Consider the following 64,081-nt stretch of genomic DNA (forward strand, 5'->3'; position numbering starts at 1 on the left):
GGACACCCCACTGACCACCAATGTGACGGGACACCCAACTGACCACCAATGTGAAGGGGCACCCCACTGACCATCAATGTGAGGGGACACCCAACTGACCACCAATGTAAATGGACACCCCACTGACCACCAATGTGAGGGGAAACCCCACTGACCACCAATGTGTGGGGACACCCCACTGACCACCAATGTAAATGGACACCCCACTGACCACCAATGTGAGGGGACACCTCACTGACCACCAATGTGAGGGGACACCCCACCGACCACCAATGTAAATGGACACCCCACTGACCACCAATGTGAGGGGACACCCCACTGACCACCAATGTGAAGTGACACCCCACTGACTACCAATGACCAATGTGAAGGGACACTCCACTGACCACCAATGACCAATGTGAAGGGACACTCCACTGACCACCAATGACTAATGTGAAGGGACACTCCACTGACCACCAATGACTAATGTGAAGGGACACTCCACTGACCACCAATGACCAAATAAAGGGACACCCGACTGACCACCAATGAAAAGGAACACTCCACTGGCCACCAATGTGAAGGGACACTCCACTGACAATCAATTAAAGGGACACCCGACTGACCACATAGGAACACTCCACTGGCCACCAATGTGAAGGGATGCTTCACTGATAACCAATTAAATGGGCACCCCATGGACCCACCAATTAAGGAGACACCCCAATAATAATAATACCACCAAAGTAAAGGGGCCTTTTTCGCATTGTTCTCACTGACCACCTATGCAAAGGGGGCACTCCACTGACCACCAGGGATAAAATGCATTTTTCTTTTCTGGACAGATTTCATTTCCCTGTTGCTGACAATACCTGTGTCACACGGAGTGGTTGTCGGTAAGCGTGGTACATTCCTTTTCTGTGTATTCGTTCCTATATGGCAGCCCACTCCTCACCCTCATGCCCCTCCAGCTGTAGATTTGGCAATTACTATGATTTAGTAAAAGTGAATATCGTCTTTAACGTAAACGCCTGACCTGCACCCGCGTGACACATGCATCGCTCTTCCCGTGTTGGTTTACATGATCTTAACATTGCAAGGATATTGTGTGATGGACTACAAAATCCCGGAGTGGTCTGACGCTTGAGTTTCCTTGATATCAAAATAAATCAATCATAATTATAATTATTATTATTATTATACAGTATTTATAAAGCGTCGATAGTTGGCTCAGCGCTGTACATTACAGAGGGGCACAGAACATGTGACAGAACAATACCAATACAATGCAATACATGAGGGGATCGAGGGCCCTGCTCCTTGGAGCTTACAACTAGGAGGGAGGGGATGGTGGTACAGGAGGAGATAGCTGTGGGGGATGGAGTGGTAGGAAGAGTGGAGGAGGTCGGCAAGTTAGCAGGGGGTGGGGTAGGCTTCCCTGAAGAGATGGGTTTTCAGGGTGCGCCTAAAGGAGAGGAGAGTAGGTGATAATCTGATGGGTTGGGGCAGGGAGTTCCAGAGGATGGGTGACACCCTGGAGAAGTCCTGGAGGTGGGCATGGGAGGAGGAGACCAGGGAACTAGAGAGAAGGAGGTCTTGTGAGGAGCGGAGTGTGCGTGTTGGGTGGTACTTGGATATTAGGTCAGTGATGTAGTTCGGGGCAGTATGGTGGACGGCTTTGTACGTCAGTGTTAGGATTTTGAATTTGATCCGTTGCACAATCGGAAGCCAGTGGAGGGATTGACAGAGGGGGGTGGAGGACACTGAGTGGAGGCCAGTGGAGGGATTGGCAGAGAGGGGTGGAGGACAGTGAGTGGGGGCCAGTGGAGGGAATGGCAGAGGGGGGTGGAGGACAGTGAGTGGGGGCCAGTGGAGGGATTGGCAGAGGGGGGTGGAGGACAGTGAGTGGGGGCCAGTGGAGGGATTGGCAGAGGGGGGTGGAGGACACTGAGTGGGGGCCAGTGGAGGGATTTGCAGAGGGGGGTGGAGGACACTGAGTGGGGGCCAGTGGAGGGATTGGCAGAGAGGGGTGGAGGACACTGAATGGAGGCCAGTGGAGGGATTGGCAGAGGGGGGTGGAGGACACTGAGTGGAGACCAGTGGAGGGATTGGCAGAGGGGGGTGGAGGACACTGAATGGAGGCCAGTGGAGGGATTGGCAGAGGGGGGTGGAGGACACTGAGTGGAGGCCAGTGGAGGGATTGGCAGAGGGGGGTGGAGGACACTGAGTGGAGGCCAGTGGAGGGATTGGCAGAGGGGGGTGGCGGAGACAGAGCGGTTGGAAAGGTGAATGAGTCTGGCAGCCGTATTCAGGATGGACTGAAGCGGGGATAGCCAGCGGTGAGGCAGGCCAGTGAGGAGGGAGTTGCAGTAGTCGAGTCGTGATATGATGAGGGAGTGGATGAGCTGTTTAGTGGTGTCTGGGGTTAGGAACGTGCGGATTTTGGCGATGTTGCAGAGGTGGAGTCTGCATGTTGCGGAGGTGGAGTCTGCATGTTGCGGAGGTGGAGTCTGCATGTTGCGGGGGCGGAGTCTGCATGAGTTTGTTAAAGATTGGACTTGGGGCTGGAAGGACAGGTTGGAGTCCAGAATGACACATAAATAAATAAATAACATCAGAAGAGACACTGCCAAGGATTCAATGTAGTGCCACCTCCTGCCTGTAGGTGTCACTGTGTCCCCTTTGTGTCATACATCCTCCTGCCTGTAGGTGTCACTGTGTCTTCTCTGGGTGTGTCTTCCCTCTTCCTGCCTGTAGGTGTCACTGTGTCCCTGTATGGTGGGGTCCTGTCTGTCCTCCATGCTCTGGGCTCTATGATGAGGAAGTGATTGCAGTGTCAGTGGTGGAGGAGGTGAGGCTCCATACATTGTATCCTCATTATTGTTACATTGTATCTGTATTATGTCTGTGATTCCCTTTATATAATGACTGCTCTGTATATTATATCCGAGTCATAGTTCCTTTTCTATAGTGACTGTGTATTATAACCCCGGCCTGTCTCCTCTGTATAACATCCTCTCTGTATTATAACCCCGGCCTGTCTCTGTATAACATCCTCTCTGTGTATTATAACCCCGGCCTGTCTCCTCTGTATGACATCCTCTCTGTGTAATACAGCGGTGGATATTATTACAGACCGGGTATATCGGCTCTGGGCGTGTATCCACCAATCAGAAGTCTTTATTCCGGTATAATATCGATCCCGACCCTGAGTGTATTATCATCCCCTGTCTGTGTATAACACCGGCACTGCGTAGTATCACACTGTCCCCGCTATCATGGTTGTAGTATACAGATCAGTCATTATATACAGTGAAGGAAATGTGTATTTGCTCCCCGGCTGATGCTGAATGTTCGCCCCTCACACAGAAATGATCGGTCTAACAATGGAATGTTCGCCCCTCACACAGAAATGATCGGTCTAACAATGGAATGTTCGCCCCTCACACAGAAATGATCGGTCTAACAATGGAATGTTCGCCCCTCACACAGAAATGATCGGTCTAACAATGGAATGTTCGCCCCTCACACAGAAATGATCGGTCTAACAATGGAATGTCGCCCCTCACACAGAAATGATCGGTCTAACAATGGAATGTTCGGTGTAACACTGAGAGACAGAATACAACAACAAATTCAGCAGAAATGCGTCTAACAAATGATGACTGATCTGCATGTTCATGAGGGAAAGAAGGATTTGATCCCCTATCATTCAGCAGGATTTCTGGCTCCCAGGTGTCTCTCATACAGGTAACAAGCTGAGATTAGAAGCAGTCTCTTAAAGGGAGTGCTGCTAATCTCATTGTGTTACCTGTATAAAAGACACCTGTCCACAGGAGCAATCAAACCATCAGATTCCAAACTCTCCACCATGGCAAAGACCAAAGAGCTGTCCAAGGATGTCAGGGACAAGATGGTAGACCTACACAAGGCTGGACTGGGCTACCAAACTATGGCCAAGCAGCTTGGTGAGAAGGTGACAACAGTTGGTGCAATCATTCACAAATGGAAGAAACACAAAACAAGTGTCAGTCTCCCTAGGTCTGGTGCACCATGCAAGATCTCACCTCGTGGAGTGTCAATGATCATGAGAACAGTGAGGAATCATCCCAGAACTACACGTGAGGATCTTGTCAATGATCTCCAGGCAGCTGGGACCACAGTCACCAAGAAAACAATTGGTAACACACTACGCCGACAAGGACTGAAATCCTGCAGTGCCCGCAAGGTCCCTCTGCTCAAGAAAGCACATGTCCAGGCCGGTCTGAAGTCTGCCACTGAACATCTGAATGATGCAGAGGAGGACTGGTGGGAAGTGTTGTGGTCAGAGGAGACCAAAATCCAGCTCTTTGGCATCAACTCAACTCGTCGTGTTTGGAGGAGGAATGCTGCCTATGACCCCAAGAACACCATCCCAACTGTGAAACATGGTGGTGGAAACATTTTGCTTTGGGGGTGTTTTCCTGCTAAGGGGACAGGACAACTGCACCGCATCAAAGGGACGATGGACGGGGCAATGTACCATCAAATCTTGGGTGAGAACCTTCTTCCCTCAGCCAGGGCATTGACAATGGGTGGTGGATGGGTGTTCCAGCATGACAATGACCCAAAACACACGGCCAAGGCAACAAAGGAGCGGCTCAAGAAGAAGCACATTAAGGTCCTGGAGTGGCCTAGCCAGTCTCCAGACCTTCATCCGATTGAAAATCTGTGGAGGGAGCTGAAAGTTTGAGTTGCCAAACGTCAGCCACCAAACCTTAATGACTTGGAGAGGATCTGCCAAGAGGAGTGGGCCAAAATCCCTCCTGAGATGTGTGCGAACCTGGGGGCCAACTCCAGGAAACGTCTGACCTCTGTGATGGCCAACAAAGGATTGGTCACCAAGTACTAAGTCATGTTTTGTGAAGGGGATCAAATCCTTCTTTCCCTCATGAACATGCAGATCGGTCATCATTTGTTAGACGCATTTCTGCTGAATTTGTTGTTGTATTCTGTCTCTCAGTGTTACACCGAACATTCCATTGTTAGACCGATCATTTCTGTGTGAGGGGCGAACATTCCATTGTTAGACTGATCATTTCTGTGTGAGGGGCGAACATTCCATTGTTAGACCGATCATTTCTGTGTGAGGGGCGAACATTCCATTGTTAGACCGATCATTTCTGTGTGAGGGGCGAACATTCCATTGTTAGACTGATCATTTCTGTGTGAGGGGCGAACATTCCATTGTTAGACCGATCATTTCTGTGTGAGGGGCGAACATTCCATTGTTAGACTGATCATTTCTGTGTGAGGGGCGAACATTCCATTGTTAGACCGATCATTTCTGTGTGAGGGGCGAACATTCCATTGTTAGACCGATCATTTCTGTGTGAGGGGCGAACATTCACCATCAGCCGGGGAACAAATACACATTTCCTTCACTGTGCATATATATATAATTTTATTTTTTCTTAATCAAATACCACCAAAAGAAAACTTTTTATTTGTGTGAAAAAATTATATCAATGTAATTTGGGTACAGTGTTGCATGACCACACAATTACGCAGTGCTAAATAGTAAAAAAAGTCCTGGTTATGAGGGGGGGGGGATATAGGTGGATATAAGAATAGCAGTGTGTATTCCCACTTTGCGGTCTGTACATTATATGATGGTATAGCGCCCCCTATAGCCCCATCTGGGGATCTGTGAAGGGGCTTATCAACCATGAGGCAAACAAGGCATTTGCCTAGGTCAGTGATGGCGAACCTTTGTGATCCCGAGTGCCCAAACTGCAACCCAAAACCAACTTATTTCTTTCAAAGTGCCAACACTGCAATGAAACCTGAATATCGAGCTTTTGGTTTAGAAAAAACAACTCGTACAGTAGTGCAAACTAATTAACAGTACAGGGATGACCAGAGACTGCGGACACAGTACAGGAGATGACCAGAGACTGCGGACATAGTACAGGAGATGACCAGAGACTGCGGACACAGTACAGGAGATGACCAGAGACTGCGGACAGCACAGGGATGACCAGAGACTGCGGACACAGTACAGGAGATGACCAGAGACTGCGGACACAGTACAGGAGATGACCAGAGACTGCGGACACAGTACAGGGATGACCAGAGACTGCGGACACAGTACAGGAGATGACCAGAGACTGCGGACAGCACAGGGATGACCAGAGACTGCGGACACAGTACAGGGGATGACCAGAGACTGCGGACATAGTACAGGAGATGATCAGAGACTGCGGACAGTACAGGAGATGACCAGAGACTGCGGACACAGTACAGGGATGACCAGAGACTGCGGACACAGTACAGGAGATGACCAGAGACTGCGGACAGTACAGGAGATGACCAGAGACTGCAGACACAGTACAGGAGATGACCAGAGACTGCGGACACAGTACAGGGGATGACCAGAGACTGCGGACACAGTACAGGAGATGACCAGAGACTGCGGACACAGTACAGGGGATGACCAGAGACTGCGGACATAGTACAGGGGATGACCAGAGACTGCGGACATAGTACAGGGGATGACCAGAGACTGCAGACACAGTACAGGAGATGACCAGAGACTGCAGACACAGTACAGGAGATGACCAGAGACTGCAGACACAGTACAGGAGATGACCAGAGACTGCGGACACAGTACAGGGGATGACCAGAGACTGCGGACACAGTACAGGGGATGACCAGAGACTGCGGACAGCACAGGGATGACCAGAGACTGCGGACAGTACAGGAGATGACCAGAGACTGCAGACATAGTACAGGAGATGACCAGAGACTGCGGACAGTACAGGAGATGACCAGAGACTGCGGACACAGTACAGGAGATGACCAGAGACTGCGGACAGTACAGGAGATGACCAGAGACTGCGGACAGTACAGGAGATGACCAGAGACTGCAGACACAGTACAGGAGATGACCAGAGACTGCGGACATAGTACAGGAGATGACCAGAGACTGCGGACACAGTACAGGGGATGACCAGAGACTGCGGACACAGTACAGGGATGACCAGAGACTGCAGACACAGTACAGGAGATGACCAGAGACTGCGGACACAGTACAGGAGATGACCAGAGACTGCGGACACAGTACAGGAGATGACCAGAGACTGCAAACATAGTACAGGAGATGACCAGAGACTGCAAACATAGTACAGGAGATGACCAGAGACTGCAAACATAGTACAGGAGATGACCAGAGACTGCAAACATAGTACAGGAGATGACCAGAGACTGCAAACATAGTACAGGAGATGACCAGAGACTGCAGACATAGTACAGGAGATGACCAGAGACTGCAAACATAGTACAGGAGATGACCAGAGACTGCAGACACAGTACAGGAGATGACCAGAGACTGCAGACATAGTACAGGAGATGACCAGAGACTGCAGACACAGTACAGGAGATGACCAGAGACTGCGGACATAGTACAGGAGATGACCAGAGACTGCAGACACAGTACAGGAGATGACCAGAGACTGCAGACACAGTACAGGAGATGACTAGAGACTGCAGACACAGTACAGGAGATGACCAGAGACTGCGGACACAGTACAGGAAATGACCAGAGACTGCGGACATAGTACAGGAGATGACCAGAGACTGCAGACACAGTACAGGAGATGACCAGAGACTGCAGACACAGTACAGGAGATGACCAGAGACTGCGGACATAGTACAGGAAATGACCGGAGACTGCGGACACAATACAGGAGATGACCAGAGACTGCGGACAGTACAGGAGATGACCAGAGACTGCGGACACGGTACAGGAGATGACCAGAGACTGCGGACACAGTACAGGAGATGACCAGAGACTGCGGACACAGTACAGGAGATGACCAGAGACTGCGGACACAGTACAGGAGATGACCAGAGACTGCGGACACAGTACAGGAGATGACCAGAGACTGCGGACAGTACAGGGATGACCAGAGACTGCGGACACAGTACAGGAGATGACCAGAGACTGCGGACAGTACAGGGATGACCAGAGACTGCGGACATAGTACAGGAGATGACCGGAGACTGCAGACATAGTACAGGAGATGACCAGAGACTGCGGACACAGTACAGGAGATGACCAGAGACTGCGGACATAGTACAGGAGATGACCAGAGACTGCAGACATAGTACAGGAGATGACCAGAGACTGCAGACATAGTACAGGAGATGACCAGAGACTGCAGACACAGTACAGGAGATGACCAGAGACTGCGGACAGCACAGGGATGACCAGAGACTGCGGACACAGTACAGGAGATGACCAGAGACTGCGGACAGCACAGGGATGACCAGAGACTGCGGACACAGTACAGGAGATGACCAGAGACTGCGGACAGTACAGGGGATGACCAGAGACTGCAGACACAGTACAGGAGATGACCAGAGACTACGGACATAGTACAGGAGATGACCAGAGACTGCAGACACAGTACAGGAGATGACCAGAGACTGCGGACAGCACAGGGATGACCAGAGACTGCGGACACAGTACAGGAGATGACCAGAGACTGCGGACAGTACAGGGGATGACCAGAGACTGCAGACACAATACAGGAGATGACCAGAGACTGCGGACAGTACAGGGGATGACCAGAGACTGCGGACAGCACAGGGATGACCAGAGACTGCGGACATAGTACAGGAGATGACCAGAGACTGCAGACACAGTACAGGAGATGACCAGAGACTGCGGACAGCACAGGGATGACCAGAGACTGCGGACAGTACAGAGATGACCAGAGACTGCGGACAGTACAGATGACTGCTGACCTTTGGGGAGGGAGGGGGAGCGGGTACCTGAATTTGACAGGTACCCGCTCTTACTTCCGCAGAGTTTTTTTTTTATCTTACCTGTTCCTCTATCCAGCGGCGCGCTGTCTTCCCGGCTTCTGTAGTGTGGGCGCTCGTCGGACAGCCGGATGCCCAGTGCGCATGCGCGAGAAGCGCTGCGCTTTGTGATTGGTCAGGTGCCTTCTGGGATCTGTCATGTGTCCCAGGTACCGCCTTACCATTCACAAAGAGCACTGCTTCTTGTGCATGCGCACTTGGGACCCGGCTGTCACGCACACTACAGCCGGGAAGACAGCGCGCCGCTGGATTCTCCTGGTGTGCCCACAGATAAGGCTCGGCGTGCCGGCTGTGGCACGCGTGCCACGGGTTTGCCATCACTGGCCTAGGGGGACAATCTGTAGGGGGGTAGCACCGCCCCGCAGAAGAAGGGACCTTTTGAGAATCGGTGGACAGCAGGAAGATCGATGTGGTGGGGCATGGGGGAGGGCAGTTACAGAGTGACGGTTGTGTACCTCTCCCTCCAGCAGCTGACGAGCCGGGACCAGGGGACAGCCTGGAGCAGGGAGGGGAGAAGTGTCGGAGAGGAAAGAGCCCGGAGGAGGTGAGCTGTGTTGTCTTCTGTGGGCTCTCCTGTCATCCACTCAGTACATTACACACTGACAGATCGTATGGGACTGCGCACACCTCCCCCCTCCCTTCCTGCTGCCCGGAGATCAGCAGCCCTTGGAAGGGGGGGGTCCCATACGATCTGAGGAAGGGGGGGGGGGTGGTCCCATACGATCTGAGGAAGAGGAGGGAAGAGAAAGAGAGAGGAGGGAGAGGGAAGAGAGGGGGGGGGGAGAGATGGAGAGGGAAGGGGGGAGAGTTGGAAGAGGGGGGGGGGGGTTGGAAGAGAGGGGGGGGGAGAGATGGAGAGGGAAGGGGGGGGGGGGAGTTGGAAGAGGGGGGGGGGGTTGGAAGAGAGGGGGGAGAGGGAAGAGAGGGAGAATCATACATACACACCTATTGAACTCTCTCGCTCTCTCCTTGCAGGGATGACAGCATGGGCTAGATGGCATCTGATTGGTCAGCACTGCCCATGTGATGGTGCTGACCAATCAAAAGCCCTCTAGCCCATGCAGTGCACTGATGGGGGGGGGGATCTGATCATCATGACATCATCATTGCTGCATTTACTGCGTTTTTATTGGTAAATCATGGACTGCGCCTTTAAATATTCTGTCTGACTTTTACCATCTTCAGTGTTCACTGGTTGGCTGTAGAAGGTCTCTGATTGGTTCTCCTCCTGGTCCGGAGGGGCTCATGAATTATTAATGTGTGGATGTGATTGCCGGGCGTCCTCGGAGGGGGGAGGGGCTGTCTTCCGCTTTATACCCAATTTTTTGAGAATGTGTCTTCATCCAGTAATGACCAATGAGTGTACAGCTACTGCACAATGATGATGAACCCCCCCCCCCACCCCCATTCCACCCACATGATGTCATCACTGGGTCTTTGTGGTTTTATATGAAATGCTGGCAGATCATGGCTGGTGGGAGGGGCCAATCCAATTATTTTGGATGGACAGGCAGCACAGAAAACTATACCCAACCCCCAATTTCTATCTGAAACAGTTGGATGCTCTGAATGTTTGGAATCGCCATCGCACACAATGCAATTATCAGAGAGAATATAAAAGATTGTTTTCTGGGTCTCTGTAATGATTTGTAATTTTTATAATCTATTATTTCTGTGTTTTCCTTTCAGTGTTGCTGTCAGTGTCGGGGTGAGGATCGGGGAGCGGACTCATCATGGGGCTTCTATCCGACCAAAACCGCAGGCAGGCGCTCTCCCGCATCATCACCAGGCTCAACGCCCCCCTCTGGTGAGTAGTGGTAATGTATGTGCTTTGTGTGCTGGGCCTCCACCCACTCTAGGATCATTGGAAGCAGTGCTGAGTCTAGGCCCGCCCACTTTAGAATCCTTTGATGGAGTGCTGAGTCTAGGCCCGCCCACTTTAGAATCATTGGAAGGTGCGCTGAGTCTAGGCCCGCCCACTTTAGGATCATTGGCAGGAGTGCTGAGTCTAGGCCCGCCCACTTTAGAATCATTTGATGGAGTGCTGAGTCTAGGCCCACCCACTTTAGAATCATTGGAAGGTGCGCTGAGTCTAGGCCCGCCCATTTTATGGTCATTGGAAGGTGCGCTGAGTCTAGGCCCGCCCATTTTATGGTCATTGGAAGGTGCGCTGAGTCTAGGCCCGCCCATTTTATGGTCATTGGAAGGTGCGCTGAGTCTAGGCCCGCCCATTTTATGGTCATTGGAAGATGCGCTGAGTCTAGGCCCGCCCATTTTATGGTCATTGGAAGGTGCGCTGAGTCTAGGCCCGCCCATTTTCTGGTCATTGGAAGGTGTGCTGAGTCTAGCCCTGCCCACTCTATGGTCATTGGAAGATGCGCTGAGTCTAGGCCCGCCCATTTTATGGTCATTGGAAGGTGCGCTGAGTCTAGGCCCGCCCATTTTATGGTCATTGAAAAGTGCGCTGAGTCTAGGCCCGCCCATTTTATGGTCATTGAAAGGTGCGCTGAGTCTAGGCCCGCCCACTCTATGGTCATTGGAAGGTGTGCTGAGTCTAGGCCCGCCCACTTTATGGTCATTGGAAGGTGTGCTGAGTCTAGGCCCGCCCACTCTATGGTCATTGGAAGGTGTGCTGAGTCTAGGCCCGCCCACTTTATGGTCATTGGAAGGTGTGCTGAGTCTAGGCCCGCCCACTCTATGGTCATTGGAAGGTGTGCTGAGTTTAGGCCCGCCCCAGCATCATCATGCCTGACTCTTCTATTGGTTCCAGGGGATAATTGTTCTGACTGACTCGTATCTGTCATGCTGGGGGGGAGGGGCCATATACAGCTCCCGTATTATAAATCTTTCCACATGTATCGTGTCTGAATGCTCCGCCTTCTCCCCGCCTCTCCGCAGTGTCATCAGCTATCTGATTGGTGTGGGCTGGTTCCTGGGACTGGCCTTCCAGCCGTTCACTCTGCGCACCTACATATCCGAGAACTCCATGGGCTCCACCATGGTGGATGAGAAGTTCATCTACGGGGACCGAGCGCTCTCCTACGCCCGAGAGTTCGCTGCACACAAGAAGTCTGCCGGGTGAGTGATGAGGAGGAGGGGGCATTTCCTCAGTCTCCTCCCCCAGAGATCACACTGTACATTGTAACTTTGTAGAAGGAGGAGGAGGCATTTCCTCAGTCTCCTCCCCTAGAGATCACACTGTACATTGTAATGTGTAGAAGGAGGAGGAGGCATTTCCCCAGTCTCCTCCCAACAGTGATCAGACTGTACATTGTAACTTTGTAGAAGGAGGAGGAGTCATTTCCTCAGTCTCCTCCCCCAGTGATCAGACTGTACATTGTAACTTTGTAGAAGGAGGAGGAGGCATTTCCTCAGTCTCCTCCCCCAGTGATCAGACTGTACATTGTGACTTTGTAGAAGGAGGAGGAGGCATTTCCTCAGTCCCCTCCCCCAGTGATCAGGGGCTGATCTGTGTCAGACATTTGTGAACACGGCCAGGAACGGCACAGACAGCGGACATGACTGCGACAATCCCAAGTATCTCAGCCCAGGAAGTAGATGGAGACCCTGGATGATGTCTGAATAAAGATGGTGCCGTCCTCCTATGAAGACATTGGGGGGAGTCCTGTGATCTCTGTGAGAAGTCATAGATACCTGGCAGGGTGACACAGGACTGACCATGCTGTGCTTACCATGAGAAGAGCTGGCGTTACCTATAATGCTACCACCTCCCCCTCACTCCCCCTCTCTGTTGGGGTCCCTCAAGGCTCTGTCCTCGGGCCCCTTCTCTTCTCCATCTACACCTCCTCCCTTGGCCAACTCATACACTCTCATGGCTTCAACTACCACCTCTATGCCGACGACACACAAATCTATCTCTCAACCCCCCACCTCACCCCCTCGGTCTCCGCCCCCCACCTCACCCCCTCGGTCTCCGCCCGAATCACACACCTACTGAGCGACATATCAGACTGGATGTCGCTCCACTTCCTTAAATTGAACCTCTCCAAAACCGAGTTTCTTGTCTTCCCCCCAGCCTGGACCCCCCCCCATTGATTTCTCCATCACATCCAACAACGCCACCATCAAACCCGCCCCGCAGGCCAGAGTACTTGGTGTCATTCTGGACTCCAACCTATCCTTCCAGCCCCAAGTCCAATCTTTAACAAACTCGTGCCGCCTCCACCTCCGCAACATGCAGACTCCACCTCCGCAACATGCAGACTCCACCTCCGCAACATGCAGACTCCACCTCCGCAACATGCAGACTCCACCTCCGCAACATCGCCAAAATCCGCACGTTCCTAACCCCAGACACCACTAAACAGCTCATCCACTCCCTCATCATATCACGACTCGACTACTACAACTCCCTCCTCACTGGCCTGCCTCACCGCTGGCTATCCCCGCTTCAGTCCATCCTGAATACGGCTGCCAGACTCATTCACCTTTCCAACCGCTCCGTCTCCGCCACCCTCCTCTGCCAATCCCTCCACTGGCCTCCACTCAGTGTCCTCCAGCCCCCTCTGCCAATCCCTCCACTGGCCTCCACTCAGTGTCCTCCAGCCCCCTCTGCCAATCCCTCCACTGGCCTCCACTCAGTGTCCTCCACCCTCCTCTGCCAATCCCTCCACTGGCCTCCACTCAGTGTCCTCCACCCCCCTCTGCCAATCCCTCCACTGGCCTCCACTCAGTGTCCTCCAGCCCCCTCTGCCAATCCCTCCACTGGCCTCCACTCAGTGTCCTCCACCGCTCTCTGCCAATCCCTCCACTGGCCTCCATTCAGTGTCCTCCACCCCCCTCTGCCAATCCCTCCACTGGCCCCCACTCAGTGTCCTCCACCCCCCTCTGTCAATCCCTCCACTGGCCTCCGATTGCCCAACAGATCAAATTCAAACTACTAACACTGACGTACAAAGCCGTCCACCATACTGTCCCGAACTACATCACCGACCTAATATCCAAGTACCGCCCAACACACACACTCCGCTCCTCACAAGACCTCCTTCTCTCTAGTTCCCTGGTCTCCTCCTCCCATGCCCGCCTCCAGGACTTCTCCAGGGTGTCACCCATCCTCTGGAACTCCCTGCCCCAACCCATCAGATTATCACCTACTCTCCTCTCCTTTAGGCGCACCCTGAAAACCCATCTCTTCAGGGAAGCCTACCCCACCCCCTGCTAACCTGCCGACCTCCTCCACTCTTCCTACCACTCCATCCCCCACAGCTATCTCCTCCTGTACCACCATCCCCTCCCTCCTAGATTGTAAGCTCCAAGGAGCAGGGCCCTCGATCCCCTCATGTACTGTATTGTATTGGTATTGTTCTGTCACATGTTCTGTCCCCCACTATAATGTACAGCGCTGAGCCAACTATTGGTGCTTTATAAATACTGTATAATAATAATAATAATGACAGATCCCCTTTAGAAGGTCTTTAATGTAGCGCAGCATTTCCTTGTTACATTGTTGGGGGTCCTGACAGCCATTGTCTGCTTTCTGTATCTCAGGGGGTCTCCTGTGGCCTGGCTGGAGAGGACGATGCGGGGGATGGGCCTGGAGGTGTACACACAGAGCTTCGTCCGGAATCTGCCCTTCCCTGATGAGGCCACTGAGAGATTCGTATGTATGGCCGATGCGGTGCTCCCACATGGGGGACAATGACTTTCCTCGCATTGGAATGATTCTATTATTAGAGCCAAACTTTTCCATCCACATTTCATATCTTATGTTAGACCGTGTGATGTCATCACTGGGTCTCTGTGCTTCTCTATGCAGTGCAGGCAGATCATGGCTGGTGGGAGGAGCCAGCAGGATGCTATACATAGCTTCCTGAAAAGATCATAGCACCCTGCCTCTGCCAGTCAGAGACATTTCTGCACCTTGTACCAATGATGATGTGTGATGTACTTTGCAGGATTTCCAGTCATAGGAGATCAGATCACATATTAGTTTGTCTCTTACAGATGGTGAAGGGAACCAATGTGTACGGCATCCTGCGGGCCCCTCGTTCTGCCAGCACAGAGTCCCTGGTGCTCAGCGTACCCTGCAGTGAGGGGCAGAATAACAACCAGGCTGTGGGGCTCCTCCTATCTCTGGCATCCTACTTCAGAGGTAAACCTGGATTCTGCCTCATCTGACCAGCAGAGGGCGCTCTTCTCCCCGACTGACCAGCAGAGGGCGCTCTTCTCCCCGACTGACCAGCAGAGTGCGCTCTTCTCCCCGACTATGTGACCAGCAGAGGGCGCTCTTCCCCCTGACTGTGTGACCAGCAGAGGGCGCTCTTCCCCCTGACTGTGTGACCAGCAGAGGGCGCTCTTCTCCCTGACTGACCAGCAGAGGGCGCTCTTCTCCCTGACTGACCAGCAGAGGGCGCTCTTCTCCCTGACTGACCAGCAGAGGGCACTCTTCTCCCTGACTGACCAGCAGAGGGCGCTCTTCTCCCCGACTGACCAGCAGAGGGCGCTCTTCTCCCTGAATGTGTGACCAGCAGAGGGCGCTCTTCTCCCCGACTGTGTGACCAGCAGAGGGCGCTCTTCCCCCCGACTGTGTGACCAGCAGAGGGCGCTCTTCTCCCCGACTGTGTGACCAGCAGAGGGCGCTCTTCTCCCCGACTGTGTGACCAGCAGAGGGCGCTCTTCTCCCTGAATGTGTGACCAGCAGAGGGCGCTCTTCTCCCCGACTGTGTGACCAGCAGAGGGCGCTCTTCTCCTTGACTGTGCGACCAGCAGAGGGCGCTCTTCTCCCCGACTGTGGGACCAGCAGAGGGCGCTCTTCTCCCCGACTGTGTGACCAGCAAAGGGCGCTCTTCTCCCCGACTGTGTGACCAGCAGAGGGCGCTCTTCTCCTTGACTGTGCAACCAGCAGAGGGCGCTCTTCTCCCTGACTGTGCGACCAGCAGAGGGCGCTCTTCTCCCCGACTGTGCGACCAGCAGAGGGCGCTCTTCTCCCCGACTGTGCGACCAGCAGAGGGCGCTCTTCTCCCCGACTGTGTGACCAGCAGAGGGCGCTCTTCTCCCCGACTATGTGACCAGCAGAGGGCGCTCTTCTCCTTGACTGTGCGACCAGCAGAGGGCGCTCTTCTCCCCGACTGTGTGACCAGCAAAGGGCGCTCTTCTCCCCGACTGTGTGACCAGCAGAGGGCGCTCTTCTCCTTGACTGTGCGACCAGCAGAGGGCGCTCTTCTCCCTGACTGTGCGACCAGCAGAGGGCGCTCTTCTCCCCGACTGTGTGACCAGCAGAGGGCGCTCTTCTCCCCGACTGTGCGACCAGCAGAGGGCGCTCTTCTCCCCGACTGTGTGACCAGCAGAGGGCGCTCTTCTCCCCGACTATGTGACCAGCAGAGGGCGCTCTTCCCCCTGACTGTGTGACCAGCAGAGGGCGCTCTTCCCCCTGAATGTGTGACCAGCAGAGGGCGCTCTTCCCCCCGACTGTGTGACCAGCAGAGAGCGCTCTTCCCCCCGACTGTGTGACCAGCAGAGGGCGCTCTTCTCCCCGACTGTGTGACCAGCAGAGGGCGCTCTTCTCCCTGAATGTGCGACCAGCAGAGGGCGCTCTTCTCCCCGACTGTGTGACCAGCAAAGGGCGCTCTTCTCCCCGACTGTGTGACCAGCAGAGGGCGCTCTTCTCCTTGACTGTGTGACCAGCAGAGGGCGCTCTTCTCCCCGACTGTGGGACCAGCAGAGGGCGCTCTTCTCCCCGACTGTGCGACCAGCAGAGGGCGCTCTTCTCCCCGACTGTGGGACCAGCAGAGGGCGCTCTTCTCCCCGACTGTGCGACCAGCAGAGGGCGCTCTTCTCCCCGACTGTGGGACCAGCAGAGGGCGCTCTTCTCCCCGACTGTCGGACCAGCAGAGGGCGCTCTTCTCCCCGACTGTGGGACCAGCAGAGGGCGCTCTTCTCCCCGACTGTGGGACCAGCAGAGGGCGCTCTTCTCCCCGACTGTCGGACCAGCAGAGGGCGCTCTTCTCCCCGACTCTTTGACCAGCAGAGGGCGCTCTTCTCCCCGACTGTGTGACCAGCAGAGGGCGCTCTTCTCCCCGACTGTGTGACCAGCAGAGGGGGCTCTTCTCCCTGAATGTGCGACCAGCAGAGGGCGCTCTTCTCCCCGACTGTGTGACCAGCAAAGGGCGCTCTTCTCCCCGACTGTGTGACCAGCAAAGGGCGCTCTTCTCCTCGACTGTGTGACCAGCAGAGGGCGCTCTTCTCCTCGACTGTGTGACCAGCGGAGGGCGCTCTTCTCCCTGACTGTGCGACCAGCAGAGGGCGCTCTTCTCCCCGACTGTGGGACCAGCAGAAGGGCGCTCTTCTCCCCGACTGTGCGACCAGCAGAGGGCGCTCTTCTCCCCGACTGTGGGACCAGCAGAGGGCGCTCTTCTCCCCGACTGTGGGACCAGCAGAGGGCGCTCTTCTCCCCGACTGTGGGACCAGCAGAGGGCGCTCTTCTCCCCGACTGTGGGACCAGCAGAGGGGCGCTCTTCTCCCCGACTGTGGGACCAGCAGAGGGCGCTCTTCTCCCCGACTGTGGGACCAGCAGAGGGGCGCTCTTCTCCCCGACTGTGGGACCAGCAGAGGGCGCTCTTCTCCCCGACTGTGGGACCAGCAGAGGGCGCTCTTCTCCCGACTGTGGGACCAGCAGAGGGCGCTCTTCTCCCCGACTGTGGGACAAGCAGAGGGCGCTCTTCTCCCCGACTGTGGGACCAGCAGAGGGCGCTCTTCTCCCCGACTGTGGGACCAGCAGAGGGCGCTCTTCTCCCCGACTGTGGGACCAGCAGAGGGCGCTCTTCTCCCCGACTGTCGGACCAGCAGAGGGCGCTCTTCTCCCCGACTGTGGGACCAGCAGAGGGCGCTCTTCTCCCCGACTGTGTGACCAGCAGAGGGCGCTCTTCTCCCCGACTGTGTGACCAGCAGATGGCGCTCTTCTCCCCGACTGTGTGACCAGCAGAGGGCGCTCTTCTCCCCGACTGTGTGACCAGCAGAGGGCGCTCTTCTCCCTCACTGACCAGCAGAGGGCGCTCTTCTACTTGTTAGGATTATAGGGAGGGTTGGTGTCAGTGTTAGGAGGACGTTACCATTTGGAATTACTCTTCTGCACCAAAGGTTTCAGCTCTATGGCTTCATCAGAGCTGGGGGTTACTACTAACTGGGGGATCATCAGAGCTGGGGGTTACTACTGATGGGGGATCATCAGAGCTGGGGGTTACTACTAACTGGGGGATCATCAGAGCTGGGGGTTACTACTGATGGGGGATCATCAGAGCTGGGGGTTACTACTGATGGGGGATCAGCAGAGCTGGGGGTTACTACTGAGCGGGGGATCAGCGGAGCTGGGGGTTGCTACTAAGCAGGGGATCAGCAGAGCTGGGGGTTGCTACTAAGCGGGGGATCAGCAGAGCTGGGGGTTGCTACTAAGCGGGGGATCAGCAAAGAGAGCTGGGTGTTGCTACCGAGCGGGGGATCAGCAGAGCTGGGGGTTGCTACTAAGCGGGGGATCAGCAGAGCTGGGGGTTATTACTGAGCAAGGGATCAGCAGAGCTGGGGGTTACTACTAAGCGGGGGATAAGCAGAGCTGGGGGCTACTACTATCTGGGGGATCAGCAGAGCTGGGGGCTACTACTATCTGGGGGATCAGCAGAGCTGGGGGTTACTACTGAACAGGGGATCTGCTGAGCCCCATTAAAACAAATAGAAAATCAAGACACACACAGGCCAAACTTAATTATAGCTTCAGAAAATCATCGACAACACGTGAGCAGATCATGGTGGGGGGTTCCGTGTGTACAGAGTACAATCCGATCTGCTTTAGTACCGATCTCCCATTATGACTTTGCGCTTCTCTTGTGAACAATTTCCGGAAGTCGAATATCTTCCCGTCCCGTCACTTGCGGGTGACCGATCAGTATATAGGGCAGGTCACACATATGTCTCCTGTGTATGGAGTTGCTTGGTCTTCTCATGTGGAATTTATCTCCCGGTGTGTGTACAGGGCAAATCTACTGGGCCAAGGACATCATCTTCCTGGTGAATGAACATGACCTGATCGGGATGGAGGCGTGGCTGGAGGGCTACCATGATGTCAATGTCACAGGTAGGGGGCGGGGTCTGCAATCCGATACATTGATTACTTGTTACATTGTAATTGTAGTCAAGATGAATCCCACAGATTGATGGAATCCGGGACTGACGTTGTCCCATACTTCCCTGCTGTGGTGTATACGGGCCGGTGAGCCGCTCCCCAGCAGTGATGGGTGATGTAGATGGGACTTCATTGTATGTTGGTGATGGGGGGTGTAACCGACCCGGAGTCCACGTCTGGATCCAGTAAACCCGACCATGGAACCTTCAACACCGTAATGCTCAAAACACTTCCTGGTGATCCCCACCGTTGTCTCCTCTCCCTCCAGAGATAAAGTCGTCGGTGATGATGGGACGGGCGGGCGCCATTCAGGCAGCCATATCCCTGGAGATGAGCAGTGATGTCATCACCAGCTTTGATGTCGTGGTTGAGGGACTCAATGGACAGTTGCCCAACCTGGACATGGTGAACCTGTTCCTCGCCTTCTGCCAGAAGAACCAGCTGCTGTGTACCATCCAAGGCAAAGTGGGTGACCTCTGACCTTCTGCATCATCACTGACTCCTCCAATCCCTTCTCTTATCCCGCTTCATGACCTCTGACCTTCTACACCACTACTGACTCCTTTAATACTTCCCTTCACTTATCCCATTTCATGACCCCTGACCTCATCACTGCTTCCTCCTATCCTCTCTTGTTATCCACCACCTTGACCTCTGACCTCATCACTGCTTCCTCCAATCCTCTCTGTTATCCACCACCTTGACCTGTGACCTCATCACTGCTTCCTCCAATCCTCTCTGTTATCCACCACCTTGACCTCTGACCTCATCACTGCTTAATCCAATCCTCTCTGTTATCCACCACCTTGACCTCTGACCTCATCACTGCTTAATCCAATCCTCTCTGTTATCCACCACCTTGACCCCTGACCTCATCATTGCTTCCTCCAATCCTCTCTGTTATCCACCACCTTGACCCCTGACCTCATCATTGCTTCCTCCAATCCTCTCTGTTATCCACCACCTTGACCTCTGACCTCATCACTGCTTAATCCAATCCTCTGTTATCCACCACCTTGACCACTGACCTCATCATTGCTTACTTCAATTCTTTCTTCTCCCCCTTCATGACCTCTGACCTTATTACTGTATCCTCCAGTCCTCTCTCTTTTTCCCGTCCTTGACCTCTTACCTCTCACATTATCACTGCATCCCTTACTGACCTTCTACATCTGACCTCTGACCTTCTACATCACCATTGCCCCCACCCCCCATTCCTGCTTCTCCCATCTCTGTGACCTTTGATGTTCTACTGCCCCCTCCAGTCCCGACTTTTCTTATCTCTCTGTAACCTCAACATCACAGCCTCCTCCAATCATAACTCTCCTATCTGTTTGTGACCTCTGAGCTCTTACATCATCACAGCCTCCTCCAATCATAACTCTCATATCTGTCCATGTGACCTCTGAGCTCTTACATCATTACAGCCTCCTCCAATCATAACTCTCGTATCTGTCCATGTGACCTGTGATCTCTGACATCATCACAGCCTCCTCCAATCATAACTCTCGTATCTGTCCATGTGACCTCTGAGCTCTTACATCATCACAGCCTCCTCCAATCATAACTCTCGTATCTGTCCATGTGACCTCTGAGCTCTTACATCATCACAGCCTCCTCCAATCATAACTCTCGTATCTGTCCATGTGACCTCTGAGCTCTTACATCATCACAGCCTCCTCCAATCATAACTCTCGTATCTGTACATGTGGCCTCTGAGCTCTTACATCATCACAGCCTCCTCCAATCATAACTCTCCTATCTGTCCATGTGACCTCTGACATCACAGCCTCCTCCAATCATAGCTCTTGTATCAGTCCATGTGACCTCTGACATCACAGCCTCCTCCAATCATAGGTCTTGTATCTGTCCAGTATACACAGGAATGTTCTCTATATAACATGCTGCTTTGTGTCTGTGGTGCAGCTGCAGCGGAACGACTTTGACAGTTTGCCCGGCTACATCCACAACCTGCAGACGATGATGCTGATGGTTCTGAAGCAGGGCTCCGGCCGGCCACAAGGGGACCACGGCCTCTTCCTCCGATATCACATCGAAGCCATCACCCTGCGTGGCATCAACAGCTTCCGCCAATACAAATACGACATGGTCACCATTGGACAGTGAGTACCCGTGGCAGCCCACAGTCACAGACGTGGACCTATTTACACTGAACCTACTTTACCTGTTTATGTCCGGGAGCTCGCCTTACATTTCATGTACCTTTCACCTTGAAGTAGAACTTTTAGCAACTTTAAAAAGTGTGTTTGTGGTTCTGCTGAGTGTTGATATACTTGCAGTTCTGCTGAGTGTCCAGGAGGTGGTGCTGTGCTTGCAGTTCTGCTGAATGTCCAGGAGGTGGTGCTGTACTGTCAGTTCAACTGACCATCCAGAATGTGGTACCCTGCTTGTAGTTCTGCTGAGTGTCCAGAAAGTGGTTCTGTACCTGTAGTCCTGCCAGATGTCCAGGTGCTGTACTTGTAGTTCTGCTGAGTGTCCAGGAGGTGGTGCTGTGCTTGCAGTTCTGTGGAGTGTCCAGGAGGTGGTGCTGTGCTTGCAGTTCTGCGGAGTGTCCAGGAGGTGGTGCTGTGCTTGCAGTTCTGCGGAGTGTCCAGGAGGTGGTGCTGTGCTTGCAGTTCTGCGGAGTGTCCAGGAGGTGGTGCTGTGCTTGCAGTTCTGCGGAGTGTCCAGGAGGTGGTGCTGTGCTTGCAGTTCTGCGGAGTGTCCAGGAGGTGGTGCTGTGCTTGCAGTTCTGCCGAGTGTCCAGGAGGTGGTTCTGTGCTTGCAGTTCTGCGGAGTGTCCAGGAGGTGGTGCTGTGCTTGCAGTTCTGCGGAGTGTCCAGGAGGTGGTGCTGTGCTTGCAGTTCTGCCGAGTGTCCAGGAGGTGGTGCTGTAATCTCATGTATGTAGTCATGTGACCCCCCTCCTCTGTACTGCCCCCCACAGGACCATGGAAGGAATGTTCCGCAAACTGAACAATTTATCTGAGCGGCTCCACCAGTCCTACTTCTTCTACCTGCTGCCCTCCCTCTCCCGCTTCGTGTCCATCGGGATCTACATGCCGGCCATCGGCTTCATCATCCTCATCCTGATCCTCCGCGTATCCTTTCTCCTTGTCTGTAAGGCTGACCACACACTCCACAATCTGATTGTACAATCTCCTCCCCAGTGACTGGCTGCAGATGGTATGCAGGTTGGTCGGGCAGATGAGGTAGGTGCTGTTATTACAGGGTAGATTGTACAGGGATTGCCCAATCAGATTGCAGTGTCTATGGTGACCGTGGCTGTATACAATGTAATGTTGAATCCCTATTGTTTCCTGGTGGATTTCAGTGACTTCGCAGGAATTCCCCTCCCCCCGGGTCCCTGTAGGACAATCGATGTTTCCCCCTCCCCCCGGGTCCCTGTAGGATAATCGATGTTTCCCCCTCCCCCCAGGTCCCCGTAGGACGATCAATGTTTCCCCTCCCCCCCCGGGTCCCCGTAGGACGATCAATGTTTCCCCCTCCCCCCGGGTCCCCGTAGGACGATCAATGTTTTCCCCCTTCCCCCCAGGTCCCTGTAGGACGATCGATGTTTCCCCTCCCCCTCGGGTCCCTGTAGGACGATCGATGTCCCCCCCCCCCGGGTCCCTGTAGGACGATCGATGTTTCCCCCTTCCCCCCGGGTCCCTGTAGGATGATCGATGTTTCCCCCCCTGGGTCCCTGTGTAGGACGATCGATGTTTCCCCCTCCCCCCTGGGTCCCTGTGTAGGACGATCGATGTTTCCCCCTCCCCCCTGGGTCCCTGTGTAGGACGATCAATGTTTCTCCCCCCAGGTCCCAGTGTAGGACGATCGATGTTTCCACCCCCCCCCGGGTCCCTGTGTAGGATGATCGATGTTTCCCCCTCCCCCCGGGTCCCTGTAGGACGATCGATGTTTCCCTCCGGGTCCCTGTAGGACGATCGATGTTTCCCTCCGGGTCCCTGTAGGACGATCGATGTTTCCCTCCGGGTCCCTGTAGGACGATCGATGTTTCCCTCCGGGTCCCTGTAGGACGATCGATGTTTCCCTCTCCCCCCGGGTCCCTGTGTAGGACGATCGATGTTTCCCCCTTCCCCCCGGGTCCCTGCAGGACGATCGATGTTTCCCCCTTCCCCCCGGGTCCCTGCAGGACGATCGATGTTTCCCCCTTCCCCCCGGGTCCCTGCAGGACGATCGATGTTTCCCCCTTCCCCCCGGGTCCCTGTAGGACGAACGATTTTTCCCCCTTCCCCCCGGGTCCCTGCAGGACGAACGATGATTCCCCCTCCCCCCGGGTCCCTGCAGGACGATCGATGATTCCCCCTTTCCCCCGGGTCCCTGCAGGACGATCGATGTTTCGACCTCCCCCCGGGTCCCTGCAGGACGATCGATGTTTCCCCCTTTCCCCCCCCCGGGTCCCTGTAGGACGATCAATGTTTCCCCCTCCCCCGGGTCCCTGTAGGACGATCGATGTTTCCCCCCCCCCCCCGAGTCCCTGTAGGACGATCGATGTTTTGTTGTCCTTAGCGGTGTCTCAGGCTCTGGATCTGTGGATTAAGCTGAGTCGATCGGAGGCCGTGGCCGAGGACGGGGACGGGGACATAGAGCAGGTAACGATTGGGGGATGGGAAGGAACGATCGTGGATCCATCGAGTGGTTCTGTTACAATGTAACCAATCAGATCGCAGTCTGGGGATCAGAGGGAGGAGCCGAGAACTGAACCGGCGTGTACAGGAACAGTAATCCCTAGGATCAATAATCGGGGGAGGGGGAGGAGTCCCTGTGGGGGGGAGGAGTCCCCGTGGGGGGGAGGAGACCCCGTGGGAGTCCCCGGCTGATGAGTATCACGTATCTTATGTCTTCCAGGACACCCGGCCCAGCATCCTGTCTCTGGCCACGCCCCTTGTCATCAGCCACGCCACCGGCCTCAGCCTGTACTACATCCCGGTGCTGAGCCAGGAGATGGCCACCGATCACTTCCCGGTATCCGAATCCGAGGCCGTGGTGCTGATCGCCATCGCCATATACGTGGCTGGGCTGGCGCTGCCCCACAACACGCACAGGTATGAAGAATCTGCCGGAACACGCCGGCTCCGTAGCAGCCAGACGTGTGCGGATCGATTCCTCCCGGATCGAACTTCGGACAAAACTCTCGGAGATTCGGATGGATCCCAATCTCCGAATTACAAACGAATCCGAAACATTGGAAGGAAACTTCACCCCACATAACCAATTGTCCGAAGTCGAATTAAATTTGAAACCGATTCAAATTCGAAAATTAAGTTGAATTTGAAATGTAAACATATTCCTGATTTCCTCCAAAGACGGAGGAGGAGATTTACTAAAACTGGGGCACTCAGGATCTGGGGCAGCTGTGCACGGCAGCCAATCAGCTTCCGCTTGTTCCATGAAGGTTTGGCAGTAAAACCTGGAAGCTGATTGGTTTCCACGCAGAGCTGCACCAGATTATACACCCTTTAGGTTTAATAAATAACCCCCAGTGTGTTAATATAGCCGTCTTCCAAAATTTGAATTTCAAAATGAATAGAATGGTACTGAAAATAAAGGAATAGAATAGAAAAAAAAATTGTATAGAAAGAATTTAGCTGTTTTCCAAAATTCCAATTTGGAATAGAATAGAGTAGATAATGAATAGAATAGAAAAAAATAGAATAGAAAGAATATAGCCGAAATTCCAATTTCGAATAGCATAGAGTAGAAAATGAATAGAAAAGAATAGAATAGAAAAAAGAAAAGAATATAGCCGAAATTCAAATTTCGAATAGAAAAGAGTAGAAAATGAATAGAAAAGAATAGAATAGAAAAAAAAAGACTAGAAAGAATATAGTCGAAATTCAAATTTCGACTAGCATAGAGTAGAAAATGAATAGAATAGAAAAGAATAGAAAAAAAAATAGAATATAGCCGAAATTCAAATTTCGAATAGAATAGCGTAGAAAATGAATAGAATAAAAAAAAAAGACTAAAAAGAATATAGTCGAAATTCAAATTTCGAACAGAATAGAGTAGAAAATGAATAGAAAAAAAAAATAGAATAAAAAGAATATTGCCGAAATTCAAATTTCGAACAGAATAGAGTAGAAAATGAATAGAATAGAATAAAAAAAATAGAATAGACAGAATATAGCTGAAATTCCAATTTCGAATTGAATAAAATAGAATAGAAAATGAACAGGATAGAAAATTAAAAAAAATAGAATAGACAATAAAGTAATAGAATAGAAAACAAAATGGAATATAATAGAATATAGCTGTCTTCCCCAAATTTGAATTTCGAAAAGAATGGAATAAAACAGAATAGAGCAGAAAATAAAAGCATAGAGTAGAGAATAATATAGAAAAAACTGAAAAGAACAGAAAATGGTATAATAGAATAGAATGGAAAAAAATAATATAGAATAAACTAGAAATAATATAGTTGTCTTGAAAATCTAAATTAAAAAAAAAAATTGAATAGCATAGAATAGAAATGAAAATAAAGAATCAAATAGGAAAAAAATAGAATATAAATTAAATAATAGAAAATAAAGGAATAAAAAAGAATGAAATAGGAAAAAAAATAATAAAATAGAGCCGTCTTCCCCAAATTCGAATTTCGAAAAGAATATAAAATAAAAGAATAAAATAAATAAATTAGAATAAACTAGAAAGCATATAGCCATCTTCCAGAAGTTGAATTTTGAAAAAATAATAAAAACAGAATAGGGTAGAAAAAAAAGAATAGAATAGAAAGAACATAACAGTCTTCTGAAATACGAATTTTGAAAGGCATATAATAGAATAAAACAGAATAGAATAGAGAAAAAAAATAGACTAGCACAGAATAGAGAGAATATGACCGTCCTCCGAAATTTGAATGTCAAATAGAAAGGAAGCAGCTATTCTTCACAATGAATTCGGATTGTTTTGATGTTTTCTATTCAAATTCTTTGAATCCATTGGAAAACGTTTAATCGATTTTGAAAACGAATGAAGGAAACAAAACTAGCCGCTCCGCACATGCCTAGTAGAAGCTGGAGGGGACGTGTTAAAGGGCCAGTCCACCTCAAAACTCGCAATTCAGTTGTAGATGGTTCTGCTGTATCCCCTACCGGGGCATTGAGGAGATCCTTGCACCCTCCCCCCGCAGATCCCAGCTCTGGCCTGTTGGATTTTTCCATTTAGTTAACATTAATAAGATGCAGCAGCAGGAGTGAGACTGCACAGCAGCACCAGGGGTCAGATTTATTGTTGGTATACGGGAAGGTAAAGGGTGGGGTTCACTCTCTTCTCCCTCCACAGGGTCCTGACTGGCACCGGCTCGGACCAGGGATGGATGACCCTCAAACTCATCTCCCTCTTATATCTGGCTGTCCAGTTGGGATGTATCGCCGTCATCAACTTCTCCCTGGGCTTCATCCTGGCCGTCACTCTTGTACCCGTGGCTGCCGTGGTCCAACCTGTGGGGCCTAGGTAAGTGTCTCCTCCACGATACTTGGATAAGGGATGAGAACTGGTGGCTGAAGATAACAATGGACGATGGTGAGGACTTTCTAGGTCGGTGTAGGATTTAGAACTGTGTCCTGAAGGCAGTGAAGAGTCCATGCAGAGAGGTGGAGTGAAGGTTCCAGATGGGTTCAGATTTAACGGCTAAAGTGGAGATATAAGGAGGTGGAAGACTGATGAGGACTTTATGGGGTAGAGTAGGATTTGGAAATGTGTCCTGAAGGCAATAAGGAGCCCATGGAAGAAGGTGCAGTGAAGGTTCCAGATGGTTTTGTATCTAAGGGCTAAAGTAGAGATATAAGGAGGTGGAAGACTGATGAGGACTTTATGGGGTAGAGTAGGATTTGGAAATGTGTCCTGAAGGCAATAAGGAGCCCATGGAAGAAGGTGCAGTGAAGGTTCCAGATGGTTTTGTATCTAAGGGCTAAAGTAGAGATATAAGGAGGTGGCAGACTGATGGGGACTTTATAGGGTAGAGTAGGATTTGGAAATGTGTCCTGAAGGCAATAAGGAGCCCATGGAAGGAGGTGCAGTGAAGGTTCCAGATAGATGTGTATCTAAGGGTTCGAGTGGAGATGTAAGGAGGTGGCAGACTGAGGAGGACCTTCAAGGTTAAAGATTTGGATCTATGTCCTGAAGGCAATGAGGAGGCCATGGAAGGGGATGCAGTGAAGGTTCCAGATAGATGTGTATCTAAGGGTTAGAGTGGAAATGTGAGGAGGTGGCAGACTGAGGAGGACCTTCAAGGGTAAAGTAAGATTTGGGACTGTGTTCTGTAGGCAATAAGGAGGCCATGGAAGGAGGTGGAGTGAAGGTTCCAGATGGTTTTGTATCTAAGGGCTAAAGTGGAGATATAAGGAGGTGGCAGACTGATGAGGACTTTATAGGTTAGAGTAGGATTTGGAACTGTGTCCTGAAGGCAATAAGGAGGCCATGGAAGAAGGTACAAAGAAAGGTTCCAGATAGATGTGTATCTAAGGATTAGAGTGGAGATGTAAGGAGGTGGCAGACTGTTGGGGACTCGCTAGGTTGGTGTAGGATTTGGATCTGTATCCTGAAGGCAACAAGGAGCTCTTGGAAGGGGGTTGGGTGAAGGTTCCAGATAGGTGTGTATAGGGTTAGAGTGGAGATGTAAGGAGGTGGCAGACTGATGGGGACTCGCTAGGTTGGTGTAGGATTTGGATCTGTATACTGAAGGCAGTAAGGAGCCCATGGAAGGGGGTTGGGTGAAGGTTCTAGATGGGTGTGTATAGGGTTAGAGTGGCGATGGTGTCAGACTGATGAGGACTCTCTAGGTTGGTGTAGGATTTAGATCTGTATCCTGAAGGCAACAAGGAGCTCTTGGAAGAGGGTTGAGTGAAGGTTCTAGATAGGTGTGTAAAGGGTTAGAGTGGAGATGGTGGCAGACTGATGAGGACTCTCTAGGGTAAGAGTAGGATTTGGAACAGGGTCCCGAGAACAATTCTTAGAAATGTAGAAAGGAAGGAGAGCCCAGTGTCCAAAAGAATGCGAATTAGAAGATAAGTTAAAAGGGGGTTTATTGAAAGTAGCGGCAAATACATTGAACCAACGCGTTTCGGGGGAAAGGACTCCCCCCTTCTTCAAGGCTGTTGCTGCATGATATTAAATGGGGAGAAAAGGTCACAAGCCAGATATTTCTATGGGGGGTATCAGAGAATAGACTGATAACGTGACACGTGTTGTTCAAAGTGCAACGGAGCCCACGGAAGGGGTGGAGTGAAGGCTCCAGATGGGTTTGTATCTGATATTTAAAGTGAAAATATGAGAAGATGGCAGAGTGATGAGGACTTTCTAGGGTTAGAGTAGGATTTGGGACTGTGTCTTGCGGGCAGTAAGGAGCCCATGGAAGAGGATGGTTCCAGATGGGTTTGTATTTAAGAGCTAATGTGGAGATACAAGGAGGTGGCAGACTGGTGGAGACTTCCTAGGTTGACATGGAATTTGGAGCTGGGTCCTGAAGGTAATAAGCTGCCCATGCAGAGAGGTAAAGTGAAGGTTCTAGATAGGTGTGTGTGTATAAGGGGTTAAAGCGGAGACATAAGGAGGCATCAGACTGATGAGGACTTTCTAGGTTGAAGTAGGATATGGAGCTGTGTCCTGAGAGCAATAAGGAGTCCATGCAGAGAGGCTTGAATGAAGGTTCCAGACAGGTTAGAGTAGAAATATAAGGAGGTAGTAGGCTAATGATTTTCTAGGGTTAGAGTGGGATTTGGGACTGTTCTGAAGACATTAGGAAGCCCGTAAAGGGGGATGGAGTGAAGGTTCCAGATATTTAAGAAGATGGCAGAGTGATGAGGACTTTCTAGGGTTAAAGTAGGATGCGGGATGGTGTCCTGAAGGTAATAAGGAGTCCATGGAAGGGGGTGCATTGAGGGTTCCAGATGGGTTTGTATCTAAGGGCTAAATTAGAGATATAAGAAGATGGCAGAGAGATGGAGACTTTCTAGGTGGAAGTAGAGTTTGAAACCATGTCCTGAGGGCAATAAGGAGCCCATGGAAGGGGTGGAGTGAAGGCTCCAGATGGGTTTGTATCTGATATTTAAAATGAAAATATAAGAAGATAGCAGATTGATGAGGACTTTCCAAGATTAGAGTGGGATTTGGTACTGTGTCCTGAAGGCATTAAGTAGACCATGGAAGGGGGTGGAGTGAAGGTTCCAGATGGCTTTGTATCTGATAGCTAAAGTGGAGATTTAAGAAGTTGGCAGAATGATGAGGACTTTCCAGGTTAAAGTAAGATTTGAGACTTTGTCCTGAAGGCAATAAGGAGTCCATGCAGAGAGGTGGAGTGAATGTTCCAGATGGGTTCATAGCCGAGGGTTAGAGTGGAGATGTAAAGAGGTGGCAGATGAATGAAGACTTCCTAGGTTGATGCAGTGTTTGGAACCGTGTCCTGAAGGTAATAAGGAACCTATGGAAGGGGGTACAGTGAAGGTTCCAGACTGTGTTGTACCCAAGGTTAGAGGGGAGATATAAGGAGGTGGCACGCGGATCGGGAATTTCTGGGTTGCAGTTGGATTTGGTGCTGTGTCCTGAAGGCAATAAGGAGCCCATGCAGAGAGGTGGAGTGAAGGTTCCAGATGGGTTTGTATCTAAGGGTTAGAGTGGAGATGTAAGATGGTGGAAGAGTGAAGAGGTCTTTCTGAGTTCAGTTAGGTATAGGACTGTGTCCTGAGGGTATCAAGGAGTCCATGGGAGGGGGTGGAGTAAAGGTTCCAAATGGGTTTGTACAGTATCTGATACGAGGATATAAGGTGATAGTGGTGATGAGGACTTTCTAGGGTTAAAGTAGGATTTGTAGCTGCATCCTGAAGGCAGTAAGGAGCCCCCATGCAAGGTGTTGAGTGAAGGTTCTAGGTTTGTGTGTATCTCAGTGCTAAGGAAGCAATTTAAGGACTTTCTAAGTTATAAGAGGAGTCAAGCGGTATCAAGAAATCAATAAGGAGTAATGTAGGGACTGGGAGGGAAGTGGGAAGAGGAGTACACGCTATATATGGAGCTTTCTGTAGAAGACCTGTGCTGTCCTTGTTTTTGATCGCCTGAATTCATGAAATGCCCCGTCTCTCTTTCCAGGTTTTTTTATGCACTTCTTCTAGTCCTGGTGACACCGGCCACCACCCTCCTTGGCAGCATCTTCCTCTACAGGGAACTGATCGAATACCCCGTCAGCTTGTTAGAATGCTGGCAGATCTTCCTGCAGTCCATCGCGGGGGGCATGCTGGACCATTACCTTTACGGATCCTTGCTCTTCCCCTTCATCGCATTCTTCGTGTACCCATGTTGGCTGCAGCTGTGGAACGTGGTGTTCTGGAAGTGAACTCTGGTCCTTCTATTCCCAACACAAAACTTCTTGGCCTGGACCTTCCTTATCTGTCCAGGCGGGATGACGAAGGAATCGCCATCTTGTTCTCGTACCAGGAAGTGGCCAATCTCAGGTGAAGGGTCAGGCTGCAGAAGTCCGGGACGGGTTTGGGAAATATTTATTGAATCGGAAGCTGCAGGAGATAAGGATCCCATGCATGATGTTCATTTAATGACTTTTTATAACGACATCTTTTGCTTTTTTCTTTGGTTTTTGGAGAAGTTCGAGCCATGAGAACACCGGGGATCAGGAGTTAGAATGGAAATGTTCCACAAGAGTGGAGTGGTGTCCTGTCCAGCGTTGGAGATGCCTTCAAACAGGACCTCCATTTTAAACTTCTTTGAAGTAAACATCCTTCACTTAAAAGATTCTTCAAGCTATCTACTGTTGTCTTTATTATTTGGAGCCTTCTGTGCCCCTCTGATATAGTTTCACTTTGGTACTGGAGTCTGGCCTAATGGCTCTACCCTTCTACTGAGGCTGTCCTTGGGGTGCTCTCATTGAAGGAAGGAAGCCCATTGGTTGTGAGGTCAGGCCTACTAATAAAGTGAAACTCAATCAGGTGGTACACAGAAGAGCAGCTTGTGGTGTCTGTTCTTAGGTTGGGATTTTCTTGTAAAAATGGGGAAAAAAATGGAATCCAGTCACATTATAAAGTGGAACTCTAGGCGACTTTTCGTACATTTTGGATGGGGTGTAGATGGGTTAGACCCCCTGTCAGGCCGTTGCGTTGGTTGGTCCCAGGGACAGGAAGTGAGGGGACACAGGTAGTAAAACCCTTTCCTTCTCCATACGAAAACAAAGGCTTCGACCCAAGTTCCATTTTACTAAAAGCCACGGGGAGGGGGGTGGAGTCTTTTCACATTGGCCGGACAACCTGCACTCGATTTCCAGTACCCTTCATGATTATATTTTGCCTTCCTTGGTCTATATATGGTTTGGTGGCTGACGTTTGGCAACTTGAACTTTCAGCTCCCTCCACAGATTTTCAATCGGATGAAGGTCTGGAGACTGGCTAGGCCACTCCAGGACCTTAATGTGCTTCTTCTTGAGCCGCTCCTTTGTTGCCTTGGCCATGTGTTTTGGGTCATTGTCATACTGGAACACCCATCCACCACCCATTTTCAATACCCTGGCTGAGGGAAGAAGGTTCTCACCCAAGATTTGAGGGTACATTGCCCCGTCCATCGTCCCTTTGATGCGATGCAGTTGTCCTGTCCCCTTAGCAGAAAAACACCCCCAAAGCAGAATGTTTCCACCACCATGTTTCACAGTTGGGATGGTGTTCTTGGGGTCATAGGCAGCATTCCTCCTCCTCCAAACACGGCGAGTTGAGTTGATGCCAAAGAGCTGGATTTTGGTCTCATCTGACCACAACACTTTCCACCAGTCCTCCTCTGCATCATTCAGATGTTCAGTGGCAGACTTCAGACGGGCCTGGACATGGGCTTTCTTGAGCAGAGGGACCGTGCGGGCACTGCAGGATTTCAGTCCTTGTCGGCGTAGTGTGTTACCAATTGTTTTCTTGGTGACTGTGGTCCCAGCTGCCTGGAGATCATTGACAAGATCCTCACGTGTAGTTCTGGGATGATTCCTCACTGTTCTCATGATCATTGACACTCCACGAGGTGAGATCTTGCATGGTGCACCAGACCTAGGGAGGCTGACACTTGTTTTGTGTTTCTTCCATTTGTGAATGATTGCACCAACTGTTGTCACCTTCTCACCAAGCTGCTTGGCCATAGTTTGGTAGCCCAGTCCAGCCTTGTGTAGGTCTACCATCTTGTCCCTGACATCCTTGGACAGCTCTTTGGTCTTTGCCATGGTGGAGAGTTTGGAATCTGATGGTTTGATTGCTCCTGTGGACAGGTGTCTTTTATACAGGTAACACAATGAGACTAGCAGCACTCCCTTTAAGAGACTGCTTCTAATCTCAGCTTGTTACCTGTATGAAAGACACCTGGGAGCCAGAAATCCTGCTGAATGATAGGGGATCAAATCCTTCTTTCTCTCATGAACATGCAGATCCGTCATCATTTGTTAGACGCATTTCTGCTGAATTTGTTGTATTCTGTCTCTCAGTGTTACAGCGAACATTCCATTGTTAGACCGATCATTTCTGTGTGAGGGGCGAACATTCCATTGTTAGACCGATCATTTCTGTGTGAGGGGCGAACATTCCATTGTTAGACCGATCATTTCTGTGTGAGGGGCGAACATTCAGCATCAGCCGGGGAGCAAATACGCATTTCCTTCACTGTAGCATCCTGGAAACATCTCAGCGCTCCTCTCTAGAGCCCTCAGTCCTGATGGAAGCGTGGGCTGGCTCTAGGGAGGAGTTATGCAAATATCAAACTGCCTTAATGGGCGGGTGTCAGAGTGGAGGAGTGCAGGCCTCCCGCATGTCATGATTTCGGGTGTAGGGGTGCTCGGGTCCTACTCTGAGTCCTCCCAGGTGATGGCATTGCTGCAGGACCTCAGTTACTGCTTTAATCCCAGGACCTGGCCCGGGACGCGGCATTGGTTGAACAGAGGACCAAGAAGGCGGGGCTTGTCCTGGCAAGTCTAGCTCAGTTGGTGTCTATGTACTAAAGGTTCACCAATGGGGAAGGAGATACCCGATCTTTATAAAGCCGGGGGGGGAGGGGTTTCTTCCCATTTCTACACTCTTCATGTCTCCGAGTTTATTTCAAATAAAGATATTGAGAATATGAAAAAAAAATTGTGATGGCTTTGTTCTGATGAGAGGGCGGGTTCACTGGCCGGATGTAGAAATGACTCCTCCCCCTTCCGAAGACTTGAAACACTCCTGAGATTAAAGGGATTGTCCACCTTCGAGGGAAGTTCTCTAGTACGCCCCGCCTTCGGCTCGGGTTGAGTTGGGAATATTACATAATTCATCTGCTGGGACAGGCAAACAGCCCTGCTGCTGGTAAAATGGGGTTTTCAGACCTCCAGGCTCTGCGGGGGTGGGGTCTGTTGTACAGGGCGGAGCTCTTTACTGAAGAGTCTTCCTGCAAACTGAACCACCTTTTTTTTTTTTTCTTTTTTTTTTTTTTTTTGTTTGGAAGATATTGAAAGCGATGTTTGTGTAAAGGATTTATTAAAGGCGAGGTCGAGGTGAGTAGTTGTCGGTCGGGGTGGGTGGTTGTCAAGCAGGGTCGGGGGGTGGATGTTGAAAGCGATGTTTGTATAAAGGATTTTCCTGAGCTTTGTGGGGGGGCGGCGATGAGTTCTCACAGCTCACCGGGTATAGGAGAGAAAATAAACCGCTTGGCAGGTACACGGGCTGTGGTGGTACAGGGCAGTGTGGGAACACTCAGGGGACAGGTAGGTAGAGACTAGAGAGACAGTGGCCACCGGGGGGGTCTGCCTTACATTGCAGAGACTAGAGAGACTGGGGGGGTCTGCCTTACATTGCAGAGACTAGAGAGACTGGAGCCACTGGGGGGGTCTGCCATACATTGCTGAGACTAGAGAGACTGGAGCCACTGGGGGGGTCTGCCATACATTGCTGAGACTAGAGAGACTGGGGGGGTCTGCCATACATTGCTGAGACTGGGGGGGTCTGCCATACATTGCTGAGACTGGGGGGGTCTGCCATACATTGCTGAGACTGGGGGGGTCTGCCATACATTGCTGAGACTGGGGGGGTCTGCCATACATTGTAGTGAGTATATACAGTGTGTGGTGTGTGCTTGTCAGGCGGTGTCAAGGTGGGTGGTTGTCAGGTGGGGTCAGGGTGGGTGGTTGTCAGTCGGTATGGGTGGTTGTCAGGTGGGGTCGGGGGGTGGATGGTTGTCAGGCGGGGTCGGGGGGTGGATGGTTGTCAGGCGGGGTCGGGGTGGGTGAGTGGTTGGTAGGCGGGGTTGGGGGTGGATGGTTGTCAGGCGCGTTGTCAGGGGATGGATGGTTGTCAGGCGGGGTCGGGGTGGGTGAGTGGTTGGTAGGCGGGGTCGGGGTGAGTGGTTGTCAGGCGCGGTCGGGGGGTGGATGGTTGTCAGGCGGGGTCAGGGTGAGTAGTTGTCAGGCGTGGTCGGGGGATGGATGCTTGTCAGGCGGGGTCGGGGTGAGTGGTTGTCAGGCGGGGTCGGGGGGTGGATGGTTGTCAGGCGGGGTCGGGGTGAGTGGTTGTCAGGCGCGGTCTGGGGGTGGATGGTTGTCAGGCGGGGTCGGGGGGTGGATGGTTGTCAGGCGGGGTCGGGGTGAGTGGTTGTCAGGCGGGGTCGGGGGGTGGATGGTTGTCAGGCGGGGTCGGGGTGAGTGGTTGTCAGGCGCGGTCTGGGGGTGGATGGTTGTCAGGCGGGGTCGGGGGGTGGATGGTTGTCACGCGGGGTCGGGGTGGGTGAGTGGTTGTCAGGCGCGGTCTGGGGGTGGATGGTTGTCAGGCGGGGTCGGGGGGTGGATGGTTGTCAGGCGGGGTGTCATGTGACAGTTCTATGCCTTGGCACATGATGAATTAGGAGGTGTTGTTCTGCCTAGAACCCGCCCACTCCATACACCCCTCCCTGCCTGGACAGCTCATATCTGACCCCCCCCCCAGTCCATTGCAGGACATTATCATGGTGACTGCACTTTACTGTTCCTCTCAGGAATTCTCTCCGTACAACCAGAGATCTGATGATAATGAAAAATATCCAGCTTCAGTGACTGTGCCTAGGCTGAGATGATGTCATCCGTCTGCTGCAGGCAGGAGGAAGCATTTCCTCAGTCTCCTCCCCCAGTGATCAGACTGTAGATTGTAACTTTGTAGAAGGAGGAGGAGGCATTTCCTCAGTCTCCCCTCCCCCAGTGATCAGACTGTACATTGTAACTTTGTAGAAGGAGGAGGAGGCATTTCCTCAGTCTCCCCTCCCCCAGTGATCAGACTGTACATTGTAACTTTGTAGCAAGTGAGTGGCTGCACGGGCTGGTCTGTGTCAGACATTTGTGAACAGAAGCACCGTGATTGTGTCATCTCTCAGTCCAGGAAGTAGACGGTGACCCCGGATGATGCCTGAACAAATATGGCGCCGTTCTTCTGGAGAGAAAAGCAGATGAAGGTGTTGTCAGGGGAGTCCTGTGACCCGGGCTTGTTACTGACCACGCTGTACTTAATGTGATGAATATATTTGATTACAAGTCCACTTTAAATCATACATGTGAAAATACCAGCCCCCCCCCCCAGTGTTGGACTGATCCTGGTCCAGCTGTGTTCTCTGTCCTGCGCCCCCCCCCCCCCCCCCGCGGCTTGTTGAACAGAAATGGAAAATGTTCGTCCTGACAATGATCGGCCGGCGCTCGTCCCCCAGCAGGGAATTGTCTCTCCGGAATCTCGCGGTCGTCATGTGTGTCTCAGGAAGAGGAAGCCGCTAATCTACATCTGCGACTCCCAGAGACAAAGGCGCGTCCCCCCCCCCCCCACCCCCAATGCCTGACATCACACCTCATCAGAGCGTTCGGCCAGCACATGGACTATGGATGGTGGCAGCACTGCCGGCTGAGGTCTCCTGGTACCCCGGAGTATGGCACCCCCCCAAGGAAGATATCCTGCACCCCCCACAAAAAAAATAAATTGAGCCCCGATCCACATGCTGACCACTGTAAGCGTAAATTCCCTTTGCAAGCCAAAGTTCTACCTGCACAAATCACCCACCTGCTCAACCCCCCCCCCAGTACAAATCACCCACCTGCTCAACCCCCCCCCAGTACAAATCACCCACCTGCTCAACCCCCCCCCCCCCAGTACAAATCACCCACCTGCTCAACCCCCCAGTACAAATCACCCACCTGTGGAACCTCCCACCAGTACAAATCACCCACCTGTGGAACTCCCCCAGTAAAAATCCCCCACCTACAGACCCCCCCAGCACAAATCCCCCACCTGCTCTACCACCTAGGTACAAATCCCCCACCTGTGGAACCCTCCGGTACAAATTGCCCACCTGCAGACCCCCCCCACAGCACAAATCCCCCACCCGCAGACCCCCCCCCACAGCACAAATCCCCCACCCGCAGAACCACACCCAGTACAAATTGGCCACCTGCAGACCCCCCCAGCACAAATCCCCCTCCTGCTCAACCCCCCCCCAAACACAAATCCCCGCCTGCAGACCCCCCCCAGCACAAATCCCCCACCTGTGGAATCCCCCCATAAAGCACAAATCCCCCACCTGCTCTACCCCCCAGGGACAAATCCCCCACCTGCAGACCCCCCCCAGCACAAATTCCCCACCTATGAAACCCCCCAGCAAAAATTCCCCACCTGCGGATTCCCCCCCCCCCCAAGCACAAACCTTTGCGCTGCCACCCAATGCCACCTCATGGCTCACGTCCTCCCTCCTCCAATTCCATTACTAGCACAAATCCCTCCATCCCAACTCCCAGCACCCCCCCCCCGCAGAACAGATCCTCAACCACTCCCTCCTCCTCCCAGCATAAGTCGCCCACCAGTAAACCCTGCTAACATAACCCCCCCAAAATCCCCCCCCCCAGCACAAATCCTCTCCATACCAAATCCCCCCAGCACAAATTCTCTCTCCCCAAATCCCCCCTCCTAGCACAATTCCCCCCCCCCAGCACAAATTCTCTCCCCCCAAATCCCCCCTTCAGCACAATTCCCCCCCCCCAGCACAAATTCTCTCTCCCCAAATCCCCCCTCCTAGCACAATTCCCCCCCAGCACAAATTCTCTCTCCCCAAATCCCCCCTCCTAGCATAATTCCCCCCCTCCCAGCACAAATCCTCTCCCCCCAGATCCCCCCTCCCAGTACAAATCCCCCCCTCCCAATCCGCCCTCCTAGCATAAATCATCCTCCCCCCCCCCCCCCCCCAAATCCACCCTCCCAGCACAAATTCTCTCCCCCCAGATCCCCCCTCCTCGGGGAAGATTGCAACATATGGAAGGTGAAGGTGGGGGATATTAAAGAGCCAATGGCCACCGATGATTGTGGGATCTGTTGTTCCAGGGGGTGGTGACGTGATATACTGTATGAACAAAGCACATCCCTCCATAGTGTGCCCTTGTCTCAGTCCAGAGCACTGAGTGTCATTTCTGCTTGCTGCCTCCTTCCTCTGCTATCAGCATGAGTCTGACAGGCTTTCCTGACACCAAGAAATAAATGTTGTCAGGGGAGGGACCTCAGAAGACTGACAGCCTCAGCTCTATTCCTGTGTGCTGTGTGTGTGTGGTGGGGGGGGGGGGGGTCCCTTCCCCCCAATCAGCTCTCAGGGCTCTCCTCACTGAGCTCTGCAGAGTGTAACTTCAGATCTCCACCCCCTTTTTCTTGACAGCTCTACAAGCTTTATAAATTCTGGACTCTCAGCCCGGGTTCACACTGATGGGGTGCAGAATTCTCAGCATTTTCTGTGCAAATTCCGCATCAGAATCGCTCCCCGTTCATGTGAACCGCTGCGGGTGTGTATGTTAACACCCTGAAATCGGCCCGCAAAACACGGTGCGATGTGCAGAATCGGATCACATGGATGTGAATACTCGTCTGATCCGATTCTAGTGCGGACTCAAAAAAAAGGTCCTGCGTGTTTATGGTGCGGTGTGATTAGAGCCATACAAATGTACGACTCCGATCGCACCGCACACACATCGCATGGGATCTGCAGAGGAGTGCGGTTCCGGTACGAATCACATGATGTACCGCACCGCATGTATGAATGGATGTAGAGAAGAGATGACTGCAGATAAACCGGTACAACATGAAACCCGCCGTGTTATCAAATACAACCAAAAGGAAATCTCTGGAAAAGAAACGCCATAAAGTGTATTTGTGTCCGGAGTTCCATGATGGAGTAAGTGTCGGTCACATGACCGCAGCGCTGAGAACGGAGAAATGTCCCGGCAATGAAGGGGTGCGGCACCAATGCTGTGTCAGGAAACCCTTCCTGGCGTTGGCGCAATTTGTGTTGTCTGGAGCGCCGCAGGGAAGCCGCCGGACCGGGATGATGGGAGTCTCCAGGACTAGCGACCCGCAGAATCATTCATGTTTATTTATCTGTGATATTATCTCTGCGTTCACATTCTGCGGCTTTGTTACATTGTATCCGAATGTACTCACCGAGTGATACATTTACAATGTTTGCCCTCCAGAGGATTCCCCCTCCTGATGATTTCCCCCTCCCCCTCCTTATGATTTCCCCCTCCCCCTCCTTATGATTTCCCCCTCCCCCTCCTTATGATTTCCCTCTCCTCCTCCTGATGATTTACCCCTCCCCCTCCAGATGATTCCCCCCTCCCCCTCTTGATGATTCCCCCCTCCCCCTCTTGATGATCTCCCCCTCCTGATGATTCCCACCCTCCCCCTCCTGATGATCCCCCTTCCCCCTCCTTATGATTTCCCCCTCCTCCTCCTGATGATTTTCCCCTCCCCCTTCTGATGATTCCCCCCTCCCCCTCCTGATGATCTCCCCCTCTTGATGATCTCCCCCTCCTGATGAGATTCCCCCTCCTGATGATTCCCACCCTCCCCCTCCTGATGATCCCCCTTCCCCCTCCTTATGATTTCCCCCTCCTCCTCCTGATGATTTTCCCCCCCCCCCCTTCTGATGATTCCCCCCTCCCCCTCCTGATGATCTCCCCCTCCTGATGATTCCCCCTCCCCCTCCTTATGATTTCCCCCTCCCCCTCCTGATGATTCTCCCCCTCCTGATGATTCCCACCCTCCCCCTCCTGATGATCCCCCTCCCCCTCCTGATGATCCCCCCTCCCCCTCATGATTATTCCCCCCTCCCCCTCCTGATTATTCCCCCCTTCTGATGATTCCCCCCCTTCTGATGATTCCCCCCTCCCCCTCATGATTATTCCCCCCTCCCCCTCCTGATGATCCCCCCTCCCCCTCATGATTATTCCCCCCTCCTGATGATTCCCCCCCTTCTGATAATTCCCCCCTCCCCCTCCTGATGATCCCCCCTCCCTCTCCTGATGATTCCCCCCCCCTTCTGGTGATTCCCCCCTCCCCTCCTGACCAGGCCGGTTTTTGCGCTCTGATTTGTTACTGGCCGGTCACCAGAAGGGAGAGAAGCCTCAGGATTGGCTCACATTACAGAAATGCAGTCCTGATGCATTCCAATGCGTTTTTGACGCGTTCTGGTTCATTCCCCCCCCCCCTCTCCGATTTCTGCCGCGGCATGTGTTCAGTCCTGATTGGCTGCCTCTCTGTATAGAGGTGGGCAGGAAAACCGCGGCTCAACCACCTGCCTTTACCATCACGATCCCTTAACCAGCTATTTATTTTATTTTTGGCTTTAACTGTCCCCTATTCTGTCAGACATGAAGGAAAAAAAAGCTTTGTCTTTAGACACACAGTCCTGGATTAGTTCCGGAACATTCGGAAGGATGCTGTCCCATCCTCTCGGAGGGGGGGGGTCACAGCTGTCCCATCCTCCTCTCTGTGGGGGGGGGGGGTCAAGGCTCTCCCATCCTCCTCTCTGTGGGGGGGGGGGGGGGGTCAAGGCTGTCCCATCCCAAGGGAATGAGATGCAGATTCTCACAGATTCCTTCCAGACCCCAGAAAACAATTTGTATCTTTTCTGATGGTCCGGGAGGAGCTTCCATGTACAATAGGGATCATCCGAAGACAAATTCTGTGCAGGAAGGTGGCGGGAAATGTCCTCACATGGAAGATCCGAGCCGATAACACAGAGATGGAAGGCTGGAAGATCTAATGAGGAAACTTTACACCGATCAGGGCAATGACCCCGATCCGACCCCATCCAACCTGACCCGATCCAGCCCAACCCGATCCAATCCCACCTCACCTGATCCGACCTTACCTGACCCGATCCAATCCAACCCGATCCAATCCAACCCGATCCGATCCGACCTTAACTAATCCAACCTCATCCGACCCCGATCCGACCTTACCCGACCCAAGCCAATCCAACCTGACCCAATACGACCCGATCCAATCCAACCTGACCCAATCCAACCTGATACCACCTGCTCTGACCCAATCCAACCTGACCCAATCCAACCTCATCCGACCCAATCCAACCTGACTTGACCCGATCCAACCTGACCCAATCTGATCCACCTTGACCCAATCCAACCTGGCCCGATCCGACCTGAGCTCATCCGACCAGATCCAACCTTACCCGATCCAACCTGACCCGACCCAGAACAGCAGAGAAAATGCTGCAAAGCAGTCCCTCTTCCACATCACGTGACCCTCAATGACCAAATAAATACTATTTACGCCCCGCCCACTACTGAGAATCCCAACCAACCCCCAACCCAGAAAACGGCCAGAAATGTCATCGACTCGGATTTCCTTCCCTGATCTCTAAAATACTAATATAAAGTCTCACTAATCCCCCCCCCCCCCCCCCCCGCAGTGCAATCAGTCTGTAGATGCAGCAAAGCGTGCTTGTTATACTGACTGTGGGACCTAAGGGGTTAATCCTCTTCATTGTGTAAAAAGGCTGTTTGATCCTGTCTTCTCTGATCCTCCCCTTCTTCCAGTGCCCCCCTCTTATCTCCTGATAAGACATATTGGTGAAGTCACTGTGCACATGCTCAGTTTGGTGTGTGTTGTTAGAGAGTTTTTTTTTCTTGGAAGAGTGCATGTGGTCAGCACAGGGCCATTCGGCGCTCTTCAGACAGAAGTCAGGGATTCTGCATCCTCCTAGAGCAAAATGAAAACAAAATGCAAGCTTTAACATGTGCTCTGCTGGACACCGATAGAAGTCACAAGACTGCTATATACTGCTGATGAGAAAAGGGATCTATCAGTTTATATTTACTATAATAATTGCATTTCCATGTTCTGTGTACTGTGGGAGACCAGATATAATGAATGCGGGGTCCGGGGAGAGCGGATATAGTGAATGCGGGGTCCGGGGAGAGCGGATATAGTGAATGCGGGGTCCGGGGAGAGCGGATATAGTGAATGCGGGGTCCGGGGAGAGCGGATATAGTGAATGCGGGGTCCGGGGAGAGCGGATATAGTGAATGCGGGGTCCGGGGAGAGCGGATACAGTGAATGCGGGGTCCGGGGAGAGCGGATACAGTGAATGCGGGGTCCGGGGAGACCGGATACAGTGAATGCGGGGTCCGGGGAAAACGGATATAGTGAATGCGGGGTCCGGGGAGAGCGGATATAGTGAATGCGGGGTCCGGGGAGAGCGGATATAGTGAATGCGGGGCCCGGGGAGAGCGGATATAGTGAATGCGGGGTCCGGGGAGAGCGGATATAGTGAATGCGGGGTCCGGGGAGAGCGGATATAGTGAATGCGGGGTCCGGGGAGAGCGGATATAGTGAATGCGGGGTCCGGGGAGAGCGGATATAGGGAATGCGGGGTCAGGGGAGAGCAGATATAGGGAATGCGGGGTCAGGGGAGAGCGGATATAGCGAATGCGGGGTCCGGGGAGAGCGGATATAGCGAATGCGGGGTCCGGGGAGAGCGGATATAGGGAATGCGGGGTCCGGGGAGAGCGGATATAGCGAATGCGGGGTCCGGGGAGAGCGGATACAGCGAATGCGGGGTCCGGGGAGAGCGGATACAGCGAATGCGGGGTCAAGGGAGAGCGGATATAGCGAATGCGGGGTCCGGGGAGAGCGGAAATAGCGAATGCGGGGTCCGGGGAGAGCGGATACAGCGAATGCGGGGTCCGGGGAGAGCGGATATAGGGAATGGGGGTTCCGGGGAGAGCGGATATAGGGAATGCGGGGTCAGGGGAGAGCGGATATAGCGAATGCGGGGTCCGGGGAGAGCGGATACAGCGAATGCGGGGTCCGGGGAGAGCGGATACAGCGAATGCGGGGTCCGGGGAGAGCGGATACAGCGAATGCGGGGTCAAGGGAGAGCGGATATAGCGAATGCGGGGTCCGGGGAGAGCGGAAATAGCGAATGCGGGGTCCGGGGAGAGCGGATACAGCGAATGCGGGGTCCGGGGAGAGCGGATATAGGGAATGGGGGTTCCGGGGAGAGCGGATATAGGGAATGCGGGGTCAGGGGAGAGCGGATATAGCGAATGCGGGGTCCGGGGAGAGCGGATACAGCGAATGTGGGGTCCGGGGAGAGCGGATACAGCGAATGCGGGGTCCGGGGAGAGCGGAAATAGCGAATGCGGGGTCCGGGGAGAGCGGATACAGCGAATGCGGGGTCCGGGGAGAGCGGATACAGCGAATGCGGGGTCCGGGGAGAGCGGATACAGCGAATGCGGAGTCCGGGGAGAGCGGAAATAGCGAATGCGGGGTCCGGGGAGAGCGGATACAGCGAATGCGGGGTCCGGGGAGAGCGGATACAGCGAATGCGGGGTACGGGGAGAGCGGATACAGCGAATGCGGGGTCCGGGGAGAGCGGATATAGGGAATGTGGGGTCCGGGGTTTAGTAACACTTTAAGTTTTTAAATAAAATCTTTCCCTTTTCATTACATCTCTTTTGATGTCATCACTGGGTCTCTGTGCTTCTCCATGCAATACAGGCAGCTCATGGCTGGTGGGAGGGGCCAGCAGGGGGCTGTGCATAGCTTCCTGAACACACCCCAGTACCACGCCTCCTCTCAAGAGAACTCAGTCCTGATGTAAGCAGTAGGCTGGCTTTTGGGAGGATATTTTATTTGCATAAAACATCAGAAGGCTTTGATAGGTGGGAGTCAGTCTGAAGGCGTTTCTACGCAGGCAGAATTTGCTTGCAGGCTATGCTTGCTTGCACCCATATATGATGTTGAGCTTCCATGGTTGAAAGAACTGAGATCCATTGAATGAAAGTGGTGGGCCGGGGGGCAGTCAGGCTGGGGAGGGCTATAGCAGGGGTGTCCGACCCGTGAGAGATTAGCATGCATCGCAGGCATGTCTCAAGGGATGCCTGGTTGCAGTGCAAGCGCCGCCTTGATGGACCCAATTGAGCAAAGAGACATTCCCATCCAGCAAAGAGAAATCCCCTTCCAGCAAACAGACATCCCCTTCCAGCAAACAGACATCCCCTTCAGCAAAGAGACATCAACATCCCGCAAAGAGACATCCCCATCCAGCAAAGAGACATCAACATCCCGCAAAGAGACATCCCCATCCAGCAAAGAGACATCAACATCCAGCAAAGAGACATCAACATCCAGCAAAGAGACATCCCCTGTGGCTGACACATGGCCTGCCCCATGCACGCTGCAGGGACACCAGGCAAGCATCGCAGGCGTAGCAGCCGGCATTGACAAGCCAGGCAAAGGCACATCTGAAGGGATCCTGGGGCTGCCATGTTTGAAATAGCATCGGGAATGCAGCAGCACCAGATAAGTAAATGCTGCATGGCTGGATCTGGGGGAGGGGTAGGCATGCAGAGGTGCACTGTGCCCCCCCATTTCAAATGCCCCCCCAAAGCCTGCCGCCCATAACCCCCCTCTGCCTCCCCACACATCACACACTTAGGCTACATCCACACTGGCAGTTCCCCCGGCAGGTTGACGCGGCTGACACATAATGACACCGCCAGCAGCCACACCTGTATGTGACTCTCTGTGCAGCCAACGGTTGCCTGCGGTGATCAATGCGGCACGCACTTTGTTCTCAGGAGCGATCTCTACGGTAATATATTACAAAAAATGAAGATTTATTCCTCAGATCGCTACGTTATCATGACCTGCCCGACCTTTCCTGCTCAGCAGCTCTCCTTATTAGTGTATTTCATGTGCGGGCCAAGATAATTCCTCCCCTTCCAATGTGGCCCAGGAAAGTCTAAAGATTGGACACCCCTGGGCTAGATGATGCCGGGCGTCCTCCAGACTGGAAATGAGGCGGAGCTCTATCTGATTTGCTGCAGCTTCTAATGCACAGTGAGAAGCTCCCAGTGTGCAGTGACATAAGAGGAATCCATTCCAGTCCAGGGGAGGAGCCAGTACACCTGTGCAAGACTGAAGGGGAGGAGCCGATACACCTGTGCAAGACTGAAGGGGAGGAGCCGATACACCTGTGCAAGACTGAAGGGGAGGAGCCGGTACACCTGTGCAAGACTGAAGGGGAGGAGCCAGTACACCTGTGCAAGACTGAAGGGGAGGAGCCAGTACACCTGTGCAAGACTGAAGGGGAGGAGCCAGTACACCTGTGCAAGACTGAAGGGGAGGAGCCAGTACAGCTGTGCAAGACTGAAGGGGAGGAGCCGATACACCTGTGCAAGACTGGAGGGAAGGAGCTGGTACACCTGTGCAAGACTGGAGGGGAGGAGCCGGTACACTTGTGCAAGACTGATGGGGAGGAGCCAGTATAACTGTGCAAGACTGAAGGGGAGGAGCCGGTACACCTGTGCAAGACTGACTGGGAGGAGCCAGTATAACTGTGCAAGACTGAAGGGGAGGAGCCGGTACACCTGTGCAAGACTGAAGGGGAGGAGCCGGTACACCTGTGCAAGACTGAAGGGGAGGAGCTGATACACCTGTGCAAGACTGAAGGGGAGGAACTTGTACACCTGTGCAAGACTTAGGGGGAGGAGCCGGTACAAGTTCAATTTTTAGATATAGGTTAGGGGATCATTGTAAGTACAGGAATCACATAGTGAAGGGCACAATCACGTAGACAACACACCTGTACTACAAAGAAGACGTTCCTAGAATTCATATCCTATTTGGTGTCTATCCAATCATCATTTCACTCCGTGTAATATTCTGTCCCAGTGCAGAGTCCTTGTCTTCTGGACATAACAGAGAAGCTGCTGTAGAATACAACACCTCGGCACCCCGACATCACATCTGTTGTGGTTGTCCCCATCAGAACTATGAAGGAATTATTTGATTTATGAGAACCAGCGACTCCAGACTGCACACTCTGAAACGAATGGGATTCCTCCTGAAACTAAGGACCAGGCAACTGAACTAAATACGGTTCACTTATAGTTCCATTTATTTTATTGATATTATTGTTTGTGTTGTAATGTTTTCTGTAAAGATTTTCTTTTTTTTCTTTTCATGAAAAGAATATTTAAAAATCATTAAGCTGATTCTCTAAACGCTTTAACCCGAAACGAAGGAACTTGTCTCTGTGAGGAAAGCTGCCACTTAGTCTCTGTTACATTCCTGTCTGGGCGTGGCAGCGAGTGATACGGATGTTTAAAAGGTGCGTGTCTCTGCTAAAAAGATGTGGTGGCAGATATACAGGGAGGTGGCAGCCTTTCCTGTGTGTTCATCCCCGGTCACACCGCTGCGATTTAAAATGTGTGCAATTTCAGGTGTAATTTCTGAAGACTTTATTGCGACTTGTGAAGATTTTCAATGATTTCTTACAATTTGCATTCTATTCAATGTCTTTGAAATCGCAACAAAACTGCAGTAAAAGTCATGCAAGAGCTACTTTAGAACTCTTGCTGCAGCAAATCGCACATATTAAGACACCGACATTCACATTCATTAGATGCGATGTAAATTCCAAGTTGCACCCATCCAAAGATGCATCAAAGTTGCACCCGAAAACTGCACGACTTTGGAGTTGTATATACACTACATTGCCCCAAGTATTGGGCCGCCGACCTTTCCACGCACATGACCTTTAATGGCCCCCCAGTCTTAGTCCGTAGGGTTCAATATTGAGTTGGCCCCGCCCTTTGCAGCTATAACAGCTTCAACTCTTCTGGGAAGGCCGTCCACAAGGTTTAGGAGGGTGTCTATGGGAAGGTTGGACCATTCTTCCAGAAGCACATTTGTCAGGTCAGGCACTGATGTCGGGGGAGGAGGCCTGGCTCGCAGTCTCCGCTCTAATTCATCCCAAAGGTGTTCTATGGGGTTGAGGTCAGGACTCTGTGCAGGACAGTCAAGTTCCTCCACCCCAAACTGGCTCCTCCATGTCTTTATGGACCTTGCTTTGTGACTGGTGCGCAGTCATGTTGGAACAGGAAGGGGCCATCCCCAAACTCCTCCCACAAAGTTGGGAGCATGAAATTGTCCAAAATGTTTTGGTATGCTGACGCCTTAAGAGTTCCCTTCACTGGAACTAGGGGGCCAAGCCCAACCCCTGAGGAACACCCCCACACCATAATCCCCCCTCCACCAAACTGTACATTTGGCACAATGCAGTCAGGCAAGTACCGTTCTCCTGGCAACCACCAAACCCAGACACGTCCATTGGATTGCCAGACAGAGAAGCGTGATTGGTCCCTCCAGAGAACACATCTCCTCTGCTCTAGAGTCCAGTGGCGGCGTGCTTTACACTACGGCATCCGACGCTTTGCATTGCACTTGGTGATGGAAGGCTTGGATGCAGCGGCTCGGCCATGGAAACCCATTCCATGAAGCTCTCTACGCACTGTTGTTGGGCTCATCTGAAGGCCACACCAAGTTTGGAGGTCTTTAGCTATTGACTCTGCAGACAGTTGGCGACTTCTGCGCACTGTGCGCTTCAGCATGCGCTGACCCCGCTCTGTCATGTGACGTGGCCTACCACTTGGTGGCTGAGTGGCTGTTGTTCCCAGTGGCTTCCACTTTGTTATAATCCCACTAACAGTTGAGCGTGAAATATTTAGTAGCCAGGAAATGTTACGGATGGACTTATTGCCCAGGTGGCCACCTATCACGGGACCACGCTTGGAGTCACTGAGCTCCTGAGAGCGACCCATTCTTTCACCAATGTTTGTAGAAGCCGTCTGCATGCCTAGGGGCTGGATTGTATACACCTGTGTCCATGGAGGGGATTGGAACACCTGAATCACATGATATGGAGGGGAATGGAACACCTGAATCACATGATATGGAGGGGATCGGAACACCTGAATCACATGATTGGGAGGGGATTGGAACACCTGAATCACATGATATGGAGGGGATCGGAACACCTGAATCACATGATTGGGAGGGGATTGGGACACCTGAGTCACATGATTGGGAGGGGATTGGAACACCTGAATCACATGATTGGGAGGGGATTGGAACACCTGAATCACATGATTGGGAGGGGATTGGAACACCTGAATCACATGATTGGGAGGGGATTGGAACACCTGAATCACATGATTGGAGGGGATTGGAACACCTGAATCACATGATTGGAGGGGATTGGAACACCTGAATCTCATGATTGGGAGGGTGGGGCCAATACTTGGGGCAATATAGTGTACAATGTTACCATTTTCTACAATCCAGTCCAATAAAGTGTTTTATAGGAATTCTCTGCAGACAGTTTATAATACGAAGAATGATAATAATAGTAATAATAGAAGAAGCCTCCTGCGGTGTTCCTCCTGATCCTCCTGCGGTGTTCCTCCCGATCCTCCTGCGGTGTTCCTCCTGATCCTCCCGCGATATTCCTCCCGAACCTCCCGATCCTCCTGCGGTATTCCTCCCGATCCTCCTGCAATATTCCTCCCGATCCTCCTGCGGTGTTCCTCCCGATCCTCCTGAGGTGTTCCTCCCGATCCTCCTGCGGTGTTCCTCCCGATCCTCCTGCGATATTCCTCCCGATCCTCCCGATCCTCCTGTGGTATTCCTCCCGATCCTCCTGCGATATTCCTCCCGATCCTCCTGCGGTTTTCCTCCCGACCCTCCTGCGGTGTTCCTCCCGACCCTCCTGCGGTGTTCCTCCCGACCCTCGTGCGGTGTTCCTCCCGACCCTCCTGCGGTGTTCCTCCCGAACCTCCTGCGGTGTTCCTCCCCATCCTCCTGCGGTGTTCCTCCCGATCCTCCTGCGATGTTCCTCCCGATCCTCCTGCGGTGTTCCTCCTGCGGTGTTCCTCCCGATCCTCCTGCGGTGTTCCTCCCGATCCTCCTGCGGTGTTCCTCCCGATACTCCTGCGATTTTCCTCCCGATACTCCTGCGATATTCCTCCCGATCCTCCTGCGGTGTTCCTCCCGATCCTCCTGCGGTGTTCCTCCCGATCCTCCTGCGGTGTTCCTCCCGATCCTCCTGCGGTGTTCCTCCCGATCCTCCTGCGATGTTCCTCCCGATCCTCCTGCGATGTTCCTCCCGATCGTCCTGCGATATTCCTCCCCATCCTCCTGCGGTGTTCCTCCTGATCCTCCACGTCTCTCCATGTCTTGTTATTTCCTCCACATCCGGCCATCTGTCCAGCCATTGTTCGTGGTGTCTTGTCTGCGCTCCGCGCGCTCCGGATCTGTACGTCGCACACATTGTCTGTCCTGGTTCTGTCTGCGTGCCAAGTGGAGGAACAATTCCCCCCGGAGAGGGAGGAGAGGGAGGAGAGGGAGGAGAGGGCTGTTTACATCTGGAAGACTGGGATGGAAGCTTCCATCGGGGCTCAGAGCGCTCACCATGCTGGCCGGCTGCAGGCAGGACACGGTTCACGTTCTCGGTAAGTCCTTCTTTTATTCCCGCTGCTGTGATCGCTGTCCTAGTCTGGCAACGAGTCCCATTTAAGGCTCGGTCACATTAGCAGTTGAGGGGAGGTAAAACCTTGTGGTCAAGACACTTTTTTTTTTACTGCCCCCCAAACTGCTCTCCATTTCGCTGCGGAGGCAACCACCAGCGGTGTGCACAAGCAAGGCAGAAATGACGCCCCCTGATGCTATTGGTGGGGATAAGGCCGCTCTGCAAGCATTCGCAAACCGCAGGCAACGTCGGTGGGTCAAACAGGTGATACGACGCCTCCTCCTCGCTGCCTCTTGAATGCACTCTGAGAAGCGATCTAAACATGGATCGAACTTCAGAAACCAAAGCAAGTGTGACTGAGCTCTAAAAGTGAAACTTTTCACGACAAATATACAGTCTGCCAGGAGCATTCATACAGCAGTTTGTGTTTTCCTCAGTCCCCCCCAATAACATGGATTTAATTCTGACCAGTAGCTCTGCTGATTTTTCTACTTCCTGTAACAAGGTGACAACGCTATTTGTTCTGCAGTGAAATCATAGCGCGTTGTCACCCTTTGACAGCTTTACATGGACTTACTGACAAAGCAGTGAAAGTGACTTTCAGCATTTGCTGGTGGTGAATCCATCTTCCCAAGCTGGAAGATTCCCCGGCACTGAATGTTTCGGTGAATATCAGAGACACTGCTTTACAAAAACAAAAAAAAAGTGGTAATAATACTGACAGACGGCATTTTACATATTTGTCATTTTTTTTTATTTTGCACGGCGCAGACTGTTGGTGTCATATGCCCCTTATATAATAAGAAGAAGAGGAATAAAAAATCTAAATATATTTAAAATAATAATATACTAAAAATAATAATAATAATAATATACTAATAATAATAATATACTAAAAATACTAATAATAATAATATACTAATAATAATAATATACTAAAAATAATAATAATAATAATGTACAAATAATATTAATAATAATATACTAAAAATAATAATAATGTACAAATAATAATAATAATAATAATAATAATAATATACTAAAAAAAAAAAAAAAAATAATATACTAAATATAAAAATAATAATATACTAAAAATAATAATAATATACTAAAAATAATAATAATAATATACTAAAAATAATAATAATATACTAAATATAATAACAATAATAATACACTACAAATAATAATAATAATAGATTTATCAACTGTTAATCCTGACCAGTAGATCTGCTGATTTTTCTACTTTCTGTAACAAGGTGACAACGCTGTTTGTTCTGCAGTGAAATCATAGCGCGTTGTCACCCTGTGGCAGCTTTACATGGACTTATTGACAAAGCAGTGAAAGTGACTTTCAGCATTTGCTGGTGGTGAATCCATCTTCCCAAGCTGGAAGATTCCCCGGCACTGAATGTTTCAGTGAATATCAGACTCGCTGCTTTACAAAAACAAAAAAATGTGGTAATAATACTGACAGACGGCATTTTACGTATTTGTCATTTTTTTTTTTATTTTGCACGGCGCAGACTGTTGGTGTCATATGCTTCTTATATAATAAGAAGAAGAATAAAAAAATCTAAATATATTTAAAATAATAATAATAATATACTACATATAATAATAACAATAATAATATACTAAAAATAATATTAATAATAATATACTAAATATAATAACAATAATAATACACTACAAATAATAATAATAATAATAATATACTACATATAATAATAACAATAATAATATACAAAAAATTATAATAATAATAATATCCTAAAAATAATAGCAATAATAATATACTAAAAATAATAATAATAATAATATACTAAAAATAATATTAATAATAATAATAATAATATACTAAAAATAATATTAATAATAATAATAATATACTAAAAATAATAATATACTAAAAATAATAATAATAATAATAGTAATAATAATAATAATATACTACATATAATAATAATAATAACAATAATAATATACTAAATATAATAACAATAATAATACACTACAAATAATAATAATAATATACTAAATATAATAAAAATAATAATAATAATAATAGATTTATCAACCGTTAATTCTGACCAGTAGATCTGCCGATTTTTCTACTTTCTGTAACAAGGTGACAACGCTGTTTGTTCTGCAGTGTAATCACAGCGGCGTTGTCACCCTGTGGCAGCTTTACATGGACTTATTGATAAAGCAGTAAAAGTGACATTCAACATTTGCTGGTGGTGAATCCATCTTCCCGAGCTGGAAGATTCCCCGGCACTGAATGTTTCGGCGAATATCAGACTCGCTGCTTTACAAATACAGCCAAGCAAATCTTGGGGGGAAAAAGAGTTTAAACCGTATAAACATCGTCCTTTGTAGTCTCTCGGCAGTGCTGGATGGTTTGTCCTGACCCCGGCAACTCTTTGCTGGACAGCTTGGCATGGGCAGGAAGTGGGAAAATAACAGGTCTAATGGCAGGATCAGCAGATAATGAAACTGTAATACAGGGAGGACTAAAAATAAACAAAAACAAAAAGTTGTGGTAATACTGACAGACGGCATTTTACATATTTGTAATTTTTTTATTTTGCACAGCGCAGTTTATTTATTTATTTCAGGTACTTATATACCGCCGTCAATTTACACAGCGCTTTACATATATATTGTACATTCACATCAGTCCCCGCCCCCGAGGAGCGTACAATCTAAGGTCCCTAAGTCACATCCATACATACACATACTAGGGACAATTTAGACAGGAGCCAATTAACCTACCAGCATAGAGTATGGAAGGAAACCGGACCACCCGGAGGAAACCCACACAGGCACAGGGAGAACATGCAGACTCCAGGCAGGTGGTGCCGTGGTTGGGATTCGAACCAACGACCCGAGTACTGCCAGGAGGAAGTGCTAACCATGTAGCCGCTGTGCTGACTGTTGGTGTCATATGCATCCTATATCATAAGAAGAAGAATAAAAAATGGAAATATATTAAAAATATAATAACAATATTAACCCCTTCCCGCCGACGTCACACAAATATGTGGCCTCATGGATCTGGGCTTTTTTCCGCGGGGCCGCATATTTGCGTACCTGCCTTTCTACTGGGGGTTTAGGGAGGCTAAAGTTCCAAAAATGTGAAAACGCGCTTTCATGTGCTCAGGCGCCATTCGTTTTAAGGTTCCGAAACCTTTTTTTTGGGGCGTCGCGCGTCCTGCGATTTTGTTTGCGCCATCATGTCACGTTTGTGGCACAAGAAAAAACACGTCGCGATCGTTGCAAAAACACGATCAGGTACTTTCAGGTGCCATTGAAACGAATGGCACCTGAACACTCGAAATGCGCGGTTTCACATTTTCACGGCGTGTGCTGAAATCGCGAGCGGAATCGTGGTGATTCCCCCCACCGTGTGAAACGCCCGCCGTGTGAATGGAGCCTGAAGGATGATTTCCTCTCTTCATTCATGTTAGTCATCTGTTCCTGGTGAAGAACTGAGCCCTTCCCCCATTCCATCCAATATATGTTTAAATTTATATTTTTTAAATGGAAAAACAAACATTTTAGAATTTTACAAAACAAAAAACCCCCAAGAACCTGAAAAGGGGGATTTCCTGGACTGCAGATCAGGGAATTTCCAAAGGAAGAAAACAAGTTTGTTTTAAATTGTGGAAGCCTTTCTGAAAAGTAAGGCAGTTGTCTGCGCTGCGATATGCTATGGATAGGCAATGCCATATAAAATAGACAGAAGCAATAATAATAGGGCAGAGGACAGGGGTCTGCAGGGCAGAAGACGGGTCAGAAGGGCAGAAGACAGGGGTCTGCAGGGCAGAAGACAGGGGTCTGCAGGGCAGAAGACAGGGGTCAGCAGGGCAGAGGACAAGGGTCAGAAGAGCAGTGTACAGGGGTGAAAGACAGGGGTCAAAAAGGCAGTGTACAGGGGTCTGCAGGGTGGAAGACAGGGGTCAAAAAGGCAGTGTACAGGGGTCTGCAGGGCAGAAGACAGGGGTCAGCAGGGCAGAGGACAAGGGTCAGAAGAGCAGTGTAGAGGGGTGAAAGACAGGGGTCAAAAAGGCAGTGTACAGGGGTCAGCAGTGCAGAGGAAAGTGGTCTGCAGGGCAGTGTACAGGGGTCAGAAGGGCAGTGTGTAGGGATCAGCAGGGTAGAGAACAGGAGTCAGAAGGGTATAGAACAGGAGTAAAAAGGGCAGTGTACTGGGGTCAGCAGGGCAGTGTACAGGGGTCAGTAGGGCAGAGGACAGGGGTCAGCAGGGCAGAGGACAGGGGTCAGCAGGGCAGAGGATAGGGGTCAGCAGGGCAGAGGACAGGGGTCAGCAGGGCAGTGGACAGGGGTCAAAAAGGCAGTGGGGCAGAGAATAGGTCAGAAGGGCAGAGTACAGGGGTCTGCACGGCAGTGTACAGGGGTCTGCACGGCAGTGTACAGGGGTCTGCACGGCAGTGTACAGGGGTCTGCACGGCAGTGTACAGGGGTCAGCAGGGCAGAGGACAGGGGTCTGCACAGCAGAAGACAGGGGTTGGGGGTCTTTTTCAATGGTTGTCAAAGATGCAGGTTGGTGCAGGATGGCAGCAGGTAGGGAGGTATACCTGGTATAGTTCTGGATGGTAAGAGGGGGGCACGCTCGTCTGCATACTCAGATTAAAGGTCTGCTTGGTATTTGGGGGACCTTTGGAAGGACCTTTGGAAGGAGCTCTGTGCTTGGTTTCAGTAGGCTTCCCTCTGCTCAGGGACTAAAATCAAGCAGAAAATATCAGATGGGACTCCAGCCCAGACTTACCATGGTGATCAGGAACAAATACACAAATACGTGATGACCAATGAGAGGAAATGTTAGTCTCAAGCTAAGCACACATGCTACAATTTGATTGGACAATCTCCTATAGTAGCACCAGAGCCCGGCTGAATGGATACACGTAGAACCAGGGGCGGACTGACCAATCCAGCACTCGGGCAGGGCCCAGGGTCAGTAGGGGGCCCCATGAAATGCCCCTGGTACCTTTTATAGGCTTTTTCAGGTGTGCTTTGAGTGTAGGCAAGGACACAGAGGCCCCATGATCCCCTATTGCCCGGGGGCCCCATGAGTCCGCCCCTGCGTAGAACAGATGGTTTGGGTGCTCCTCTCCTCACATTCATTTTGGTCAATCTAATGGAGATTGTTATGTGTATGGCTCCTCGTTCGCTGTGCAGAACTATCACCCGAATCAGCAGTAGATATTCCATCTTGTAGACTGACCGGCTTATGAAGATCCTGGAACGGGGACAAACTTTCCATTTTTCGTTGTTTGACTTTTTTCCCAGACATCTGCCAACATAGTAAAATCCTCCGTCCGTAATGATCGGTAGCTGATCCTCCGAGGACTACTGCAGTTCACATCAGGGAGGGGGAAGGACTATTTCACAACTGGAACATTTTCCCGATTACAATGACTGTTGTACATATTGTATTTCTGTGAATATTGATCTCATCGGGGACTTCTGAGAGGCAAAACGTCCTGATAAAATATGCATAAAGCCGAAAAGTTGTTTTCCCTTTTTGGATGGAGTGTAGAAGGATTAAATCTGTCCGCCATATCCTCCTTGATGTCATCCATCCACCATATCCTCCTTGATGTCATCCATCCACCATATCCTCCTTGATGTCATCCATCCGCCATGTCCTCCTTGATGTCATCCATCCGCCATGTCCTCCTTGATGTCATCCATCCACCATATCCTCCTTGATGTCATCCATCCACCATATCCTCCTTGATGTCATCCATCCGCCATGTCCTCCTTGATGTCATCCATCCACCATATCCTCCTTGATGTCATCCATCCGCCATGTCCTCCTTGATGTCATCCATCCACCATATCCTCCTTGATGTCATCCATCCACCATGTCCTCCTTGATGTCATCCATCCACCATATCCTCCTTGATGTCATCCATCCACCATATCCTCCTTGATGTCATCCATCCGCCATGTCCTCCTTGATGTCATCCATCCACCATATCCTCCTTGATGTCATCCATCCACCATATCCTCCTTGATGTCATCCATCCGCCATGTCCTCCTTGATGTCGTCCATCCACCATATCCTCCTTGATGTCATCCATCCGCCATATCCTCCATGATGTCATCCATCCGCCATATCCTCCTTGATGTCATCCATCCGCCATATCCTTCTTGATGTCATCCATCCGCCATGTTCTCCTTGATGTCATCCATCCGCCATATCCTCCTTGATGTCATCCATCCGCCATATCCTCCTTGATGTCATCCATCCGCCATATCCTCCTTGATGTCATCCATCCGCCATGTCCTCCTTGATGTCATCCATCCGCCATGTCCTCCTTGATGTCATCCATCCGCCATATCCTCCTTGATGTCATCCATCCGCCATGTCCTCCTAGATGTCATCCATCCGCCATGTTCTCCTTGATGTCATCCATCCGCCATATCCTCCTTGATGTCATCCATCCGCCATATCCTCCTTGATGTCATCCATCCGCCATGTCCTCCTTGATGTCACCAATCCGCCATGTCCTCCTTGATGTCATCCATCCGCCATGTCCTCCTTGATGTCATCCATCCGCCATGTCCTCCTAGATGTCATCCATCCGCCATGTCCTCCTAGATGTCATCCATCTGCCATGTTCTCCTTGATGTCATCCATCCGCCATATCCTCCTTGATGTCATCCATCCGCCATGTCCTCCTAGATGTCATCCATCCGCCATGTTCTCCTGTATGTCACCCATCAACCATGTTCTCCTGTATGTCATCCATCCACAATGTTCTCCTTTATGTCATCCATCCACCATATCCTCCTTGATGTCATTCATCCACCATATCCTCCTTGATGTCATCCATCCACCATATCCTCCTTGATGTCATCCATCCGCCATGTCCTCCTTGATGTCATCCATCCGCCATGTCCTCCTTGATGTCATCCATCCGCCATGTCCTCCTTGATGTCATCCATCCGCCATGTCCTCCTTGATGTCATCCATCCGCCATGTTCTCCTGTATGTCATCCATCCGCCATGTTCTCCTGTATGTCATCCATCCGCCATGTTCTCCTGTTTGTCACCCATCAGCCATGTTCTCCTGTATGTCATCCATCCACAAAGTTCTCCTTTATGTTATCCATCCACCATGTTCTCCTTTATGTCATCCATCCGCCATGTTCTCCTGTATGTCACCCATCAACCATGTTCTCCTGTATGTCATCCATCCACAATGTTCTCCTTTATGTTATCCATCCACCATATCCTCCTTGATGTCAACCCACCACCATATCCTCCTGTATGTCATCCGTCCACCATGTTCCCTTTATGTCATTTGTCCACATATCCTCCTGTATGTCATCCGTCCACCATGTTCTCCTGTACGTCATCCATCCACCATGTTCTCCTGTACGTCATCCATCCACCATGTTCTCCTGTACGTCATCCATCCACCATGTTCTCCTGTACATCATCCGTCCACCATCTTTTCCTGTATGTCATCCATCCACCATGTTTTCCTGTATGTCATCCATCCTCCATGTTCTTCTGTATGTCATCCATCCATCATGTTCTCATCATATCATTCATCCATGTTCTTATTCATTTCATCCATCCTCCATGTTCTTCTGTATGTCATCCATCCATCATGTTCTCATCATATCATTCATCCATGTTCTTATTCATTTCATCCATCCTCCATGTTTGCCATGTTCATCTTTTAGTTATGTCCATCCAGCTAATATTTAAGATCCTCCTTTAGCATCACAGTTTAAAACTTGCAATCTTCCTAATTAGTGACATTGTGAGTGAAAATGTTTCTGTGCCATACCTGGGAATAGTCCAGACTTGGCAATCTTTTCCTTGTTCTCAGAGGGCGATGGTGTATACTACACTGTCTGGCCAGAAGTATGGACACCCTTCCAAATGCTTGAGTCTAGATAGAAGTCTCCCATGAAGTGAGCTGTTAATACTAAAATATTCAGACATTTTAAACAACGGTGTGCTTCCAACCTTGAGGCAAATTCCCACAAATAAATTCTAAATAATTTTTTCCCCTCCACACGGACATTCCACAAGATTTTGGAGGGTGTTTGTGGGAATTTGTGCCTATTTTTGGGGTACTGATGTTGGATGAGAAGACCTGGCTTACAATTGGCATTCCAATTCATCAAAAAGGTGTTCAGTAGGGTTGAGGTCAGGGCTCTGTTAAGGACACATGATTTCCTCCAGACCAGACTGGTCAAACCAAGACCTGGCTCACAATGTGTTCCAATTCATCCCAAAGGTGTTCAGTAGGGTTGACGTCAGGGCTCTGTGAAGGACACATGATTTCCTCCACACCAGACTGGTCAAACCAAGACCCGGCTCACAATGTGTTCCAATTCATCCCAAAGGTGTTCAGTAGGGTTGAGGTCAGGGCTCTGTGAAGGACACATGATTTCCTCCACACCAGACTGGTCAAACCAAGACCCGGCTCACAATGTGTTCCAATTCATCCCAAAGGTGTTCAGTAGGGTTGACGTCAGGGCTCTGTGAAGGACACATGATTTCCTCCAGACCAGACTGGTCAAACCAAGACCTGGCTCACAATGTGTTCCAATTCATCCCAAAGGTGTTCAGTAGGGTTGAGGTCAGGGCTCTGTGAAGGACACATGATTTCCTCCACACCAGACTGGTCAAACCAAGACCCGGCTCACAATCTGTGTTCCAATTCATCAAAAAGGTGTTCAGAAGAGTTGCGGTCAGGTACTGATGTGGAATGAGAAGACCTGATTCCCAACCAGCTTTCTGATTCATCCCAAAGGTAGGGTTGAGGTCAGGGCTCTGTGAAGGACACTCGAGTTCCTCCACACCCATCTGGTCAAACCATGTCTTCTTGGAGCTGGCTTTGTACACAGGGCACAGTCATGGTGGAACAGAACCAGACTGTTACCACGGGTTAGGAAGAGCCCAATTGTCTACAATGTGTTTGTATGATGGAGTATTACCAGGACCTGGAGACACCTGAACTCCATCACTTGGAGGGATGTCCATATGTTTGCTTATACTGTATTATATGATGATATTTGGCCTTCTAGTGGATGAAGCCTCTGTAGATATGAAGATGGGGGTCCAGGTGATGGCACTGCAATGGGTCGGAGGTCATACGTGTGCTCTGCGTTATTATTAGTTACATGGAGGGTGGTGCCCATAGACCGCTTGCGGTGGCAGTTCACCAAGTATTATTCATGCTGGATATAGACAATGGACGCCGTGATCTCACCCTGCGCCGCTGATCTGCAGATGTGGAGAAACAATGGGAAGGACATCTGTATTTCTACAGGACAATAACAGAGTGGAGGGAGGGGGGATGGGGGGCACACACAGCATCTATAATTGGATCGGACATTTTATACACAATCATTGACGCCAGGACATCGCCCGGGACAGATACAATCTGTTGTCCTTCCCACAGCGGCACCTTCAAAGGGTTCTGTCCACCCAAGTCCTGTATATTTACATGTCAGGTTATAGGTGGAGTCTGGGTGGTGGAGACCCCCCTGGTTATGTCTCCAGCAGGCTGCAGGGGGGATATCTCCCGGCCATCCTTCCCGGACCTGTTCTTACCCATCAGGGGGTTTGACTTCCAGATCCTTCTCTTGTATTCTCCGTAATGTAAGATAGATTAACAATCCAACAGGAATGGTGGGAACCCCTCAAAATGGGCACAGCAGGAGTACAGAGCTGAGAACTCAGCACAGGGATGGTGGGAACCCCTCATAATGGGCACAGCAGGAGTACAAACCTAGGAACTCAGCACAGGGATGGTGGGAACCCCGCATAATGGGCACAGCGGGTGTACAGAGCTGAGAACTCAGCACAGGGATGGTGGGAACCCCTCATAATGGGCACAGCAGAAGTACAAATCTAGGAGCTCAGCACAGGGATGGTGGGAACCCCTCATAATGGGCACAGCAGGAGTACAAACCTAGGAGCTCAGCACAGGGATGGTGGGAACCCCTCATAATGGGCACAGCAGAAGTACAAATCTAGGAGCTCAGCACAGGGATGGTGGGAACCCCTCATAATGGGCACAGCAGGAGTACAAATCTAGGAACTCAGCACAGGAATGGTGGGAACCCCTCATAGTGGGCACAGCAGGAGTACAAACCTAGGAACTCAGCACAGGGATGGTGGGAACCCCACATAATGGGCACAGCAGGAGTACAAACCTAGGAGCTCAGCACAGGGATGGTGGGAACCCCTCATAATGGGCACAGCAGGAGTACAAACCTAGGAGCTCAGCACAGGGATGGTGGGAACCCCTCATAAAGGGCACAGCGGGAGTACAGACCCGGGAACTCAGCACAGGGATGGAGGGAACCCCTCATAATGGGCACAGCAGGTGTACAGACCCAGGAACTCTGCACAGGGATGGTGGGAACCCCTCATAATGTGCACAGCAGGCGTACAGACCCAGGAACTCTGCACAGGGATGGTGGGAACCCCTCATAATGGGCACAGCAGGCGTACAGACCCAGGAACTCAGCACAGGGATGGTGGGAACCCCTCATAATGGGCACAGCAGGCGTACAGACCCAGGAACTCGGCACAGGGATGGTGGGAACCCCTCATAATGGGCACAGCAGGCGTACAGACCCAGGAACTCGGCACAGGGATGGTGGGAACCCCTCATAATGTGCACAGCTGGGGTACAGACCCGGGAACCCAGCACAGGGATGGTGGGAACCCCTCATAATGTGCACAGCTGGGGTACAGACCTGGGAACTCAGCACAGGGATGGCGGGAACCCCTCATAATGGGCACAGCGGGTGTACAGACCTGGGAACTCAGCACAGGGATGGTGGGAACCCCTCATAATGGGCACAGCGGATGTACAGACCCGGGAACTCAGCACAGGGATGGTGGAAACCCCTCATAATGGGCACAGCGGATGTACAGACCCGGGAACTCAGCACAGGGATGGTGGGAACCCCTCATAATGGGCACAGCGGATGTACAGACCCGGGAACTCAGCACAGGGATGATGGAAACCCTTACACCCCCTTTCAATTCCAATAACATGCTTGAGTTTACATGCAGTTACTATCTTTAATAGTTGTCTGTTGATGTTATGTTAGAAAGTGGCAGTTATTTAGAGCCAATTGGATTAGAATATTGCAGTCACATGACTGACAATAAAGATCTTTATCCTTCATGAACTGAGCCCCTTGTGTCTTACAGTCATGGCCGAAATTGTTGGCACCCTTGATATTTCTCCAGGAAATCATGTATTTCTCACGAAACGTATTGCATTAACACATGTTTTGCTATCCACATGTTTATTCCCTTTGTGTGTATTGGGACAAAACAAAAAAAGGGAGGAAAGAAAGCAAATTCGACATAATGTCACACAAACCTCCAAAAATGGGCTGGACAAAAGTATTGGCACCCTTTCACAACTGCGGATAAATAAGAATGTTACAAGCATGTGATGCTCCTGTAAACTCACCTGGGGCAAGTAACAGGTGTGGGCAATATAGAAATCACACCTGAAAGCAGATAAAAAGGAGAGACGTTCACTTAACCTTTGCATTGTGTGTCTGTCTGTGCCACACTAAGCATGGACAACAGAAAGAGGAGACGAGAACTGTCTGAGGACCTGAGAACCAAAATTGTGGCAAAATATCAACAATCTCAAGGTTACAAGTCCATCTCCAGAGAACTAGATTTGCCTTTGTCCACAGTGCGCAACATTATCAAGAAGTTTGCAACCCATGGCACTGTAGCTAATCTCCCTGGTCGTGGACGGATGAGGAAAATTGATGAAAGATTGCAACGCAGAATAGTCCGGATGGTGGATAAGCAGCCCCAAACATGTTCCAAAGACATTCAAGCTGTCCTGCAGGCTCAGGGAGCATCAGTGTCAGCGCGAACTATCCGTCGACATTTAAATGAAATGAAACGCTATGGCAGGAGACCCAGGAGGACCCCACTGCTGACACAGAGACATAAAAAAGCAAGACTACAGTTTGCCAAAATGTACTTGAGTAAGCCAAAAGCCTTCTGGGAAAACGTCTTGTGGACAGATGAGACCAAGATAGAGCTTTTCGGTAAAGCACATCATTCTACTGTTTACCGAAAACGGAATGAGGCCTACAAAGAACAAAACACAGTACCTACGGTAAAATATGGTGGAGGTTCAATGATGTTTTGGGGTTGTTTTGCTGCCTCTGGCACTGGGTGCCTTGACTGTGTGCAAGGCATCATGAAATCTGAGGATTACCAAAGGATTTTGGGTCGCACTGTAGGGCCCAGTGTCAGAAAGCTGGGTTTGCGTCCAAGATCCTGGGTCTTCCAGCAGGACAATGACCCCAAACATACGTCAAAAAGCACTCAGAAATGGATGGCAAAGAAGCGCTGGAGAGTTCTGAAGTGGCCAGCAATGAGCCCAGATCTAAATCCCATTGAACACCTGTGGAGAGATCTTAAAATTGCTGTTGGGAAAAGGTGTCCTTCCAATAAGAGAGACCTGGAGCTGTTTGCAAAGGAAGAGTGGTCCAAAATTCCGGGTGAGAGGTGTCAGAAGCTTATTGATGGTTATAGGAAGCGACTGATTTCAGTTATGTTTTCCAAAGGGTGTGCAACCAAATATTAAGTTAAGGGTGCCAATACTTTTGTCCAGCCCATTTTTGGGGTTTTGTGTGACATTATGTCATATTTGCTTTTCTGCCTCTGTTTTATATTTGTTCCAATACATACAAAGGGAATAAACATGTGTATAGCAAAACATGTGTTAATGCAATACCTTTTTTGTGTGAAATACTTGATTTTCAGGAAAAATATCAAGGGTGCCAACAATTTCGGCCATGACTGTATATTAGCTGTTTAGGGTGGAGCTTGAAGGGCCGGATGGTTTGGATCCATCTACATTGGGCCCCCAGCCTACATTGGGCCCCCAGCCTACATTGGGCCCCTGGAGGTCTGTAGCTGATGGAAATATCTGGCATGCGGATCCGTTGTTGTTCCTTCTCTACATGGAGCCAATTGTTTTCTGTTTATTATTATTCCTGTGGGAGGCGCCGCGGCTTCTTGTTATTACACCGAGAGGGACTTTCTTGGATTGAAAACATCGGTGATTGTATAATGAGACTTCTAACGATATTTCTGATCTGCAGGCGTGTGGACGGCTGACTCCGGAGCACCATGACCCCCCAGAGAGCCCTGTCACCCCTCACCCTCCTGTTCGCTTCCCTCCTGTGTTACGGTGAGTTCATTCTACTGATCAATGCTAATAATATGAAAAAAAAATTATATTATACAGAGTGACATCACCGCTCTCCAGATATAAGATATATTATACAGAGTGACATCACCGCCCTCCAGATATAAGATATATTATACAGAGTGACATCACCGCCCTCCAGATATAAGATATATTATACAGAGTGACATCACCGCCCTCCAGATATAAGATATATTATACAGAGTGACATCACCGCCCTCCAGATATAAGATATATTATACAGAGTGACATCACCGCCCTCCGGATATAGGATATATTATACAGAGTGACATCACCGCCCTCCAGATATAAGATATATTATACAGAGTGACATCACCGCCCTCCAGATATAAGATATATTACACAGGAGTGACATCACCGCCCTCCAGATATAAGATATATTATACAGAGTGACATCACCGCCCTCCAGATATAAGATATATTATACAGAGTGACATCACCGCCCTCCAGACATAGATATATTATACAGAGTGACATCACCGCCCTCCAGATATAAGATATATTATACAGAGTGACATCACCGCTCTCCAGATATAAGATATATTATACAGAGTGACATCACCGCCCTCCAGATATAAGATATATTATACAGAGTGACATCACCGCCCTCCAGATATAAGATATATTATACAGGAGTGACATCACCGCCCTCCAGATATAAGATATATCATACAGAGTGACATCACCACCCTCCAGATATAAGATATATCATACAGAGTGACATCACCGCCCTCCAGATTTGGGGGACCCTGTTAGGTTGACTGTAAGGGACCTCGTTGTTTCTAACAGCAGTCCTGCTCCCAGTCATACAGTACACAGTACAGGAAATGTGTATTTGCTCCCCGGCTGATGTTGAATGTTCGCCCCTCACACAGAAATGATCGGTCTAACAATGGAATGTTCGCCCCTCACACAGAAATGATCGGTCTAACAATGGAATGTTCACCCCTCACACAGAAATGATCGGTCTAACAATGGAATGTTCGCCCCTCACACAGAAATGATCGGTCTAACAATGGAATGTTCGCCCCTCACACAGAAATGATCGGTCTAACAATGGAATGTTCGGTGTAACACTGAGAGACAGAATACAACAACAAATTCAGCAGAAATGCGTCTAACAAATGATGACGGATCTGCATGTTCATGAGGGAAAGAAGGATTTGATCCCCTATCATTCAGCAGGATTTCTGGCTCCCAGGTGTCTCTCATACAGGTAACAAGCTGAGATTAGAAGCAGTCTCTTAAAGGGAGTGCTGCTAATCTCATTATGTTACCTGTATAAAAGACACCTGTCCACAGGAGCAACCAAACCATCAGATTCCAAACTCTCCACCATGGCAAAGACCAAAGAGCTGTCCAAGGATGTCAGGGACAAGATGGTAGACCTACACAAGGCTGGACTGGGCTACCAAACTATGGCCAAGCAGCTTGGTGAGAAGGTGACAACAGTTGGTGCAATCATTCACAAATGGAAGAAACACAAAACAAGTGTCAGTCTCCCTAGGTCTGGTGCACCATGCAAGATCTCACCTCGTGGGGTGTCAATGATCATGAGAACAGTGAGGAATCATCCCAGAACTACACGTGAGGATCTTGTCAATGATCTCCAGGCAGCTGGGACCACAGTCACCAAGAAAACAATTGGTAACACACTACGCCGACAAGGACTGAAATCCTGCAGTGCCCGCACGGTCCCTCTGCTCAAGAAAGCCCATGTCCAGGCCGGTCTGAAGTCTGCCACTGAACATCTGAATGATGCAGAGGAGGACTGGTGGAAGTGTTGTGGTCAGAGGAGACCAAAATCCAGCTCTTTGGCATCAACTCAACTCGCCGTGTTTGGAGGAGGAGGAATGCTGCCTATGACCCCAAGAACACCATCCCAACTGTGAAACGTGGTGGAAACATTCTGCTTTGGGGGGGTTTCTGCTAAGGGGACAGGACAACTGCACCGCATCAAAGGGATGATGGGCGGGGCAATGTACCCTCAAATCTTGGGTGAGAACCTTCTTCCCTCAGCCAGGGCATTGAAAATGGGTGGTGGATGGGTGTTCCAGCATGACGATGACCCAAAACACACGGCCAAGGCAACAAAGGAGCGGCTCAAGAAGAAGCACATTAAGGTCCTGGAGTGGCCTAGCCAGTCTCCAGACCTTCATCCGATTGAAAATCTGTGGAGC

The 64,081-nt window shown here is 50.7% G+C and overlaps 1 protein-coding gene and 2 pseudogenes across 2 annotated transcripts; all 3 read left to right on the top strand.

Moving 5' to 3' along the window:
- The first annotated feature begins 2,756 nt into the window (after positions 1 to 2,756).
- Positions 2,757 to 30,744, top strand: GPAA1 (glycosylphosphatidylinositol anchor attachment 1). 2 transcript variants are annotated; one of them, XM_089665113.1, is made up of 14 exons: positions 2,777 to 2,833; positions 9,318 to 9,394; positions 10,540 to 10,657; positions 11,749 to 11,928; positions 14,359 to 14,470; positions 14,815 to 14,962; positions 18,833 to 18,934; positions 19,251 to 19,447; positions 20,909 to 21,105; positions 21,929 to 22,082; positions 23,526 to 23,597; positions 23,854 to 24,050; positions 26,290 to 26,460; positions 30,088 to 30,744. In XM_089665113.1, exons 3-14 carry the CDS (start codon positions 10,584 to 10,586, stop codon positions 30,329 to 30,331), a joined length of 1,848 nt encoding a protein of 615 aa, XP_089521239.1. In that variant the 5' UTR covers positions 2,777 to 2,833; positions 9,318 to 9,394; positions 10,540 to 10,583; the 3' UTR covers positions 30,332 to 30,744. The 2 variants fall into 2 exon arrangements, with proteins under 2 accessions (XP_089521240.1, XP_089521239.1); XM_089665114.1 differs by lacking the exon at positions 9,318 to 9,394 and having other exon boundaries at positions 2,757 to 2,833.
- Positions 30,745 to 54,217: 23,473 nt separating this feature from the next.
- LOC149432634 (uncharacterized) lies at positions 54,218 to 55,048 on the top strand (annotated as a pseudogene).
- Positions 55,049 to 55,175: 127 nt separating this feature from the next.
- Positions 55,176 to 56,375, top strand: LOC149432635 (uncharacterized; annotated as a pseudogene).
- The last annotated feature ends 7,706 nt before the right edge of the window (positions 56,376 to 64,081 follow it).

Source organism: Staurois parvus, unplaced genomic scaffold (assembly GCF_062004578.1).
Source record: "Staurois parvus isolate SC_StPar_1 unplaced genomic scaffold, SC_StPar_1.0 ptg002134l, whole genome shotgun sequence".
Lineage (NCBI taxonomy): Eukaryota > Metazoa > Chordata > Amphibia > Anura > Ranidae > Staurois > Staurois parvus.

Bases quoted from the DNA above. Each gene is read 5' to 3' on its own strand.
- GPAA1 (XM_089665114.1), top strand. From the start codon at position 10,584: ATGGGGCTTCTATCCGACCAAAACCGCAGGCAGGCGCTCTCCCGCATC. The intron at 19,448-20,908 runs GTGGGTGACCTC...TCTGTGGTGCAG, and splicing joins TGTGTACCATCCAAGGCAAA to CTGCAGCGGAACGACTTTGA. The intron at 24,051-26,289 runs GTATGAAGAATC...CTCCCTCCACAG, and splicing joins CTGCCCCACAACACGCACAG to GGTCCTGACTGGCACCGGCT.